The following is a 72,089-nucleotide window of genomic DNA, read 5'->3' as shown; positions in this document are numbered from 1 at the left end:
CCCCTTTCTTCTCCACATGACTCCATCTCCCAAAGCAGTGATCCTTTGTCTTTCTCTTTCCATTTCTCAGTCCATCCCCCACCATACTCCCTGTTAGTGTGTAATAAGGTATGGATCCCAAAGATTGGGAAGACAACCAGGAAAAGCTGTTCTGAAATTGGCTTACAGATGAGGAGTCAGTGAGGAAAGCTGGCACCAATGATTTTTAAATAACTAAATTCTTAATCAAGTAATTAACTTGAATTTTGCCCATTACTATTTATTTCCTCCCCCAAAAGATTAATGGCACACGCCATTAATCCCAGTGACTTGGGAAGCTGAGGCAAGAGAATCGCAAGTTTGAAACCAGCCTCAGTAACTGAGTGAGGCCCTAAGCATCTTAGCAAGACCTTGTCTCAAAATAAAAAAGAAATAAAAAGAGTTGAGGGTATGGCTCAGGGGTGAAGCGCTCAAGTTCTACCCCAGGTAAAAAAAAAAAAAAAAAAAAAAAAGATTAAAATCATAGTAAATAAATAAACCAGTAACATAATTTTTTACTATCAAGTATTTGGTTCTGTACATAATTATATGTGCTGTACTTTCATATGACAGGCAGCAGAGAAGGTTTATTTACCAACATCACAACAAACCAGTGAATAATGCATTGGACATGATATTACAACTGCTACAATGTCACCAGGCACGGGAATTTTTCACTTCCATTATAAACTGATAGGACCACTGTCATATATGTGCTTTGTTACTGAAATAAAATGTAGTTATGTAGCACATTACTTTATATTTTACATGTTGTACACCATTACTACTAGATAATCTCAGAACATTTCCATCACCCCCAAAAAATCCCTGTGCATACTGGCCCTTAGTCTCACTCCTGTCCCCACACTTATCCACTGAAAATTCTTATCTATTTTCTTTATCTATGGATTTGAAATTTCACATAATAGGATGCAGCTTTTTGCATCTGGCTTTTTTCACTTAGCAAGTTTTCAAAGTTTATTCATATTGTATACCATGCAACAATATCTCTTCCTCTTCCTCCTCCTCCTCCTTTTTTACTGGGATTGAACCCATGAATGCTCTACAACTGAACTACATCCCCAGCTCATTTTTTTTTTAAACAGAGTCTCACTAAGTTTCCCAGGCTAGCCTTGAACCCCTGCCTCAGCCTCCCGAGTAACCAAAATTACAGACATGTATCACAGAGCCCAGTAATTTCATTCTTTTCTATGACTAAATAATATACCATGGGCTGGGGGTGTGGCTCATTGGTAGAGCACTTGCCTAGCATGTGTGAGGCCCTGGGTTCCATCCTCAGCACCACATAAAAATAAATAAATAAAATAAAGATTGTTGAGAGCCACAGCCAAAGGGGCCCCAGCAAACTTCCAGCTGCCGGCTGATGATTGGCTCACAGCGGCCCCAGCAACATCTAGCTGATTGGCTCCTCGGCCCCAGCAACATCTAGCTGATTGGCTCCTCTGCGGTGATGCTCATTGGACTGTTTCCCTGCCCTTTCAGACCACGGAGCTGCTCATTGGGGGACTTTTTTTGGCTCCGCCCACGTGACCCAGCCAATCGGCCTCAAGAGCAGGAGGATTGTGGGAGGTAGGGAGAGGCTTGTGTGGGAGAGAGAGGCTTGTGGAAAGCCGGTGGTGGCAGTTGAGGCTCTGAGGATTTTTCCTGAGAGGCTGTTTTGTTTGGCGTGTGTGGTTCTAAAAATAAAGTTAGTTTCTTTTGACAAGTGGCTCCTGATTGTGCCCAGCCAGACTGCGGCATTTGGTGGCTCGCACGGGGAGCGACTGAGGGTAAGTGAACTGCTCGCCCCTGAGGGCAGGGCAAGAGGATGGGTAGCCATTTTAAGATTCTTCTTTTGTTATTTTGTTTCACTTTTGTTTTAAGTTGCCTGTCCCTGGAGATGTGTAAGATGGAAGAAAAACCGCTCACATCTGAGGAACAGATAGGGAGAAAGGACGGATGGACATTTCAGGAGGCTATTATAATGATTTTGTGTTGTTCCAATTTTGTTTCACTCAGTTTCAGTTTTGTTAGGCGTTATCTTGTTGGGTTGTATTATAGTAGAAATACGGGATCAGAAATTAGTAAAAAACAAACTGAAAGAGTGTTAAGTAAATTGTTAGAGGAAGGAGGCATCTCAGTAAAATCAAGAACAATCAGGGCATACGTTGATACAATACAAAAATGTAGCCCATGGCTTTTTAAGGAGGAGTTGTTAAATATATCACAATGGAACCATCATGGTGAAGATTTAAAAAGAATAGAAAAGAAAAGCCCAGGGACTCTGCCAGTTGGCACATTGCCATTGTGGACGTTCATATCTTGTTTGCTTAGTCCAAAGCCTTCAGTTCAGACAATGGTAGAGGAAGAAGAAGACATAATGATTCAAGTAAAAGAGAAGGTCTCTCAAGTTAGTCAGACAGAGGAAAAGATTCAAGTAAAAGAGAAGGCCTCTCAAGCTAGTCAGACAGAGAAAGAAAGTGTAAAACAGAAAAAGCCATCAGGGGGAAAGTTACAACAGGAGACTGCTACTAACACCTTTCTATCACCAGAGGACGTAAGTGTCCAACTAACAAGGCCACCTCCATATGCTGGGAGGTCCCCAACCCCCGCAGTTGATAGTTGGGATCCTGAGACAAGATCTCAAATATTAACATGCCCTGTATTTGAGGCAGGAGGGCAGCGATTTTACCAAGTTTTAAATTTCAAAACAGTGAAGCAGCTAAAAGAGGCTGTAACAACCTATGGTCCTCAAGCACCCTTCACTGTAAGCATGGTCGAATCCATTAACAACTTGAACATGACGCCAGCAGATTGGGCTAATATGTGTAAAGCTGTGCTAAATGGAGGACAATACCTGTTATGGAAGGTTGCCAATGAGGAATTTTGCAAGGAGACGGCTAGGCGAAATGCAGCAGCTGGTTATCCTCAGAGAAATCTAGATATGTTGTTAGGAAAGGGACCTTATGAGGATCAGCAGCAACAAATTGCATATGATCCTGGTGTATATGCACAAATTGCTGTAGATGCAATTAAGGCATGGAAGACTTTACAAGGACATGGAGGTTTACAAGGTCAATTATCTAAGGTAATACAAGGAGCTAATGAACCTTATGCTGAATTTGTAGATAGGCTTATTCAAACAGCTACCAGAGTTTTTGGGAATACAGAACAAGCAATGCCATTACTAAAACACCTGGCTTATGAGCAAGCGAATCGTTGGTGCAGAGATATCATTAGACCATGGAAACATGAAGATTTAAACACATATATTAAATTATGTAGAGACATTAATGAACAAGAGCAAGTCGTGGCAGCTGCAGTAAAACAGGCTTTAGATGCCAGAGACATTAATGAACAAGGGCAAATTGTGGCAGCTGCAGTAAAACAGGCTTTAGATGCCAGGCCAAGAACATGCTACAATTGTGAACAAACAGGACATTTTAAAAGGAATTGCCCCATTGGAGGAGGGTTTAACAAAACTAGGTATCAAAGGAGTAGAATACCAGGTATTTGCCCACGATGCCGTAGAGGGAGACATTGGGCTAATGAATGCCGTTCTCAAACCACCATAGAGGGTACTCCATTATCAAAAAACGAACAAGGACCAGGTGTTTATCCACGATATCGTGGAGAAAGGCATCGGGCTCCATTGCCAAAAAATGGACAGGGGGGCCCAATGCTCCGGGGCCCAAAACCACAAATATACGGAGCACTGGAGGAACCCAGCAACCCCATCAGGGTAGTGCCCAGGACACATTGTCCATCAGATCCCTCATCAGACAAACCAGAGGGAGCGCAGGGTTGGACATCTGCGCCTCCGCCAGAGCAGTACTAACTCCAGAGATGGGAGTTCAAATCATTCCCACAGGGGTGAAAGGACCTCTTCCCAAAGGAACAGTAGGCTTATTATTGGGACGCAGCTCTTCTACTCTAAAAGGACTTATGATAAGTCCTGGGGTAATTGATCCCGATTATGAAGGTGAAATAAAAATTATAGCCAGTTCTCCAAAGGGTATATCAGTAATTTCACCAGGAGATAGAATAGCACAGTTACTAATAATACCCAGCCTACATGATAAATTTTCCAGTCGTACTGTAGAAAGAGGTTCCAAGGGATTAGGCTCCACAGGTGTAGATTGGGCTATGCTTTCTTTAAATTTAGATTCTCGCCCCATGCTAAAACTAAATATTCAAGGACATGAATTTAATGGGCTACTGGATACAGGTGCAGACCTTAGCATCATCTCTCGTCAAGAATGGCCAAAACATTGGCCATTACAACAAGCCACTCAAACGCTTCGAGGCCTAGGAGTGGCGACTAATCCCCATAGAAGTGCAATGGTATTAGATTGGAAGGATCCTGAAGGATGTGAAGGAACTATACAGCCATATGTATTGGATCATCTTCCCGTAAATTTATGGGGACGAGATGTCCTAGATCAATTAGGTTTGACATTAACAAATAACATCAACCAAAATGCACCCACTATTATGACTAGACAAGGTTTTAGGAAAGGAAAAAGATTAGAAAAACAAGAACAAGGTATAGCAGCACCAATACAAATAGATCAAGGAACAGACAGACATGGGTTGGATTTTCAGAAAGGGCCACTGAGACAATAAAAATTACTTGGAAATCAGAAAGACCAGTATGGGTTCCTCAGTGGCCCCTGACTAAAGAAAAGATACAAGCAGCCCATGACCTGGTCAAACAACAATTAGCAGAAGGACATATACAACCTTCTGTATCTCCCCATAATACTCCCATTTTTGTCATCAAAAAGAAATCTGGTAAATGGAGATTATTGCAAGATTTAAGAGCCATTAATAATGAGATGGTTATTATGGGACCTGCTCAATCAGGGATTCCTCAATTGTCTGCTTTGCCAAAAACCTGGTATGTTTTAGTTATAGATATTAAAGATTGTTTTTTTTCAATTCCAATTCATCCTGAGGATAGTCCACGTTTTGCATTTACTATCCCTGCACTGAATCATGAAGGTCCTGATCAGAGATATGAATGGAAAGTACTCCCTCAAGGGATGGCTAACAGCCCAACTATGTGTCAAATTTATGTTAACAAAGTAATCCAGCCACTTAGAAATCAAAATCCTGAACTACAAATATTTCACTATATGGATGATGTATTATTAGCACACAAAGATAAAAACACATTGCTAGAATGTTATGCCACACTTACAAACTTATTAAAAAATTATAATCTAGAGATAGCAATAGATAAAGTACAATTAAATTTTCCAATTAATTATTTAGGAGTTCTATTATCCTCAACCATGGTCCGTCCACCAAAAATTCAAATACGAGTAGATCAACTCAAATCACTTAATGACTTTCAAAAGTTATTAGGAGACATAAATTGGATAAGGCCTTATTTAGGTATACCAACAGGAGAGTTGGGACCTTTATTTGATATCCTAAAAGGTCCATCAGATCCAAATTCACCCCGAATGTTAACGCCTGAAGCAAGAAAGGCATTAAAAATCATTGAAACATATATGGAAAATATGCATTTGGATAGAATTGATATAAGTTTGCCTTTATTATTTATTGTACTACCAACAAAAAATATTCCTACAGGAGTATTTTGGCAAGAAGGTCCATTATTATGGATACATTTATCTTATTCTCCTAACACTATTCTTACTAGGTATCCTGAGGCTGTAGGACAATTAATACTCAAAGGAATAAAAGCAGCAAAGGGAGTGTTTGGAATTTCTCCCAATAAAATTATTACTCCATATACTATGAATCAAATTGATGAGTTAGCTAATGAGTTAAATACTTGGGCAATAATCATGTGCAAATCTAATGTTTCATTTGATAACCACTTACCATCTAATCCTTTATTGTCTTTTTGGTCATTGCATCCTGTAATTTTTCCAAAAATGACAAGAAAAACACCTATCATGAATGCTCCAAATATATTCACTGATGGGTCAAATAATGGTACAGCAGCAGTAGTTACCCCTGATCAAACTTTTACATTTTTAGTACCCAAACAATCAGCTCAAAAGGTAGAGCTTAATGCAGTTTTACAAGCTTTTGTGATGTTTAAAGATTCTGTATTTAATTTATTTTCTGATAGTCAGTATGTAGTTAATGCTATAGTATCTCTTGAAGATGCTGGTAGGATTTCCCCTTCTTCTACTGTTTTCTCTTTGCTTTCCACTATACAAAGTCTAATCTGGGACAGAAAAGATCCATTCTTTATAGGACATATCAGGGCACATACAGGATTGCCTGGAGCCCTTAGTTTGGGCAATGATTTAGCAGATAAAACTACACATGACATACATATTTTCTCTACACTAGAAGAAGCTATAAATTTTCATAAAAAGTTCCATGTCAATGCTAATACTTTACAAAAGCGTTTTAAAATAACTAAGGAACAAGCTAGACAAATAATAAAACAATGTCAAAATTGTGTGACCTTTTTACCACAAGTTAATCTTGGAGTCAATCCTAGAGGATTGATACCTAACCATATTTGGCAGATGGACGTCACACACTTGCCAGAATTTGGAAAATTAAAATATTTGCATGTTACAGTTGATACTTCTTCTGGATTTTTGATGGGCTCCCTTCATGCCGGAGAAAAAACTAAAGATGTTATAGCTCATTGCTTACAAAATTTTGCCACTGTGGGTGTTCCAAAACAGTTAAAAACAGATAATGCCCCTGGTTATACTTCTACCTCTTTTAAACAATTTTGCTCAACATTTGGCATTACTCATATAACAGGAATCCCATACAATCCACAGGGACAAGGCATAGTTGAAAGAGCTCATCAAACTATTAAAATGTACTTATTAAAGCAAAAAGAAGGAATTGGGAAGGGGTATATATTCCCCAAAGATAAACTTAAAATAACCCTTTTTACTCTAAACTTTTTAAATTTGGATTCATCAGGACTTAGTGCTGCGGAAAGGCATATGTGTCCAAAAAATGTACATAAGCCCAAGGTACTTTGGAAGGATATTCTAACAGGACAATGGAAAGGTCCTGACCCAGTAATTGTCTGGAGTCGGGGGTCTGTTTGTGTGTTTCCACAGGGAGAACAGCAGCCGATTTGGATTCCAGAGAGATTAACCAAGGTCCTGACCCAGTGATTGTCTGGAGTCGGGGGTCTGTTTATGTGTTTCCACAGGGAGAACAGCAGCCGATTTGGATTCCAGAAAGATTAACTAAAGCGATTTCTACAGACCAAAAAGAAGATGATTTGGCTCAAATCCATAACAACTGATATCCAAAACTCCAGTTTGGCTATTCTTACATCTGCAACAGAACCAGGATGCTTTTTTCAATATCTATTTTATTATTGCCCTTTGCCATATCATGAAGTTCTATTTTGTTTTTTGAGCTCATACAGACCTAGGTTAATGTTTTGCTGATCAGTTCTATTTTTTGACTATAGAGTTTTTAAACATTGCAATGGAGATTTCACCTGTAAAAAGTTATAAGGCCTTTACTATAATGTTATGTGTTGTATGTATTATATTATGTGTGCACACTTGTGTTTTGTGTTATATGTTTGAATGTATGTATGTCCATATATCATATATGATGAGCGCTCATGATAAAATGGATCCAAATATTTTTTTTTCACGTGATTTATATGGTTTAATTTAAATTGGGTAAACAACTGTTGAGGATTGTTTTAATATGTGAACAAAAAAGAAGGTTAACAGATCTGTTTGTTTACTTTCACCTTTCCTTTTCATTATATTTAATAATTCTCTTAAAGACAATGTAAATTGTTAAGAAAATTGTTTTCTTTTAGTGCCTTCTGTAATGTTACATAATTTTTTCTTTAGCCATTATTGCCAGAATTCCTATCTTCATCCCAGTGCTGGTGAAGTCAAAGATAAAACCAATCTACAGCTTCTACAATAGCCATCACTGAACTGCTTGCAGAACTTGCCTGGACACATTGTGAGCTCACCTGTATGCATTGTGAACTATCTGTTGGTGCAGCGACTTGTGGTAGTGTTGGGGTATTTTTGCTGATGATGTCACCGGTGGTACAATTTTTCAAAGGAGCCCTCAATTGGCTTAATGTCATGGCATTTTGCATCCTCCTCTACTAGTGATGGTCTAAAATTTGGGGGCCAACAGAGGTGAGGCAAAGAACCTCACCCCCCCACTGGTGCAAAGGCCTATCCACAAGTATAGCTGTATGCTGGACCGGTAGTCAGTGACGGGTATGATCCAATTGCAGTGGTACCAACCTAAGACAGGAGGCTGACGCCTAGAGGTCAGTTCATCCGATGACGGGTAAGGACCATATGTTGAATTGGACTGCCTAACAGACACGGTCCCTAAGCCACATGCTTGTTGTTTAAACAGAGAGGGGGAGATGTTGAGAGCCACAGCCAAAGGGGCCCCAGCAAACTTCCAGCTGCCAGCAAACTTCCAGCTGCCGGCTGATGATTGGCTCACAGCGGCCCCAGCAACATCTAGCTGATTGGCTCCTCTGCGGTGATGCTCATTGGGCTGTTTCCCTGCCCTTTCAGACCACGGAGCTGCTCATTGGGGGACTTTTTTGGCTCCGCCCACGTGACCCAGCCAATCGGCCTCAAGAGCAGGAGGATTGTGGGAGGTAGGGAGAGGCTTGTGTGGGAGAGAGAGGCTTGTGGAAAGCCGGTGGTGGCAGTTGAGGCTCTGAGGATTTTTCCTGAGAGGCTGTTTTGTTTGGCGTGTGTGGTTCTAAAAATAAAGTTAGTTTCTTTTGACAAGTGGCTCCTGATTGTGCCCAGCCAGACTGCGGCAAAAGATATTGTGTCCAACTACTTCTAAAAAGTAAATATTTTAAAATAAATAATATTTTTAGTTCATTCATCAGCTGATGGACATTTGAGTTGTTTCCACTTTCTGGCTATTATAAACAATGCTGCTACAAACATTCATGTAAAAGTTTTTGTGTCGACATATGTTCTCAATTTTCTTCACTATAAACCTAGGAGCAGAATTGCTAGGTCAGATGATAATTTTGGTTTTGATTTTTTTAAGGAACTGCCAAACTGTACCAGTTTACATTCCCACCAACAGTAAACCAGAGTTCCAATTTCTCCACATCCCTATCAACATTTGTTATTTTCTGCTTTAAAAAAAATTATTATTATAGCCATCCTGGCACATTTGAAGTACAATTTCATTGTGGTATTGATTCTCATGTCATTATGTTGAGCATCTTTCTATACATTTATTGATAATCCCCTTTATTCTCACGCAGTACATTCCAAAACTCCCCAGTGGCTGCATGAAACCAGAAATAGCACTACATGAAACATATATATTTTTTCCTATACATACATATCTATGATAATGTTTTTAAATTAAGCACATTAAGAGATTAACAATAACAGGAAAATTATATCAATATATTGTGATAAAATTTTTTTATTTTTAAAATGATGTAAGACAAAGGGATGGGGCTGTAGCTCAGTAGCAAAGCACTTGCGTAGCATGTGTGAGGCACTGGGTTCGATCCTCAGCACCATATTAAAAAAAGTAAACAAATAAAATAAAGCATTCTGTCCATCTACAGAATAACTTTTTAAAATAATTTTATATTTTAAATTTATAACTTATAATTTATAATTTATAACATAATTTATATTTATAATAAATACCATTATATTTATAATTTATAACTTTTTAAAATAATTCTGAAATTATTTCAAAATAAAAAATAGAACTTTGTTCAAATAATTATTGTACTTCAAAGTGCTGTATCTTAAATGTTAGACATTTATTGTAAAGCAGTGACAATTTTTTACCATTTTTCTCTGAATCAGTACCAGTTTAGTATGACACAATAAAAACAATTTCTTGATGCTTTAAAAAAAAAACTTATAAAAACTTTCAAACATGCAAAAATAAAATAATGAACCCCTTGAACTCACTACCCGATTTTAACAATTATCCTCCCCATATTTGTGGTGTTTATTTATTTTCTGGTCTTTTTTCCCCCCTCTGGAAGCAAATCTCAGATAAGTAATTTCATGGTTAAAAGTTTTTCTTTAAATGAATTAATCATTTTAATACCTAATAAAATTAACAATTCCTAAATATCACTGAATTCCCAGTTCTTTAAATTTTGGTCATTGTCTCAAAGTTGGTCTGTTTGAATCAAGATCATATGGTACATATTCAATTATGTATCTTACAACAGTCCATAATAGTCCACGGTACTCCCCCTCTGGTTTTATTCTGTTGGACAAATTAGGTTATCTGTCTTGTGGAAGCTGATTACTTCTTTTTGGTGTCTGGGGTTTTTAAAAAAATTTGTTTCAAGGTGCTTAGGATTGAACAGAGGGCCTCTTGCATTGCTAGGCAAACACTGTACCAATGAGGAACATCCCTAGCCCTGGTGTTTGTTTCTTTTAACTTATTTTTCAAGTCCCTATATTTCCTATAAACTGTTGGCGAGATCTAAGACTTTCTTAGCTTTGATATCAAGAATACTTAATAGGAACGCTTGTAATCCCAGTTACTCTGTAGACTGAGTCAGGAAAATCTCAAGGTGGAGGCAAGCTTGGGCAACTTGAGAAGAAACTGTCTCAAGAAAAACAGTGGGGATGTAGCTCAGTGTTAGAGCCTCCCTGAGTTCCATCTGCCATTAAAAACAAACCAACCAACCCTTCATAGGAGGCCCTGTAGTAGATGTAGTAGAAAATACATCATATCATGAGATATTTCATAACTGGTTGTCTTATCTCTCCCCTCCCCCCAACCCCACACTACAGGAAATTGAACCCAAGAGGTTCTACCTCTGACCTCTAAGAGCTGCATTCCCAGCCTTTTTAATTTTATTTTGAGCCAGGTTAGCCTTGAACTTGCCATCCTCCTACCTCAGCCTCCTGACTGGCTGGGACTACAGTTGCACCATCACATCTAAATGATGATCTCACTTTTAATGGTGCTAAGATTGATCAGAGATTTAAAAGGATCAGCTTAATTCCCTTATAATAAAGTTCACCATCTTTCTTTTTAAGTAGATGTCATATATATGTATCAACAACAGACACAGTCAAATGTTGACATCCTATCCAGGGGTAAAAATCTTCACAATAATGTTCCATTATCCTAACATAGAACTATAGTTGAAGGTCCATGTCAGCCCTGTTATTGCAAAGCATTATGGGGGGAAAAGGGGGTTTTTAAAAGAGGAAACTAATGTTTTTAAATTGCATTACACAAGTAAAGCTCAAAATCATTTCATAAATTATGACTGGGAGCTAAGCGCATAGTTTGGGAGGTCTTGATTATGAAGCTTTAAAGAAATATCTAGAGGGCTGGGTTTGTAGCTCAGTGGTAGAGCACTTGCCTAGCACATGTGAGGCACTGGGTTCGATACTCAGCACCACATAAAAATAAATAAATAAAATAAAGGTATCATGTCCCTCTACAACTAAAAATATTTTGAAAAAGAAAGAAAGAAATATCTAAGTTGCAAGAGACTATTTGAAAGCTGGTGGTGTAGTTGAGTGTCAGAGTGCTTGCCTAGCAATTGCAAGGCTCTGGGTTTTATCCCAGGCCCGCAAAAATAAATAAGTAAGTAAGTAAGTAAATAAATAAATAAATAAGGTAAATCAGGAACTAAGCATTATAACAAATAAAATTGATTAGGAGGGACTGGAGGCAGGAGGAATGAGACAAGAAACTGTGACTGATAACCCCATTAGTGCATATATTACTTCGACAGCATTACAAAGGGCAAATGATAAAGAAAAGTAGTAGCTGAAAACATCCAAAAATAAAACCTATTAATTAGATACATTATCTACATATATATAAAATTAACAATTCCTAAATATCATTGAATTCCCAGTTCTTTAAATTTTGGTCATTGTCTCAAAGTTGGTTTATTTGAATCAAGATCATATGTACATATTTAATATACATAACATTTTTTTCCATTTTTTTCTATCCTCTTATATCAGTATCCACGTGGACAACATTCAAAGGAACTGAGGTCAATAAAAGCTGATGACTGAAAATCTTCAAAGGGGTGGAGGCGTTAGAGCCAAGGCTGGAGTTTGGAGGTCAGCGCTGGGGAGACGGTTCCAAAGCGCCCAGGCTAGGAACACACACCACCCCATGCATTTTGCCGGCGGGGCAAACACAAAGCCTCGCGGGAGGCGGGGCTCGTGACGTCACGGAGACGCCCGCCCCCTTACGTCGCGCACTGGAGAGGCTAGGTTTCTGGGTGCGCGGGCGCCATTTTGCCGGAGCCTGCGACCGAGTGGGAGTGGAGTGGAGCGGCGGTTGTTGCCGACTCTTTCCTCCTCCCTGCGGTCCAGTCAGCGGGTTGATCAGGCCATTGGCCCTCAAGCCGAGACTTGTCTCTTATTTAGTTCTGGGGAGCGTCTGGCCGACATGAGTGATGTAGAGGAGAACAACTTCGAGGGCAGAGTGAGTACAAAGCCGCGGGAGCCGTCTTCGGCGGCGGCCCGATGCTCGGGGTTTTACCGGGACTAGCGCGGTCGGGACGGGTTGCGGGGAGTCCTGCGGGGCCCGCGGGGAGCAATCTCTGGAGCCATCGCGAGTGATTTCTCACATCCCAAGATGGCTTCTGGGTCCACTCCTTCCCCAAACACTACAATTACCTCCCTCCCCCCTTTTTTGGAGACTGACTGGTACCTGGACTCCTGTCCTATCCCCACCTCCACATTGCACCCTCCCTTCTCCCCGCCCCGAGGCTTGCTTATTTCTTTCTGAGGAGGGTCCCCGTCGCGGTGGGGTGGGAGGCGGCGGCAGGGAGTTCCCCACCCCGGCCGGATAGTGGTAGGTGCTTCCTGCGGTAGCATATCTGGAGACTCCCGAGCATCGTAGAGGGTCTCGGGGTCGAAAGTGCGCGGGGCTGTTGTCCGGGCAGGGAGTAGCTGGCGTGGGACTAGCTGGGGCCTGTGTCTCCTTGGCTCTCTATTGCAGTGAGCGGCCGCGTCTCTGTTGGAACCGGCGGCGTTGCGTCTATAAAGGCGAAAGCCTTGAGGTTGAAGGTGGGACGAGCCTAATGAAGTGGTTAGTCAACTACCGCACCGACCCTTAAGCGTTCTTAAGACGAGAGCTGTGAGGGGAAAACTACGCAAGGAGCCCTTTTCCCTTAATGACCCTTTTTAACTTTGCTTTCACTTCAAAATTAATGTGGAAATGCTATAACGACTTATTTTTTCTAATTCCTTGATGTTGGATTTTTTTTTTCTCTTTATATCTCAGCTTCTAATGCTTTTCTTCCTTTGACCTTTCATCTAAAAATTGACCACTCCTTTGCAGGTTTTTATGGTAAAAAAAAATTAAGAAGGAATCTTCTTTCTTTCTTTAATCTTACATAACGAATTTCTGGCTCAGTATTTTAAAAATAACTAGTCAGTTTATACTGTTCTCTTACTCAAAAGGTTACCTGAAAATTACAGGCCCACTTCACATTTCTCTTCTCACCCCTCCCCCAGGAAGAGAGGGCACAGAAGAAGGTTTTAATTATTTGGGGTCGGATGAATATAAACATCACAAAGAATGCATTATCCTTAACTTAGGATAAGTGCTAGAACGTGTATATCAGTGTTTGAGTTTTATTTCGGAAGTTATTGAAGTAGGGGAAATTGGTGGAAGTGAGTTAGTTGAAATCTGAAAAGAAAACAAAAGCCCAGGCAACACGTTTCTGCTGTTGTGTTGGTATTTATTCTAGTCACTAGGGGAACCATTAAAAAAACACTTGAGGGCTGTGCTGGATAGAATGAATTTGTCCTTTCTGTGGAAGTTTAGTATAGAAACACCTGGAATCAGTCAAATCAAAGCTGATTAAGAGATTTAAAGCAATGGGGTAGAAACAAAGCTACATTTGAGATTAGATTTTTTTTTTAATGAAATTTGGAGCATGGATATAATTGAACCTGCTCATTTTTTAGGGTGATAGATTTAGTGTCTCATAAGAAATGCTTAAGATCATGCAATAAAAATATTGGTAGTAGTTGTGTTTCTTGTTTGAAAATGTTCAGATATGGAAAAAAAATTTATTGTCCATCTTCCTTTCAATTAACTTTAACAAAAAAGTGCTTGTTTTAATTTGGTTTGTGGGATGTGGGCTACTAATGGGACCTTGATTTCTTTAGTTCTTTTTAATATGTCATCTAGTGGAGGAGACTGTTCTACTGTCATGTTACCCACCTATAAAAGTAACATGGGCTGACATTAACATTTATTTAATGGAAAGAGTAGGTTTGCTTTCCCCCCTCCCTTCTTGGTTATTTTTGGTTATAAAAAGTATTTTTGCCCTCCTCAGGGCACAGTGACACATGCATGTAAACCCAGCAACTTAGGAAGCTGAGGCAGGAGGAGTTTCTAGTTCAAAGCCAACTTTAGAAATTTAGCAAGACCCTGTCTCAAAGTAACAAGTGAAAAGAGCTGGGTATGTAGCTCAGTGGTAAAAGTACCCTGGGTTCAATCCCTAGTACCAAAAAAAAAAAGTTTTTTCCACAAGTGTAGTTTAATGTAAATTAAATTAGTAGATTGAATAATTTCCATGTTCACCTGTTACGTCTTTTTGCATTTTGTTTTTTGAGCTTTTTAGGTTGAGGTGATTTATATGTAATTGGTTGAAGAATTAGAAGAATGGGCTGGATGGTGGTACATGCCCCGTGACTTGGGAGGCTAAGACGGGAGGATCCCAAGATCCAGGCCAGCCTTAGCAACTTAGCAAATCCATATCTCAAGTACTACTACTACACATAATAATAGAAGAATGCTAGAAGTTTTTCTGGAGGATTACTCCCCCTCCCCAACAGCAGTTTGGCATTCATAAGTGAATTTGATTTTTTTTTTTTTTTTTAACTATAGTGACCTTTTTCGGCTGACTATAAACCAGCAGTTTAAATTTTATATATAATAAACTGTTGTGTCCTTGTGTTTGCAGCTAAAGATGTCTAAAGGTAACAGCACCCTGGTCTAGAAAATAATTTTTAAGTGAGGAGCCAGGCATGGTGGCACACACCTGTAATCCCAGCAGCTCAGGAAGCTGAGGCAGGAGGTTCTCAAGTTCAAAGCCAGCTTCAGCAAAAGCGAGGTGCTAAGCAACTCAGTAAGACCCTGTCTCTAAATAAAATGCAAAATAGGGCCGGGGTGTGGCTCAATGGTGAACTGCCTCTGAGTTCAATCCTGGTATCAAAAAAAAAAAAAGAAGAAGAAGAAGAATTTTTAAGTGAGGTGTGTAAATAGTTGTCATCCTTTAAAAAAATTTTTTTAAACCATATTAGTAAAAACATTGAAAGGTCAGTTTCACATTTTAGGGTTATCGAGGTGTTTGTGGAGATCATGAGTCAAATTTGAATTAATGTTTTCCTCACTGTAGGAGTTTTTTAGCACTAATAAAGTGCATTTTCATTTAGTTTATCAACATTGTATAGGATACATATTAATTCCATCTCAGTAAAAAGATGTTTAGAATTAAATGGAAACTTTCTAGATATTACGTTCTAGCAAGCATACTGGGGAAGTGGGACCGAAACTAGTATAGCTTACTTTTTTTTGTAGCATTTTAGAATTTACCACCCCAAAAATCTTTAATGCATTTTCTGTGTTTTACTGCTCATGATAATCTTGCAAGGACTGAAGTAGTGTCATCATTTTAGAAATATAAAACTGAGACCCAGGGGCTGGGGTCATAGCTCAGTGGTAGAGCGTTTGCCTCATACTTGTAAGGTACTGGGTTTGATCCTCAGCACCACATAAAAAATAAATAAGTAAAATAAATAAAGATATTGTGTCCATCTTTAAAAAAGAGAGAGAGAGAGAGAGACCCAAAAGACTGCAGTCAGGAATCTGAGATAAGTACTAGTCCACTATTCATATAAACACATTATGCTGTATATATTTTGGTTAACATTTGTGAAGAACACAATATGCTTCAGTGTCTCAGAGCCATTAATGGAGTTTGCCAAAAGCAGTTACTACAGCTTAATTTTCCATTTTAAATTAATGTTTCTTCCATTTTAAAGAATACAGTTAAAGAACTTTAGGGAGGAATTCCATTTTAAGTGATCCAAGGTAAAACTTGTTTAGAGCATCTGCTGCCTTTCTAATTAGGGCTAGCTAGGTGTTCTTGAGGGAAAGTGAACTTGAAGTCTAATTTGAGATGACTGACCATTCAAATCTGGGTAAAAGTAAGTGGTGTCTGATAGAATTAATAAGGAATTCAGAAAAGGAGTCAAGAAATGGGAAAGATTTACTTTGAGATATAAAACTTCCATTAGGTCTTAAGATTAGAGAAATTATTATTGATTATATAGGTATGCTAATGGATATATAGGTATGCTAATGGAGAGATTGTGCTAAGATAGTGAAAAAATAGATTTGAATAAATATGCAATCAAAAAGATTCCTAAAGGAATTTGCTTGTGACATGTAATTTAAGTTAATATTTAAGTGGAAATGTCCTTTGGAGTTGGGTATAAGATTGACATTTAAGCTGTGGTTTAAAGACTCCTAGAGCCCCCCACAGCCACCTTTTCAAAACCCAACTACACTGACATTCTGGTATAGTTAACAACATAGTTGCATGAATTAGTTCCAGAATACCAGCTAGCTATTGGCTCCTGTTCTCCCAGCAACATAGCACTTGACCACGGTACAAGACGACCTAGGCAGCTGTCTACAACTGGAGTGGGAGTGGGAAGAATCCCTTATATCTCATCACATTGACTTGTTGCAAAAGGGTAAAGTTTCCTTCCTTGTAATATGGTAGTATTATTAAACAGTTTTATGTCTTGGGTTTATTTTTATAAAGTTGAGTACCATCAACTAAGGTGCTAACTTGCTCAATATAAGTAAAAGGCAGGATTTTGTAAAGGAGCATTGCAAGAAGTTTAACCCACGGTTCATAACTGTAATTTTTACAGTTATACCGTAGATTGTCTTATTCCTAAATGAGAATAGAGAGCCTTGATATTGAAAGAATATCAAGGGATTTAAATATTTAGGAATGAGTCTTTTAAAAAAAAAAGACAAACTTTGTGGACATAAATGAACCATACTTATTTACCTGTGGTATCCTAAAGTGTGAAACGGCTGAATATCAGCATAGGGTTTTTCTAAAATCTGCCTGACTGAAAACCTTTGATATTGATATTATCAGTGGGTACTCAGGAACCCAATAACTAGCCCTGAGGCCTTTGTAAAACATGTATATTCCCATATTGAGTGAATTAATATTGATTGTTATTTGTTCATATGTTCTAACAGAAGATTTAGCTGGGCAGAAGTGGAAGTAAGACAATGGTAATAGTCAGATGAGGAAGAAAGAAATGCTGTAGAAAAGTTGAGAAAAGAATAATGAAAGGAAATGCAGTTCCTCTTCCCTCCTTTTAAGTTACTAATATATATAGTTGTGTATAATCCTTATTTTGTTGATATTCACCCAAAATATGAGTGACTAGAACTGATGTGAAAGAAAAGTTAGCTTTTCCTTGAAATCAGGGCCCAGTCATCTCACTTATTCAAGATTCATAAATACTCTATGATACCAGAAGATGAGAGCATAAGTAGAGAATATTGTAACAGGTTCTTAGTAGTTTGGGTTTAGTTGCTATTTATTGGCTTTTTTTAATGTAGCGAAATCACTTTAGTCCATAGAAGTTTTTCTCTACCTTTGAAATTGTCACTTATACATTAGCTTTTAAAAATTACAGTTTATTGTGAAAATTTAGGAGATTTTATGAGCTTTATTTAAGATTTGTACAGAATTTTACAGGAAAATTCACAATTGTGGCATGAGTTTTATAAGTGGCAATTACTAAATTATTTGATAAAATATTCCCCAAATTATTCCAAACTTTTGAGAATGTGTAGACATGCAATTTTAGAATATATGTAAGCCTTTGCAGATTGCGGCATCAACCTCAGAATGCAGTAGACAGGTATGATCTTAAAGGGAGGGAAATTATTATTTGAAATTAGATAATATGAGTAATCTGTTTTCTTTTAAAGAGATTGCTCTAATAGGGCTAGGTTTAAGAAGAAACCAGAAGTATTTTATCAGCCTGACAATCTGTAAAAGAAATACCTTATCGTACCCTAGAACTGTTATTTCTGGGGGCTGAAAAAAATAAAATTGAGAAAAATACAAAAGATTTCTTACAAGTCCTGAAGAATGAAGTTGTTAGTATAATATTGTAAGGTATTTGGGTAATTAAAGTGTATTCTGTCTTCTGAGGACACATAATTTAAATTCGTCAATGTATTTCTATGGAAATCTCCAATTTTATAAAGTAGAGGGAAAATATTGTTAGAAAGTTTGTTTTACACCCATAGGCATGCATTTGTGTAAATTTGGCATTATTATCTGGCTAATATTTGCCTGGCCTTAATATTGGAATGAGTTATAGTATGATTTTTTTTTTAGTTTATTTTTAATGAGTATTAAGTGCTAAGCATGTAGATTTTGTTGGAATATTTTTTTTCCCCATTTATAATATACTGGCTGAATTAAGGACTATTTTTTTGCAGTAGGAATTATTCTTATCTGGTGATAATTTGTGCATATAACAAACACCAAAACAAAACCTTTTCAAGTGGGTTGTTTATAGTATGTAAGGTAGACTGGATATCCTATTTAAGATGCTTGTTAAAATTTGTGATATTAAACGAAAAAATGTTGATTGATTCAGTGATTGTTGGATAAGCCAGATTACTGAGGAATTCATTGAATTCCTTGATGAGACGGCTGTAAGAACAGGTTAGTCTAACGAAAGGGGGAAGATATTACCCCTTCCCATCATTTATTTATTTGTTTTTGTTTTGTATTTGCAGCTCTTAAATTTAGCTTCCAATTTCTAAATCATTTTATAATTTTTTTTTTAAGTTGAAATTAGCAAGGCATAATGGCGCACACCTGAAGCCCCAGCAATTTGGGAGGCTAAGATGGAAGAGTCTTTTTAAGCCCACAAGTTTGAGACCAGCCTTGCCAACATAGTGAGACATCATCTTCTCAAAAAAAAAAATGAATAAATATTGAAATTATTTCATTATGAAGACAGGTCAAAGATAGAAAAGGATTATCTAGTTTTTGTCTTCTATGAAGGACTTAACTAAAGCTTGATTACTAATTCAGAGTTTAATGAAAATAGCATTTATTTGGTAATAGTATTTGAAAAATGTTGTATTTAAATGATAAATACTAATATGACCATCTTTCAATAATAATTAATGAGCCATATTTTGGTATACTAAAAGTGTCTAAAGAATTGTTATTTTGAACCTAGCAGTTAATTCTGTAGGTTAAGATTACTGATAGTTGAAGGATATAGGAGTTAGAGCGTGACTATTTCTTAACCTTGGATGAATCCATGAAGAAGCTCATTCAAAGTTAGATTTTGTGGAGCTGAAAGGGTAGACAGCAAAGGAGGTGAGGTATTGGTGACACCCTAAATGATAAACAGCAAAGCTTCTTTTAACATTTGTTGATGTTGGGCTGGAATTGTAGCTCACTGGTAGAGCACTTGCCTAGCATGTGTGAGGCCCTGGGTTTGATTTTCAGCACCATATATGAATAAATTAAATAAAAGTCCATCAACAACTAAAATAATAAAATTGTGTTGATGTCTTTTTAAAAGACATCCTGTCAGGCCAGGCATGGTGACACACACCAATAATCCCAGTTTACTGGGGAGATTGAGGCAGATCAGAAATTCAAGACCACCCTGGGAGACTTAGCAAGATCCTTTCTCAAATTTTAAGAAAGGACTGGTGGTGTAGTTCTTGCATTGGAGCACTTAAGATAACACTGAGTTACCTTGTTCACACTAATTTCTGAGAAATAATTTTCAGCAACTGTTAATTATGTTTATGAGAGGAGACTTGAAAGTCATAATTGCACATATTTGGACCATTATGTTTTTGTCATGTTCTAAAAAAACTTCAAATAAACCTTTGGTTTTAATGTAAGAATTTTTATTTCTGTCATGGCAAAGTTAAAAGTTTAAGTGCCTTTCAGTTTAAAGCCTTCTAATTATACATGTTATGTATTATAAAAGCTGTGGTGATGTTTGTAGATACAATTCCCAGCCACTGCTGTTCAGTGTAGCATAAATGAATATTATGTCAGAGGGTCTGTTTTATAGAAGGAAAAGCCGAAGATATTCTTATCAGTTTAGTTACTGAACCCGCCTGTGAAACTGTAATTACAAGCAAATTAGCCATGCCTTTTTCTATCTTTCTTTGTTTCTTTCTTTTTAAAGCACTGAATATGCTGCTCCAAGCATCTGTCCCGGAATTTAGAGAGTATCTAAAATGTGGTGAGAGACTTACTTTAGGTAGTTAAATGGGAAAGGTTGGTATTGAACAAAAAGTAGTTAATATTAGTTTTGTTTTCATATGGAAAAAAATAGGCCTACCAGCATTATTACAGTTCTGGATAAATAAGTCCTTGGAGGTAAAAGTTTTTAAGAAAGCTTTTTTTAAAAAAGTTGTGTCATAGTCAATATGGTATAAATGAAAATTGGTGTGAAATTGGAATAATTATTTATACATTAATAATCAGGCATAAATGGGCAGAGGAGCCAAATTGTCCATTATGTTTTAGTCATAAAGTGCCTAATGTTTGTCAAATAAGCTTTTAATCATTTATAAATAAATGTATTTGGAAAGTTTTGATTTACACCCAGCTTTTCAGAAACCAGTTCTGCAATAGGAAATATAGTCACCAAAGGATCTATAAGTATACATAAATACATAATACATAAAAGCTGAATTTAAAAAAGGTAGAATCAAGCCAGGCACAGTGGCACAAGCCTGTCATCACAAGCCTGGCTTGGGAGGCTGATTCAGGAGCATCTCGAGTTCAAAGCCAGCCTCAGCAAAAAGCAAGGTGCTAAGCAATTCACTGAGACTTGTCTCTAAATAAAATACAAAACAGGACTGGGGATATGACTCGGTGGTTGAGTGCCCCAAGTTCAATCCCCAGTTACCCCATCCCTACTCCCCCCCCAAGGAAAGGTAGGATCAAAAATGATACAATTTTTGTAACTTATGGTGAATTTTTATATTTCCTGGAGAATATAGCATTTTAAAGTGGCACAGCTGTAAAATGCAAAATATATATTTTAGGAGTTTCAAACCAAAGAGGATAATTAAAATTTTTGTGCTTCCTCTTTCCCCTTAGTTTTTGCCATATATTATCTGTCTTCATAACCAGTCTTTCTGGTTAAATCAAAATAAGCAAAGATAGTAAAACAGAATTGGAAGGTGTTAGTAATTTTGCTGACTTTTTTGATTCCTTTGATCCTTTGGCATGTATGAGTTTAGATAGTTGTGTACGTCTATTTCAGCCTGGGATGCTTTACTTTAACAATATCTCGATTTCTTAGCATGACTTAGTAAAAGCGTATTCTAAGGTCAGTAAGAATCTTCAGGTTTAAAATAGTGGAAACTTAACACGTAGGTGGGGGGAAATTACACTTTATGTTAGATTTATTTGAATTAAGTATTTATATTAAAATTGTTCACATTTTAGGTATTAGAATGAAACATGAAAGGGGAGGAGGGTAAAGAGATGGTTTAAAAAAACATTTAGAGAAATTCAGTAGATTCTCTTTGTTAGAAACTACACTTTTGAACAATTTTAAAGACTATAAAATTGCCTTTTTTTTTTTTTTTTAATAAACTAGTTATTTGCACTTTACCTGCTGGCTTTTCCATTTGGTAGATAACATTCTGAACTCCAGCAGAGTTTTATAATCCCCACGTGCTTAAATATACTAAATGTTCTTTTTCCATTAAGGTTAATGTTCGTGAAGAAATTGAAGAGTTTTTTCCAAGAATGTGGAAGATAAATCAAGATAAAAGAAGGCTAATGAAAAGTATTAAAGATCAGAAAATTAAAATTGAATGGGGGAAAAAATTGAACAGAAGATTGGTCAGATAGAAGCACTTGAATATTTTTTTAAGGCTATTTTGAATTGTTTGAATTGGGGAAGAATACACGAAGTATGAAAAATGAAAAACTCAATGAAGAATGAAGAGAAGTAGAAAGCAAGAGTGAAGTAGAATTAAAAGAATCTGGAAGAATGAATGGGTCCTAGGTTAAGTAAATGTATGGTTTATGTTCCAGTGTCTGTATGATCAAGTTGTAGATGAATTTGCATGATTACTTAGTTAATAGAGAATTGGTGATCTGGTTCAAGTAGGGAATTATTGAGGACAGTTAGCAGTATTAACAATGGGTTATTAATGAGCTGAAATTTTTTTCTGGAGGGTGTTGCCTAACCATTTGTTTTTCAGGAGCAATCAATATAAAAAAAAAATTACGCTACATTAAATGTTAGGTGTTAGGCATCTACGGGACCAGTGCCATTTGTAATACTGTCTTCTTTGTTAGGAGTCTCGCTCTCAGTCAAAATCTCCAACGGGAACTCCTGCTCGTGTAAAATCGGAGAGCAGGTCAGGATCTCGTAGTCCATCAAGGGTTTCCAAACACTCTGAATCCCATTCTCGGTCAAGATCAAAATCCAGGTAAGTGTGTTTAAAATAAAGCCTCAGATGTTTTATGTGTGTTGGGTTTGGTTTGTTTTGGTTTTATGGCAAAGGGATTTTATGAAATTCTTCCTTATGGCTGCATTTTGAACAGAAATTTCACCAAAGGCTCATAAAATAGTTTTTCTCAGACTCTAGAATTTAGAAATTAATATTTTCTAGATAAATTAAGAGTCTCTGCACAATTAATCTATTGGATAATAGCTATTAAAACAAATACATTGATTGACTTAAATGAACTTGAGAATCAGTGTATGGTTGTATGCCAATATTTGGTGCAGCAAAAATGACAATTTTGAAGTTGTGTGAAGTGGTACACACCTATAATCCAGTAACTCCTTAGGTTGAGGCAGAAGGATCACAAGTTAGAAGCCAGCCTTAACAATTTAGTGAGGCCCTGTTTCAAATAAATAAAAACGACTCAGTGGAAAGCATTTCTGGGTTCAATCCTTCTTTTAAGAGAGTTTTATTCCACATACATATTTTATCTAAAGATTATGTATGACTCCTATGTTCAGGTTGAAACGCTGGTCCATTGTAATTGGAGGGGGGACAACTCTAGATAATCAGAGACCCACCACTGACAACAAAAACTCTTTAACAGACTACTGCAAAGTTCATGGTTTCACATGGCCCAGGTCAATTAGGCTGGAATTTTTTAAAAGCCTGGACAGTTGTTTGCTAAGTCATTTTTATTTCTGGAGTAAAGACATAGTTGTCTTTTAAAAGAGTCTGCTTGCAAAGGGGCATAATATAAAAGAATCATTTAAAAGGCTGCACTTTGGCAGGTGGGGTTGTGCATGTGGCCCAGTGGTAGAGCACTTGCCTAGCATGTGTAAGGCACTGGGTTTGATTCTCAGCATCACATATAAATAAATGAATAAAATAAAGGTCTATTAATGTCTTTAAAAAAAGAAAAAGCTGCACTTTTCTTGAGGTCCACAGCTGTGGTGTTTCCTCAGAAGTTTTATGCTTCTTAGTAGATTGTATTCTTTTGGTATTCTCTAAACACATCTCCATGTCTTTTGGTGGTGGTGGTATAAGACACTGAACCCAGGGGCACTTGAGATAGGGTCTTGTTAAAGTTGCTGAGGCTGGCCTTCAACTTGGGGTCCTTCAGCCTCAGCCCCCAGTTATCTACATAGGCAAATTCTATTAAGTCTTTCAGCTTTATTGCTTGCTTTTTTAGTTCTGTAAAAATCTTCCCTCATTTATTCCCTTCCTCCTTATGCTATGTTGGGGATTGAACTGACGGCCTCGTACATGCTAGGCAAGACCTTTACCACTGAGTTACATCCCTAACTTTTTTCAAAATTTCTATTTTGAGACAGGTTCTTGCTAAGTTGCTCCAGTTGACCTTAAACTTGTGATCTTTCTGCCTCAGCCTCCCAAACAGCTGGGATTACAAGCATGTACCACCATACCCAGCCTGTCCTTTTGCCATTTTTAATTTTCTGGCCCTTAGCATTTATAACATTTATGAAATATGTTATAGAAGCTATTTTGTAGACTGAAACCACAGCTGGAAAGAAGGTACAGTTTTAACATGGTTGTAAGGTAAGGTGAAAGGGGTGAATCTAGAAGGGATAGACCAAAAGAAGGGAGGAGGTTGTGGTGATTTAAGAAAACAAGAATACCTTTTTCTTGGAGAGGACACAGGAGTAGAGGGACTAAGGGTGTAGCTCAGTGGTAGAACACTTGTTTGATTCCCTATGCCCCTTTCAAAAAGACAAAAGAGCTGAGAACAGGCATGGATATTTGTACACATCCTTGGAAAAAAGTGTTGGCCATTTGTTCCAGTATTTTTACCTACATTTGTTTCTCTCAAAGGTCAAGGTCAAGAAGGCATTCTCATAGACGTTATACTCGATCCAGATCCCACTCTCACTCTCATAGGAGAAGATCTCGAAGTAGGTCGTATACGCCAGAATACCGACGGCGAAGGAGCCGAAGTCACTCTCCAATGTCTAACCGGAGAAGACATACAGGCAGCAGGGTATGTAGGTATAAAAGTTAATGAAAACTTATTTTTCTCTTTCTTGAGTGTAATCATGGCATAATGTCTTCCTTTTATGAGAGATAGGAATTGTTTTAGAAATTGGTACTCCAGAAACATTCTTAACAAATTTAACTTTGGAAATAAAAGGAATACCTTTTATGTTATGGATATGCTAATAAAAGAAATGACACCATCATAACAAGCCTACATTTCATGATAGCTTCTATAATGGGGGTATAGTATCTTGATTTTTTTTTAATTTTGTTTTAATTAGTTACACATGACAGTACAGTGATCTTGACATACATTTGAATCAGATGGGGTATAATTTCTCATTCTTCTGAGTGTACAGGTTGCAGAATCACATTGGTCATACAGTCACGTATATACATACAGCAATAATAATGTCTATTTTATTCTGTTTTTTTAGTTATTTTTAAAAAGATAAAATTTGGGGATAAATGAGCTCTAAGAATTAAAAATGAAAAGCATAAACGGTGAGATAATTAATGCAGAGTTTTACCATAATAGGGAGAAACCAAGAAAATATCAAAAGTTATGCAGTAGTAACAACCAACACTTTTATTTTCTTGTTAGGAAATGAGTAAATCTTGGATGTGTGATATTGAGGTGTTTTTGGTTTTGTTTGCTAGTTGACCAAACTCAGGTTTCAGTCAGTCTACACAGAATATGTCAGTATTTAATGATTAGAAATTTGTACTTTTAATTTTAAAATGTGGCTCATGGAAACATTGAAAGTAGTATATCCTTGCTACATAAAGAAAATGGGGACTGGGGCTGTAGCTCAGTGGCAGAGCGCTTGTCCAGCATGCATCAGGCACTATGTTCTATCTTCAGTACCACATAAAAATAAACAAACAAAATAAAGGCATTCTGTCCATCTACAATTCCAAAAAAAGAAAAGAAAGAAAGAAATGGAGACTTCTAAATTAGTAATTCCAAGTCAGATTAAATACTAATCCATCAGGGATATACAGGACAAATTCTTGGGATATGTTCTGAAAATTACTGGGCTAAAAGTAGAATTGTTTTTATTCAGGCTATGACTAGAAAGTATATTCCATAGAAAATCTAAATGCTCTGTGAACTATAAAATGTGGTTCATCTGCTTTAGTTCCATAAAATTTTATTTCCAAATAACTAGAAACAATATATTCTATGTGAGGTAGGTGGGATGTTTGAAACAAAATATTTTTATTTTAATTAAAGCTTAATAACGTCTTTATCCAATAGGCGAATCCAGATCCCAACACTTGTCTTGGAGTTTTTGGCCTCAGTTTATACACAACAGAGCGAGATCTTCGTGAAGTATTTTCTAGATATGGACCATTGAGTGGTGTCAATGTGGTTTACGACCAGCGGACTGGACGATCACGGGGATTTGCTTTTGTGTATTTTGAGAGAATAGATGACTCAAAGGAGGTAAACTTGATTTTTTAAATTTTCATTTTGAGAAAATTTTATTATTCATGAGCATAGTATTGATTTACTATTAAAAGTTAACTAATTCCCATTTCTGTAAACATTGTTTCTTCTCATACTCTAATTCAAACTCACCCTTTTAGTGTTACAATTAGAATAGCCAAAGTTTGACTTTTCCGCTTTTTCTGGTGTAGAGATAGATATATATATACACACACACACACTAATATATATATATATAATTTCCTGATTGAAATCTGGCTTTGTAAACTGGGATGTATATTTTAAGTTAATGGAAAATGTAAAGTGTGTGTTTTTTTTTGTTTTTAATAAACCACATTGAACAGATGATTAAATTGAGTGACATTTAAACTTATGTCTGAGCTAGGCGTGATGGTGCACACCTGTAATCCCAGTGTCTCAGAGGCTGAGGTAGGAGGTTCACAAGTTCCAGGCCAGCCTCAGCAACTTAGTGAGGTGAGACCACAAGAAATGATCCTTGTAATAAAAGCGGTAATAAGAACAGGTATATCTTTCAAAAATAATAGATGATATTGTCATCTAGTGCCTGTAATCCTGGCTACTTAGGAAGCTGAAGTATAGGATCAGTTGAGACCAGGAGTTTAAGATCAGCCTAAGTAACATATCAAGACCCTGTCTCAAAAAAAAAAAAAAAAATCTATAATGCCAGAAATTGCGCCCTATAACATAGGATCAGGAGGCCCAAAATGTTAAGAGTGCCAGGGTAGATGGGCTGGGGATGTGGCTCAAGCGGTAGCGCTCTCGCCTGGTATGCGTGCGGCCTGGGTTCGATCCTCAGCACCACATACAAACAAAGATGTGTGTCCTCCAAAAACTAAAAAATAAATATTAAAAATTCTCTCTCTCTCTCTCTCTCACTCTCTTAAAAAAAAAAAAAAAAAAAGAGTGCCAGGGTAGAGAAACCTTTGATAATTTTAACTTAAGGTAATACTTTAGTTCTCGAATATCTTAATTTGTCATTGTGCAGACTTTTTTGTTGTTATGTATTTGTGATTTGTTTTCCTACTCTCAAACAATAGAGGTATAAATTTAGAAATATTAAGATATGGGGCCTAAAATACAAAGTGCAAAACAAAAACAAATTTTTTCCTGTGATAATTTTTTGTCTTAGCTTTTTTTTTTCTCCCTTTGGTTTATTTCTGGGTAAAATTAGAATGGCAATGTTACTTAGGTTCCAAAAACTTATTTCAAATATTTTCATTTGCTTAAGTGTTTAAAATATCATTGTAATTATTATCTTGGTGCTTAGGGCAAAGTGATGGGAATGTGAGCTCAGATACCAATGACTTTAGGAGCACTTTTTGGCAGGTTGATTTTCTTTATATTTGAAGTTCACTAGGTGGCAGTGTGTTGTAAGTCATGGCTTGGCTAATTAAAGATTGCTAGCTAAACTGCATTTTCTATTTTGAGTTGACCAGACTGAAACCAATTACTTCCAACCTCAGTTATACAGACTTCCCCTAGGTTGTGTGGTTTCTACTGTATGGCTGTGGCTGTCTCTACTTCTTCTGCACAGGCCTTCTGAAATGGCTTAGCTGAAATATGTATGCACAACAAAAACCAATGCTGTTGATAAACTCTTCACCCTTATTTGAAAGAAGAGCTTGGAAATTTCAGTTTTTGGAATTTAAAATAGAAAATGTTACATTTATTACAGTTTTGTTGTTTCAGAAAATTATTTATTTATTAAGATATAAATAATTGTTTTCTTAAGGTGGAGGGTTTTTTAGCCAAAACGACACTTTCAAAGTTGTTCTTTTGAAAGATGAAACCAAAAGAGATATTACTTTATTTGTTTATTTAGTGCCAGGGATTGAACTCAGGGGCACTCGGCCACTGAGCCACATCCCCAGCCCTATTTTGTATTTTATTTCATTGCTTAGCACCTCACTTTTTGCTGAAGCTGGCTTTTATAAGTAGGAAGAATAGCTCTTTGAATCTTAAAGTAAAATATTTGTGAATTACATTAAAATCGTGTATCTTTATTGGTTTCTTCTCAGCAAGAGACTGAAAAGGTAGTACCATAAATGTGTGTGCTTCTATACCTTTAAATCTTCTTTATCAGCATATTGGACTGCAAACTGAAGAACAAGAAAAAAGGAAGTCAGGTGTGGTGGCACACCCCCTATAATCCCAGCGACTTTTGAGGCTGAGGCAGGAGGATCAGAAGTTCATGCCAAGCCAACCTCAGCAACTTAGTGAGACCATCAAAATGAAAAACAAAATGGACTAGGGAGGTAGCTCAGTGGTTAAGCACCCCTGAATTCATTCCCCAGTTCAAAAAAAAAAAGGGAGTAAAATCAGGTTACAGAGAAAATGTAGTTAAAACTTGGCCAACATTCTTAGTATTTTGAAGTCAGTCTTTATAAATAAATGTCTGAGGACTGAGGAAGTATGAAATGCAGCCTACCTGGGCAAGCTACAGAAAGTTTAGATTGAAAAGATGAACATGGAGTGGGAACTCAGACACAGACATTTGAGGGGAAGGTGTATTAACTTCTCTTTTGAGTAAATTTAAATATTTTCTGGACAGTTTTGAGGTCTAGAAATGTCAGAATCCCCTGCACTGCTGTGTTGTTTTCAAATTAGATGAGTTTATTTGGATTTCAGATAATTTTGCACTTAAATTTTTAAGTAATTATTACTTCAAGGCCAGTGACTTTCTGTGCTTGTTCTCCTTTACAGGCTATGGAAAGGGCAAATGGAATGGAGTTGGATGGTAGAAGAATTCGTGTGGATTATTCTATCACTAAGAGAGCGCACACACCTACACCTGGCATCTACATGGGCAGACCAACTCAGTAAGATCTCACATTGCCTAGAGCTGAGACTGGGGCTTAGTGGTAGAGCATTTGCCTAGCATGAGACCCTGGGTTCAATCCCTAGTGCAGCAAGGGAAAAAAAATTGTTTTTCATAAACTAAACTGTAAGAGCCAGAAATCTATGAGAAATGTGTGCAATCTTTGATTAATGAGGAAATATTTTTCCTGTCATTTAATTTACATACATTCTCAGAATTCTTTTAATATATTTTTAATATTTATAGTTTATTAAAATATTAATAAATATACAAATAAGCAAAATATGATGTTTATAAGCTATTGAAAATATAATTCTGGCTTTTCTCCTGGTCTTGTTCAAGAAGAACTTGTGTGTGTGTGTGTGTGTGTGTGTGTGTGTGTGTGTGTGTGTGTGTGTGTTTGTAGATTGACATAATTATCTTTATTTATTTTTTTATGTGGTGCTGAGGTTCCAGCCCTTTACCATTGAGCTACAACCCCAGCCCCAATAAGAAAATGTTTAAGTATTAGAAAAATATTACATGTCTCTCTGTTCCTATGTGATCTGGGAAGCCTCTCTATATAAGGTTTATTTATTGATATTACTGTTTATTTAGGAAGAAAATATGGTAAAATCATAAATGATATGTAATTTATGTTTTGTAGATACGTGATGTTTATGTTACGGTGCATTGCATAGATTGAATTCAGTAGTAAATGGGCCAGGTGCAGTGTGCACACCTGTAAGCCCATTGGCTCAAGAGGCTAAGGCAGGAGGATTGCAAGTTCAAAGCCAGCCTCAGCAAAAGCAAAGCACTAAGCAACTCAGTGAGACCCTGTTGCTAAATAAAATACAAAATAGGGCTTGGGGTGTGGCTTAGTGGTCAAATGCTTATATTTCTTTTCTCCCCCCCCCCCTTTGGTACTGGGGATTGAANAGTAGTGGTGGTGGTGGCGGTGGCGGAGGTGGAGGTGGAGGTGGAGGTGGTGGCAGGCGTCGAGATTCTTACTATGATAGAGGATATGATCGTGGGTATGACAGATATGAAGACTATGATTACCGGTACAGGTAACGTTTTAACTTTGAAATTTTTGTTCTAAGTTAGATGGCATCTCTATTATTTGGCACTTATGTGTTTGATCTGTATGAATAAAAAGTGAATGTTTGAGCTTGACTTAGCATTGGCTCCAGCTGCTTGGGAGGCTGAGATGGGAAGATCACTTGAAATCAGGGAATCAAGGCGAGACTGGGCAGCATAGTAAGACCTTGTCTTTAAAAAGAAAAACCAAGCTAGATGCAGTGGCATACACCCACAATCTCAGCAATTTGATGAGATTCTGTCTCAAAGTAAAAAAGAACTAGGGAGTGTAATTCAGTAGTAAAGCACCCCTGGCTTTTCTCCTGGCCCTGTTCAAGAAGAATTTTTTTTTTTAATCCCTGGGTTTAAAAAAAAAAAAAAAAGCCATGCATAGTTGGCACACTCCTACTCCCAAGAGTCTGAAGCAGGAAGAGGATCACAAGTTTAAGGCCAGCCTCTGCAACTTAGCAAGTCACTTATCTCAAAATAAAAAGGACTGGGGATGTAGTTTTGTGGTAGAGAACCCATAGATTCAGTCCCCAACGCCACAAAAAAATATAAACAAAAAACTCAGTGGCCCAGGAGGCTGAGACAGGAGGATTGTGAGTTCAAAGCCAGCCTCAGCAAAAAGTGAGGTACTAAACACAGACCCTGTCTGTAAAAACAATACAAAAAAATAGGGCTGGGGATGTGGCTCAGTGGCCAGGTGCCCCTGAGTTCAATTCCTGGTACTACCCCCACCCCACCCAAAAAAAAGAAGTGTAAATCATATTATTTTGAGACAGGGCCTGGTTAATGGCTAGGGCTCACTATTTTGAGTGGTGGGGAATTTTTTTAAAAATTATCATCTGCCTTGGTAGAGTGTGTGTGTGGTATACTAAGTGATCTTTTATTTCTTACAGAAGAAGGTCGCCTTCTCCTTACTATAGTCGATACAGATCACGATCAAGATCCCGCTCCTACAGCCCAAGTATGTGAACTTTGCTTTTGTAGCATTAAAACCTCATTTCTAATTAATGGCTTATTATACAATATTAGGATTTATGTGGTAGCTGTTAATAGTTGGGAAAACATTAGGTAATTCGAACTATAATTGTTAACATTTTTGTTCTTTCTCTTTCAGGACGCTATTGATAATGGAATGGTTGCAGTTGAGGACTTTTTTTTCCCCCCTTTCTCCTTCCCCTCTCTTTTTATTCTGGAGTTTCCCAAGCTTCTGATTCTTCCTACTCCTTAAAAAAAAAAAAAAAAAAAAATCCTTGATTTATTTAGCTTCTACACTTTTTCAGTTGCATTGCTGTTTTCCACCCCTTTTATTATACTCTTAAAGGATGTAATTGTTGTCATTTTGAGTAGTTAAACACCTTGAGTAAAAAAAAGGAACCCAGTGTTAAGTTTTTGTATCATTTTTCTTTGCCTTTACAGAGGATTAACTCCTAGCTAATTATATGAGGAAAGAAATGATCTTTTTAAAGCTTTCATGTCAGATATTGTATTAGACACTGTATTAGAGATCTGCATTTATGAGGACTCCTTTTTTAACTTTTTTTGGGGGGGAAGATAGTAACATATGAAGTAGTTCAGTCATGTCACATTTGTCTGAGGTGGCATAGAACAAATAGTTGAGTGTAAAAAGTTTGAAGCTATAGAAGAAAACACTTGGACATTTCTTTTGAAGAATGTAATTTTTGAACCCTAAAAATTAAGTCACTTTTTTAGAGATTACAAGCTTGTGGATTCCTACAAAACATGTTGTATTTGAAATACATCTGTTAAATTTTACAAACTTAAAGTGTGATTATTTTTGTGTGTGTGTTAAACTCATTGAGTTAGGTATATCCTTAATAAGTGAAAGACAACCCTTTATTTATTATTTAGAGCTATTTATAGTTTGCTGTTAGAAATTTTGGTATTAGGACATTGGTTAAGCAGGCTCTTATAGGATAGAGTCCTTAGAAGATACATGTGGGAGAAAAGTAGTTTTCTTTCAAATAAAAGTTACTTCTTGGAAAACGGGATTGTCTCTTTATTTTGATACAGTGGAAAAATAAAACTGGATTGATATGGAACCAGTTCTTCCTTTTCTCTGCGTTCCCCTAATATGTATCCATACATAAAATTTTGCCCATTCTGAGTTAATTTCCTGAACACTCAAATGTGCAACACTTGTCTACTCTCTGATATTTTAAAACTCTTGTTTGTTCATTTTTTCTTTTGGTGAACCAGGTAGCAAATACTGAGTATTCAGTGTCAATATCTTGCTGTAGGAAAGATAAATAGGTAGTTCATGTCTGTTAAGGTTTTTGTTTGTTTGTTAGTTTGTTTTGCCAGTAAAGGATATCCTAATAGGTTTTAGTTAAATGAGGTTGTTAAAGACTGGGAGAGTCATTGCCTTAAAGAGAACATGAATTTGGTAGAATGCCTATTACCAAAAAGAAGACCCAGCCGTGGTGGTGCACTCCTGTAATCCCAGCAACTCAGGAGGCTGAGGCAGAAGGATCGCAAGTTAAAAGCCAACCATAGCAACTTAGCCAGACCCTGTCTCAATAAAAAGGGCTGGGGATGTGGCTCAGTGGTAAGGAGCCCCTGGATTCTGTCCCCAATACCCAAAAATAAGAAACCGTTGACGACAGAAATACTTGAAAGACTTATGTAGAATATTAGCAACAGTGAAAACAGCCTCATGAAGAGAGTAAAGACTGGTATATGTTAAAATTACATGTTATGGAAAATAAAGGAATGGGATACAAGTATTTTTCACAGGGGAAATTCTATCATTGACCTAGATCACCAGCCTCTTGTTTTTCTTCCACGTTTATCTTTTAAATTTTGAGATGGTCTCCCCAGGTTGGCTTTGGATTTAGAATCCTCCCCTCTACTGAGTTAGGGATGCAAGTTTAAGTGTAGATTTAGGCTGGCATGGTAGGGTGCACCTGTAATCTGGTGGCTTAAAAGGCTGAGGCAGGAGGATAAGTGTGAGGATCAAGAGTCCAAAGCCAGCCTTAGCAACTTAGCAAGGCCCTAAACCAACTCAGTGAGACCCTATCTCTAAATAAAATATAAAGAGAGCTGGGGATGTGGCTCAGTGGTTAAGAGTCCCTGGGTTCACCCTGGTACTAAAAAAAAAAAAAAGTTTTAAATGGCTTCTCCAAGGGGATGGGGTTGTGGTTCAGTGATAGAACACTTGCTGACATGTGAGGCATTGGGTTCAATTTTCATCACTGCATATAAATAAATGAATAAAACAAAGGTCCATCGACATCTAAAAAATATTTAAAAATAAAAAGTCTTCTCCAAGAAAATAAAATTTCAGCAAAGATCTAAAGGTGAGGGTTGGGGTTGTGGTTCTATGGTAAAGTGCTTGCCTAGCATGTATGATGCACTGGGTTCGATTCTCAGAACCACAAATAATATAAAGGTCCATCAAAAACAAAATATTTTTTTAAAAGATCTAAAAGTGAGCAGAGAGATCTGGATATGTGGGGAAGGAGCAAAGTTAATGGTCTTAAGGTAGTAGCATACCTGGAATGTTAGAGAAAAAATGACAAAAAGAGCTGGGTGCTGCTGGGGAGGGAGAGGAATGGATGCTTTCAAGAATGTAGAGGTCTGGGGTTGTGGCTCAGTGGTAGTGTGCTCATCTAGCATGAATGAGTCATTGGGTTCTATCCTCAGCACCACATAAAATGAAAGAGATTGTGTCCACCTAAAACTAAAAAAGAATGTAGAGCCAAGTTTTGTTTCTACCAGGGATTGAACCCAAGCGCACTTAACCACTGTGTCCCTAGCATGTTTGAGACAGGATCTCAATAAATTGCTTTGGGGCCTTGCTGAATTGCTGAGGCTGGCTGAACTTTTGATCCTCCTGCCTCAGCCTCCCGAGCTGCTGGGATTGCAAATGTATACCACTACACCCACCAAGACAGATTTTTTTTAGAAAGCAGAAACTGACTGGGCAAGGTGGCACGTGTCTGTAATTCCAGCCACTGGGGAGGCTGAGGCAAGAGAATCACAAATTCTATGTCAGCCTAGCAGCTGAGGCAGGAGCATTGCAAATTCAAGACCAACCTCAGCAATTTAAGTAAGACCCTAAGCAACTTAACAAGACCCTGTCTCAAACAGAGGGCTGGGTATGGTGCTCAGTGGTTAAGCACATCTGGATTCAAGGCCCAGTACAAAAAAAAAAGAAAAACATTGACAAAAATAAAAAAGGATTGGGAGTATAGTTCAGCGTAAAGTGCCCCTGGGTTCAATCTCTGGTACCAAAGAGGGGAAAAAAAAATGCTGTCAGTAGTAGTAGTTGTGTGTACACGCACACACACACACACACACACACACACACACACGTATAGATGAGATGCTAAGTTTAAAGACTATATTAGGTTTATGACTACTCAATACAGAAACAAGGTATTTCTGGACCTCCACTATTTGTAACCTGTAGTATTGAAATTTATTTTGGGGGGCGGCGGGGAGTACTGGAAATTGAACTCAAGGGTGCTTAACCACTGAGCCACATCCCCAGCCCTTTTTAAGATTTTATTTAGAGACAGGGTCTCACTGAGTTGTAAGTGCCTCCCTAAGTTGCTGAGGCTTGGCTTTGAATCATCCTCCTACCTCAGCCTCCCTAGTCCCTGGAATTATGCGCCACCACAACCAGCTACTATTGAAATTTATTAATAACTTACTGGAAGATGAGAAAAACTTGTTTCATTTAGTTCACTTAACTGCTTTGAACAGTGGTTCCTACCTAGTTGTTTTTTTTTTGTTGTTGTTGTTTTGTTTGTACCAGGGATTGAATTCCGGGGCACTCAACCACTAAGCCACACCCCCAGCCCTATTTTGTATTTTATTTAGAGACAAGGTCTCACTGAGTTACTAAGCGCCTAGCCATTGCTGAGGTTGGCTTTGAACTTGTGATCTTCCTATCTCAGCCTTCTGAGCCACTGGAATTACAGGCATGCGCCACTGCACCGGGGCCCTACCTAATTTTTATTTGGATCATGGAGTCCTTAAATCTGGGAAAGCTGCAATCTGTTTTCCAGGAGAAAGTGCACCTGTTGAACAATTTTTTGTATATGAGTCATTTGGATTTTAAATTTTTTCTACAAAAAATATAACCAATATTGGTTACCCTGTGGAGTACTAGTCTAGAAAGGGGTTTGGAGAAAACCAATAAAATAACTTAATTCAAGGTTATACCCTTCTGGGGTTAAAAAAAAAAAAAGCTGCTACCAGCTAGTGTGGTAGGTAGGTATCTGTAATCCCAGCGTTAGGGAGGCTGAAGCAGGAGGATCTGGAGTTCAAGCCAGCTCAGGAATTTATCGAGGTGCTAAGCGATTCAGTGAGATCCTGTCTCTAAATTAAAATACAAAATAGTGCTGAGGATATGTCTCAGTAGTTGAATACCCCCTGAGCTCAATCCCTGATACCAAAAACAAAATGACAAGACAAAAAAAACAAACAAACAAACAAAAAAACCTCCTACCAAGTAAATAATAGACATACCCCATGGACTCAAGAAAAATTTTTATTTTGTCCAGGGGTGGGAGTACTTTACCACTGAGCTACATCCCTTGTCCTTTTTGAGACAGGGTCTTGCTAAATTGCTGAGACTGACCACAGATTTTAAATCCTGCCTCCATGTCACTGGGATTACAGATGTAATCTGTAATTACAGTGCCACCAGGCCTGTCAACAACTTGAGAACTTTTATGCACAAATACATATTCTTTTGCTGTGATGGCAATTAAAAGTATAGTATTTGTAACATGAAATAAGGTTTTTAAAAATATTTTGCACCTAAAAGGTGTAGATGGACACTACACAATACCTTTATTTTTATATGGTGCTGAGGATTGAACCCAGGCCCCGCCCATGCTAGGTGAGCATTTTACCACTGAGCCACAATCCCAGCCCCTGAAATAAGGTTTTATTTGAAATATGCTGACCTCTGATATCAAACATTGGGTTAATTTGAGGGCATGAATTTTTTTTCTTATCCAACTGATCTGAAATTAAATGGTCAAAATTAGTACCTTTTTCTAAACTTTGAATTCAGATATTGATATTAAAAGGTCACATGAAAGATGACTCCATCAATGGGAATAATGAATACAGAAAAAAAGGGTCTAAATAGCTTCCAGAAATTTAACACAACAAAAATGGAATAAAAGCCTGCCAGTTTATACTCCAACCATATATTAAACAGATGGAGGCTTTTTTTTTTTAACAAAAGATTGTTAACTAAAAATAAAGAAACACAAATATTCTGAGTTTCTACCACAAAATGATTTCAAAATGAATTTAAGGAAATTTTTAAACATAACTGAACAGTAAAAATACTCATGAAACATGGAAAATAGGTGACAGGTTAGTACAAAACAATGTTTAAGTATTCACAGGCTTCTATAATGAGTAGTCCAAGTACATCTCCCCATGGTCTAACCCAGGAATAAGGGTTCATGTGTGCAATATTCACAATTAACTAATACTGCTTATTTATGCATAAATTTGAGAAACTCCTTTGATACAGGGAGTGTACTATATGTTGCCTGTTAAATGACAATGTAGTACATTGGTAAATTGACATACCCTTGGGAAAATGATCAGAGTGGGCCTAAGTAGACCTATCCTACTTTCCCCTAAGGGAAACAAGCATGGACACTGGTAGAAGCCACCAGATTTAGAATATAGAGAGTATGACTTCAATTACTGCTTAATTTGGGAAAATTTGAAGTATAAATATAAGGAGAAATTGGAAGGTAGTGTTTATTGGATATAGAATTTCAGTTGGAGATGAAAAAGTGCTAGAGGTGGTTGGTGGTGATAATTGTGCAATGATATGAATATACTGAATGCCACAGAACTATATTACAAATTATTTCAATGGTATATCGAATTACAATATCTTAAGTATGTGTAGCCAAAAAATGAAACAGATCCACAAATAGGCTGGGGATGTGGCTCAAGCGGTAACGCGCTCTCCTGGCATGCGTGCAGCCCGGGTTCGATCCTCAACACCACATACAAACAAAGATGTTGTGTCCACCGAAAACTAAAAAATAAATATAAAAAAAAATTTCTCTCTCTCTCTCTCTCTCTCTCTCTCTCTCTCTCTTTAAAAAAAAAAAAGATCCACAAATAACTAGTTTGGTACCACATAACTATTTCTCTGATATATTCTGCAACATGGAAGTTGCAAAATGAAGAATCAACCAAGTAACTTGCTTGCCTTGTGACTTCAATCTGTGAGGTCTAGAACAGTGCCTGACATGGAACAGGTAATTGTATAAATCAGTAAATGAATGAGGATACTACCACTGGGAAATGATTAGTAGGACCCATTCACACACAAATTCACAGTGAGAAAGTTCCAGCCTATTAAAGTAACAAGGTAAGCTGAAGTATAAAGTGAGTATGACAAAAGCTACCTATGTTGAAAATATATTCAGTTGTGATGATCCTAAAGCTACCTATGTTGAAAATATATTCAATTGTGATGATCCTAAGAAAGTGTTAGGGATCATTTTCAATTATCTGATGATGACTAAGGGAAGATGGCAATTTAACATAATTGTAAAAGTGTTGGTTCTTAAATCACCTTGAACATTCACTTATATGGAAAACTGGAATCCCTGATAATATTAGGTTAGTGAGGCATTCTCTGTTATTCACAAGAAAATCTTGTGCAGAGAGATCACAATGGAAAATGTTCTTTCTCTGAAACCTAAAAAGGAACATGAATTTATTTTCAAGTACTATATAACTTAATTAATTACCAGTATATTAAAATTCATTATTTTTGACTACTAACAAATTTATCATTTTAATAACATAGGCAAAGATACCTAACTTTGTAAAGGCATACACATATTTGTAATCAATAAAACTTCAAAATTTTAATTATAGTGTATATGCTCTGGTTTCTCTTAATTCACTCAAAGTCATTTCTCTTCCTCCACCCTGGTTTGTTTTGTTTTTGTTTCATTTTTCTTTTTGGTACTGAGGATAGAACCCAAGTCTTGACACATGCTAGCATTCAGCTATATCTCCAACCCCTAAATGTTTGTTTTTTCCTTTGACACAGTGTCTTGTTACATTACATTATCTGTCTTCAAACTTATGGGCTCAAGTGATAAATATTATTTTTTAGTACTGTAAATTTTCAAAATGCAAGAATAAATACTTTTTTTGACTTGTAAACATGAATCCCAAATCAATTTGGGATATGGGTATTAGGGCTTGAACTCAGGATCATTTTACCACTGAGCTACATTCCCAACTCTTTTATTTTTATTATATTATTTATTCTAATTTGTTATACATGATGGCAGAATGCAATCCATTTCATATTACACATATAGAGCACAATTTTTCAAGTCACTGATTGTATACCCAACCCTTTTTTATTTTGAGAAAGGGTCTCACTAAATTGCTGAGGCTGGCCTCAAATTTGTGATCCTCCTGCCTCAACTTGTGTAGCCAAGATTACAGAGCCACCACATTCAGCTTATGTATACATTTGATGAGTTCCAATGAGAATGCTGTTTATCAAGGAGTATAACCTGAAGTTCAAATAAAGTTTCAGACTTAGAAAACTATCTTAGTCCACATTTGGCATATTCACTTAGAAAAATATAGAACAGGAGGCCAATGCCAAGCATTCCCTACAGCAATACAACTGAGATATAAAGAAATGAGACCCATATGGAACAAGAGCAGGATTCCCCTGGCTTTGAAAGTGTTTGTTAGAAAAGTGCTATGGCTTGTTTGTTTCAAAAACAGAATTGCCAGTCACACAGAGACACTTATTGTCTATTGGAAAATAAAATGTTTACATATTTACACTGTACATTCAAGCAGGATTTTTTAAACAGGCTATTCTGAAGCTTTATTAATAACAATAAACTTACTAATAGGCCTCTTTAACCCTCTGGCATTCAATGAATGGTATTAATTTTACATAAATATGACTCTTCATGTGATTCCCCTCTTTATCATAACCTAAGTGGACTTTCTTTCATCAGCTCCAGGTCACATATTTACCTTCCATATGAAGTAGGGTTTGTTTTTTTTTAGCCAAACCCTTTCTTATTGCAGTTGGGGTTTACTAACATCTATGTATTTACGATATAAGGGCAAATTATTTAGAGGGATGTCCCTAAAAACTAAAATAATCTCATTAAGTGCTTCTTAAATACATTTAACAGTATAAAGTTTATGATTATAATAGGCTAATATCTAAATAAGTTAATAATTTGCTAGGTACTTATTAGTATTGATTCCCTAGTGGTTTATTCCATCTACATGAGAATTTAATAATGATATATATATTTAAAAAACATTATGAGTATAAAATGACTAATATAAATTACCATAGCTATGACCAAAAGTGAACATTAAAAAAGCAGTTTGTAAAGGCAGCAGAATACAACAGACACTAGTATGGCAATATGTAAATCAATGGATGTGTAACTGATGTGATTCTGCAATTTGTATACGGGGTAAAAATGGGAGTTCATAACCCACTTGAATCAAAGTGTGAAATATGATATATCAAGAACTATGTAATGTTTTGAACAACCAACAATAAAAAAATTAAAAAAAAAAAAAAGAAAGTGTTTGTTAGATCCTGTACCCATAGGCCTAGCTTCCAAAGTTCTGGAAAGCCATGCCTGATTATGTGACTACATTTGGAAGCTTCAAAGTATGATGTCTCCATCAAATATTTCCATTTTCTTCTAGTTAAAATGCAACTTGCCAGTCAGATATTTTTTGTTATCAACAGTGTAGTAACAATTGACTTCATCAGGGTGCCAGAGAACTAGCTAGAAATCTGGTGAAATGCTAAATTCTCATGCAGAAGGGGAAAGGTTTTGTTAATCATTAATCATACTAATCCTTACAAAAGTGGATTTTTTTTGGGGGGGGGTGCTAGGGATTGAACCCAGGGCCTTGTGCATGCAAGGCAAGCACCCTACCAACTGAGCTATATCCCCAGCTCCCACAAAAGTGGATTTTAATGTGTGTTGGATGAAATTGTTCCAAAGATTACATGAAAGAATGTATGTAGGAATTAATAAGGAGGCATGTCTATAGGAATAAGTAAGAAATGTAAGAGGAATAGGATAGAGTCTAGAATTAATAGAAGTATCTATAAATTTTTTTACATACCTTTATTTTTATTTGGTGCTTAGGATCGAACCCAGTGCCTCATACATGCCAGGCAAGAGCTCTATCATTGAGCTACAACCCCAGCCCTCTATGAAAATTTACATGATAAAGATGGAATTTCATTTTGGTGAGAAATGGACAAACCAATAAAATATATTTGTACAACTGAGTTAGATGAATACTCAATACAATAGAACAATAAAAATTTCAAATAGATTAAATAGGTGTAAAAAAACCTATAAGTCACGATTTTATAACCCTGATAGTTGATTAAGGCAAGACTGAAAAGTAGGTACAAAACTATAGGTTAAAGTTTCAGAAATAACAAGATACATACATTAAAAATCTCTCTCCACAAATTAATTATAAAAGAAAAAAATATTTTTTAATTTTACATTAAAGAAATCTGGCAGACATTTAACCAAGTGATCAAAGTTATCATCAGTTTTGGTACTAAAGGACCTGACAATATACTAAGGACAACGTTTTGTGTGATAATCCATTAAAACATTATATGTAACATACAATACTCATGGGGAAAACAAGATTACCCAGTTGAAAGGCATTCTATAAAATAACAGACCTGTGAGATTCAAAGATTTCAACATAATTGCAATTTTCAATATTATAAAATATTGAGGAGTATTCCAGATTAAAAGTGATCAAAAGACATGATTTCTGAATGAAATCCAGTTTCTTTTATTTTTAATAACAATTTAAATTTTTTTCTGAATTGCGGGGTCTTGTTAAATTGTCAAGGTGGGCTTTTCACTTGAGATCCTCCTGCCTCAGCCTCCCCAGTAACTTGGATTACAGGTATGTGCTCCTGCACCATGTTTTGTTTTGTATCAGAGAGAGTAATATCATTAACCATTCCTCTAGCACCCTCTTTTTAAAATCACCTTTGGGCAAAGATCCCATAGCTCAGGAGTTAGAACACTGATCTCGTAAAGTCACTTTATTAAAGTACAGTTTACAAATAAAAACTACACCATTTTGTTTATACATTTCTTTTTTTGGTACCGGGATTGTCTATCCCTTTTTACTTTTTATTTTGAAACAGAATCTCACTAAATTGGGCTTCTTTGAACTTGGCAAGTGGGCCTGGGGATATAGTTCAGTGGTAGAGTGCTTGCCTAGTATGCTCAAGGCCTTGGGTTCAATCTCCNGGAAACAAGCATGGACACTGGTAGAAGCCACCAGATTTAGAATATAGAGAGTATGACTTCAATTACTGCTTAATTTGGGAAAATTTGAAGTATAAATATAAGGAGAAAAAAAAAGTCCTTTAAGTGGTACACAATGAACTTTCTGTGCCCCTAACCACCAATTCCTTTAGGACATGATGAACCAAGTAACCTCTGGTTGACAAAAATGGGTAAATAAAAACTAAAAATAATTTAAAATTAAGTTTTTGATAGAATTGTTTTTTGAAAGCACATTAACATTTTAATATCAATTACCTCAGTAGATATGTTCAAAAGGATTTAGATAAATCCCTAAACCAAAGTTTTAAAATAGGGCATTAGAGAAAGCTAAGAGTGGGGGCTGGGGTTGTGGTTCAGTGGTAGAGCGCTCGCCTAGCACGTGTGAGGTCCTGGGTTCGATCCTTGGCACCAAATAAAAATGAATAAATAAAGATATTGTGTCCAACTAAAAAATAAATATTAAAAAAAAAAGAGAAAGCTAACACTATATTGGGTACATCTCTGACATCTTATGCACTGGCCTCTTCCTAAGGGGTGGTAAAGGACCACATCTTACCTATTTCTATCCTCTACTGGACCCTAAACCATTTTTGTCAACCAGAGGTTATTTGGTTCATTGATATCTGTTGAATGAAAAAGTAAACACTGGGGCTAGGGATGTGGCTCAAGCGGTAGCACGCTCGCCTGGCATGCGTGCGGCCCGGTTTGATCCTCAGCACCACATACAAACAAAGATGTTATGTCTGCCAAAAAACTAGAAAAATAAACATTAAAATTCTCTCTCTCTCTAATTAAAAAACAACAACAACAACAACAAAAACTTTAACGTGGCTACATTTCCAGGCTGGGTTGTGGCTCTGTAGTAGAGATCTCACCTAGCATGCATTAGGTTTGATCCTCAGCACCACATAAATGTAAAATAAAGATATTGTGTCCATCTAAAACTAAAAAATAAATAAACAAACATGGCTACATTTTCAGAAAAAAAAAAAAAGAAAAAGAAAAAGTAAACACTCCTTCACCATTTTTTTTTTTTTTTTTTTTTTACCAGGGATTGAACTCAGTGGCACTCGACCACAGAGCCACATCCCTAGCCTTATTTTGTATTTTATTAGAGACAGGGTCTCACTCAGTTGGCTTAGCACCTCATTAAATCGCTGAGGCTAATTTTGAACTCAAGATCCTTCTGCCTTCACCTCCCTAGCCACTGGCATTACAGGCGTGCGCCACTGCACCTGGCCCATCACCAATTTTTTAAAAAACATTTTCAGTTGTATATGGACACAATACCTTTATTTTGTTTATTTAGGTTTTTTTGTGTGTGTGGTGTTGGGAATTGAACCCAGTGCCTCACACATGCTAGGAAATGCGCTACCACTGAGCCATGATCCCAGCCCACCAAATATTTTTTTTTAAATAACTTTATTTATTTATTTATTATTTATATGTGGTGCTGAGGATCACACCCAGTGCCTCACATGTGCAAGGCAAGCACTTCAACATTGAGCTACACCCCCAGCCCTCACCAAATGTTTTTTGATGACATGTAACAGAAAGGATTGCTGACTTGAAACAAATCCAGTTCAAATGATACCCAACACATAAATCTTTACAGAAAAATGTGTTTGCTATAGTCATTTTCAGAATCTAGAGATTTATATCAATCTTTTTTGTTAGGTAACCACACAGTGAAACCTTATGACATACTATATTTGGAATATTTGACACTGTCCATCATGAAATAAGAAACATTTAAAATGAAGGATCCCATAAAAAGCAAAGCTATATTTTACTATCTGAAAATTTATAGCTGTGTGTGTGTGTGTGTTTTACTGGAGATTGAACCCAGAGGTGCTCTACCACTAGCTACATGCTCAATCCTTTTTTATTTTTAGACAGGGTCTCACTAAATTGCCAAACTAGCCTTGAATTTACTATCCTTTTGCCTTAGTTTCCCAAATTGCCAGGAGTACAAGCATGCATCACTACACCTGGCTTCTGTTCTTATTTCTTAAAAGTTAGTCTACATATGAAATGATAAAAGTTTATGATGTTCNCTCCCTCCCTCCTCTTCCTCCTCTTCTTCCTTTTATTGAACTTCTATTGAAAACTTGCATGCAGAGAAGGCTGGGTGTTAAATGATACCACAAATTCTTTCAACAAATATTCATTGAGTGGGCACGGTTGCACAAGCCTGTAATCATGGCAACTCAAGAGGCTAAGGCAGGAGCACCAAGAGTTCAAAGCCAGCCTCCGTAATGGTGAAGCACTAAGCAACTCAGTGAGACGCTGTCTCTAAATAAAATACAAAATAGGGCTGGGGATGTGTCTCAGTGATTGAGTGCCCCTGAGTTCAATACCCAGTACCAAAAAAAGAAAAAAAAAATGAGTATATACCATGTGCCAAACATAATTTACTGGGAAATTAGTCAAAAACAGACAAGCCAGGTGCAGTAGCACACATCTATAATCCCAATGGCTGGGGAGGCTGAGGCAGGAGGATTGCTAGTTCAAAGCCAGCCTCAGCAAAAAGTGAGGAGCTAAGCAACTCAGCAAGATCCCATCTCTAATAAAAATACAAAATAGGGCAGGGGACCACTGAGCCAGTGGTTGAGTGCCCCTGAGTTCAATCCCCAGTACCAAAACCAAACCAAACCAAACCAAAACAAAACAAAAAAACATAGAGAAAAAAAAGCCTTGCCCTCACAGAATTTACTTATATGCCAAAATAAATCAGACCTTCCTAATCAGGAAGATATCATACATGAGATGCATTAATTTAAAAAAAAAATAATAAATGTTTTGTACTATAAAAACGAAATTCTAGGTCAAATACACTTTAAAATTCTGAAATCAAGCAGGGCATGGTGGTGCATGCCTGTAATCCCAGTAACTCAGGGTTTTCAGGCAGGAGGATTGAAAATTTGAGTCCAACCTGGACAACTTAGTGAGACCTGTCTCAAAATTAAAAACAAACAAAAAAAGGACTAGGGATGTAGTTCAGTGGTAAAGCATCCCTAGATTCAATCCCCAGCACCAACCAACAAACAAACTAATAAGAGAGAAAGACTGGATATGTAGCTCATTGGTAGAGGGCCCCTGGGTTCTATCCCCAGAATAAAAAAAGAAAAAAAAATCAGAAGTCAGAGGATAGGGAAATTATTTCTAGTTTGAAGATAAGAGCCTTCATGGAAAATGATGATTCGAATTGAGTCCAGCCTGTAAGTATAGTCTGAACCATGCAACACTTGATGTTATTTTTAGTTCATTATGTAAAAAAAAAAAGTGAAAAAATAGATGAGTTTAAAATTTGAAGTAAACAACATGTCTGCATTTGAATGTTACGTACATGTAAGATTTTCAACATGAAAAACATAACAGCTCAGAAATTAAAATGACAAATAAATGCAAATTTGACTGTCTTTCTTGTTTTCAAAACACAATTAGTTCTGTTTTTAGAGCAGAATGACATTTCTCCTTAAAAATAGAAATTTGAAGTGGAATTAAGTTTTATGGAATAAAAAATCTTTTATTCTATATTTACTTTTCTAGTAGTTTTACAAGTATTTCGGGCTATAAATTAAACCAAACAAATTCTTCTGCTAAGTTATCCTTGAGGGTCTTTGTTTACTTTCACATAATAAAATTTATGTTAACGAAATATCCTTTCAATGTGCCTGGACTCTGAAAATTTTTGTCCCTGTAAAAATGTGAAATATCATAGGTGAAACTAGCAGCTTAAGTTTCAATGAATTGCATTTTTTTTTGTTTTTGCTTTACATTATTAAAAATAAGCAAGAAATAAGAATGGTTTCTCAGTTGCTCTGCTTTCTCCATTAAGCTTCTCTGCCCATCATTTCGTGAGAATGAATTAAATAGATAAAATGCACAGGAGAACTCACAATCACAGGGTATTGAGGGCTGAGTTCTACATCTGTACTTATTTCAAAATTTTAAAATAAAGTTTCATCTGCAGGATCTCCCCAAAGCCACAGACCTGCAATTTCCATTATTTTTGTTAGTTTTTCAAGTACACCACTGCTAAAGCTATTTTGAAAGGAGCAACTGTGTTGGAATTCTTTAATTCTATGGGAAAATCCCTGTTTCTTAAATGTTGCTCAAATGAACATTTCAATTCTACATAAAGGGGAAAAGTCCAAGCCTTTTAGTCCAAGTCTCCTTTAGTTTGGTTAGAATACCTTCCAATTGTTCTTTTTAAAACATTTTTATTTATTTATTTATTTTTTTCAGTTTTCAGCGAACACAACATCTTTGTATGTGGTGCTGAGAATCGAACCCGGGCCGAACGCATGCCAGGCGAGCGCGCTACCGCTTGAGCCACATCCCCAGCCCTCCAATTGTTCTTAATAGGTTCTATTTTTTCTTCCATCTATAATATATTTCTTTTTTTTTTTTTTTGTAGGGGTGCTGGAGATTGAACTCAGGGGCACTCGACCACTGAGCCACACCCCCAACCCTATTTTGTATTTTATTTAGAGACGGGGTCTCACTGAGTTGCCTAGCACCTCACTTTTGCTGAGGCTGGCTTTGAACTCACCATCCTCTTGCCTCAGCTTACTGAGCTGCTGGGATTACAGGTGTGCACCACCGTGCCTGGCTATAATATATTTCTATAAAATTAAAATATCTAAATAGATACATTTTTCAGAAATCTAAAAGAAGCAGTTAGAAAGCTAATTTTAAAAACCAAATAAATTATTTTAAACATTTGCAATGACGATTCACCTAGTAATTTGACATTTGCCTCATGACTTGAAATTTTGATGATTTTGTTTTTCATTTTCTTATATTCTAAAATCTGTATTATGATTATAATTCTTGTCCAAGTACAGACAAAACACAGGGACTGATTCTAACAGAAGGAAACCTTTTATGAAAACGAGCTATTTTACTTGGAGAGTAGAACAAATTTCTTAAGTTTATGGTCGGGATGTTGGCTTGTGTTAATGGTAGGCATCAGCAAAGGATTCCTTCACAGGGAGTTTTTGTTTTTTCATTGTGCTTTCCTCACACACAGTTACTTAGCTGTGGTATTTGACTAAGCTTTTCTTTCCTCTCTATCCCTCCTTGCATTATTTTCCAGTGTCAAACTGTAATCCCTTCCTCCTTGCATTTAACAGAATGTTCTATAAAATGTCTTAGAGAAAAGAAGCTCCATGGAGCAAGCCAGGTGATTGAAGAGACATTTCGTCTTTCTCATTTATTTGAAAGAAGTGGGGAAAAATGCAGTTCAGTTGAACTTACTGGAAGATTTTGGCTGCTGGTTTTACCTATCATATTTAAAAATTTTATAGGAACTAAAATTTTCAGAATCTATGTAGTGAGAACTTTCTAGAAAGTTTATTTAAGGTGAAGTGGTCCAATAACTTCACTGGATCCCCAGTCTTATTCCTTTTGCTGAAAACTAAATTCCACAAATATTTGTCAAAGGCTACTCAGTGCCCTTGTGTTGTGAAAAAGGTAAAGGATGGTATAAGTTTAACTTTTCTTTACAGTTGAGGGTCACAGCAGGGTCAGCTATGCACAGAAGGAGGCACCACATGACATGCACAGTTCAGGAAGACCAACCAATATATAGGGAAATACATTTATGGAGGAGCACGTTTAATTTAAAGGCACAGTTGGGGACTTTGAGCCCATGAAATCTTGTTCTATATTTTAGTTTATATCTAGGTAGGGGTAAGAAGTGAGGGGTGGTGATGACTAGTGATCACATTCCATAAGAAGACTGGGTGTAGCTTGAACTTCTGTAAGGTGTCTCTTCTCTCCAGGAGATAGGAGCAGAACAAAGAGTTCAAAATGGACTATGGGAATATATACATATACCCAGTATCTCCTACCCCTCTAAAAATTTCACTAAAGCAAAGATTAAATTCAACTCCAGTGATATTAATCAGAAGTAAATCTGAACTCAGCATGATTTCCAGGTGAACCCATTTCAAATAAGGTGATTCTTATCTTATGGAATGATTATTAGAGATCTACCAGATACCCATTTTACAGTTGAGAAATTGAGGCTAGGGAAGGTAAATACTGGTAGACTTATTGCAGGTTTAGTAGCAGGGCTGAGATGTGTTTATCACTGAATGACATTATATAATGACCCTAAATGAGAGAAAGTAACAGCATTTCTTTCTCCTAATTTTGATGATAAGAAAACAGACCCAGAGGTAAAGTTTGCTAAGACTCAGTATTATTGCTTTTTAAAAATCACCTACACTTGTTGCTGAAGTTGTGGCTTAGTGGCAGAATGCTTGCCTTGCACATGTGAGACACTGGGTTCAATTCTCAACACCATGTAAAAATAAATAAACAAATAAATGTGTCCATCTATAATTTAAAAAACAAAACAAACAAAACAAACAAACAAACAAAAAAAAAAAGAACAAAGAAAAACACCTACACTTATCCCAAGCTGAAATTCTGCCTGTCTTAGAAACCTAAGATTGAAAGCCTTGAGGGTAGCTGGGCACGGTGGTGAGGCAGGGAGATTTTGAGTTCAAAGCCCAGCGTCAGCAATTTAGTGAGGCCCTAAGCAACTTAGCAAGACCTGGTATCCAAATAAAATATAAAAACAGACTGGATATGCGACTCAGTGTTTAAGTGCCCCTGGGTTCAATTCCTCACCTCAGTAACTTTAGTGAAGATGAATCTCGGGGCCAAGGAACCTGCTTTAACAGGCATCTCACTATCTTAGCCGTAAACTAAGATGTTTTTCTCGTTATCACACTAAACCTGCAATAAGTCTACCAGTATTTACCTTCCCTAGCCTCAATCTCTCAACTGTAAAATGGGTACCTGGTAGATCTCTAATAATCATTCCATAAGAATCACCTTATTTGAAATGGGTTCACCTGGAAATCATATAAAGATGTTCTGTATAATCACTTACCCATTAAGGAAATAAATAAAGAATTTATGTGAAGTATCCAATAATTTTTAATACATATAAAAAAGGGTAGACATTTTCCCCCTTAGAGTCTTCTAGTATTGGGATCTAACATAAATTGCCTCAATCTCTTTCTTTGAATAAAATGTTAATAGCATACACTTTTAAAGGTAGAATCTTAACTACCAAATTACATTTTAGAGAATTTGTAACTCACTATCAACCATAATGAATTTAGATATTTTCTGGTTCTTGCATCTTTTCCTGTTACAAGTATTTTAACCACTGACTTCCCTTTACAACATAGTCTCTTTACATTCATTCTAGTCTGAGCTCTTGAAAACAAAAAAATATAAAACAACAAATATACTGATATATCCAAAGCAGAATTTAAAATTCAGAGTCTACAGCTTCATATTACATTGCAGATTCTTTTTTTTCTTGTGGTACTGAGGATTGAAACCACAAATGCTTGACCCCTAAGCTATATCCCTAGCTCATTTTTTCTTGTTGTTGTTGTTTTGGGAAATAGGACCTTGACAAGTTGCTGAGGCTGCAATCTTCCTACCTCAGTCTCCTGAGTCACTGGATTATCTGGCACAGCATTATTTTAATAATGTCCCAAATAACACAATCTGCTTGAAATGTATTATTTTCAAAATGAATTTGTGTTTGAATATCCAACCTTTAATCAGCTACATATACATAAAATCGAATTCTCCAATGTTCTTAAATTAGTTCTAAGATTATTTGTCAAAAAATCAGCATAGCCGGGGTGTGGTGGTGCATGCCTGCAATCTCCCCATCTTGGGATGCTGAGGCAGGAGGATCACAAGTTCAAAGCCAGCCTCAGCAACTCAGTAAGGTCCTAAGCAACTTAGTAAGACCCTGTCTCTAAAGAAAATATTAAAAAGGACTGGGGATGTGACTCAGTGGTTAAGCAACCCTGGGTTCATTCCCTGGTACAAAAGGAAAAAAAAAAAGTCAGTGTAACTGGTTGATCAAGAGATACTAAATTGTAGTTACACAGGAGCAAGTTCTGGTGTGCTATTGCATAGTAGGGTGACCATAGAAAATAATTATGTATTGTATATCTCAAAAAGCTAGCAGAAAGGATATTGAATGTTTTTACCAGAAAGAAATGGTAAATGTTTGAGTAGATAGATATATTTAACCTGATTTTAACATTACACAATGTTAATATGTATTGAAATATAACATGGTACTCCATGGATATATGTAATTCTGTGTTATTATGTATTAGTTAAAAAATGATTTAAATTTTAAAATGTTAGCAAAACCTGCTTTATAAGTTTATAAATGCCATTAAATATGGTGGCTTTTATTTACTTATTTATTTTGCAGTGCTGGGGATTAAATTCAGGGCCTTAAGAATGCTAGGCAAGCACTTAACCATTGAGTTGTATCCCAGCTCAATCTGTGGTTTATAATGTTATATTCCAAACTCACAGGTTAATGCACAGACAATAGATTCTTATAAAATAACTCTAATAGTCTTCAGGTTAACTTTCATGACTGAATTTACTACAAAGAAACATGGAAAAAAACTTAAAAAAATAATTTATATTATATAAAAATGTACATTAAATGAAACCATATACCATTAAAAAGATTCCTCCCTAGATAGTTAGAAATAAGTGCATATCAACTATACATTCAAGTTTTAGCTCATAGGTTTTAAATAAAGACTAAGCTTGATCACTGAATTTGGTTGTGAGAAGAAACTTTAACATTTAGCTTAACCAAGAGTTCCATAAATCTGAGGATTTTGAGCTTTTTTCTTACTGATATATTTCAGTGCTTGGCTGTAACATATTTATACACCCAAAGAGTAATTCAGCTTATTACTATGTTAGTAGAATACTGCCATAGATAAAGAAAATAAATGAATTACTAGTTGAAACAAAAATAAAATGTTTTATTTGTTTAAAAAGCAATGGTCATTCTTCATCTGTTTAAAGGATCCAAGTGCTAAAATGTTTGTTATACTAATAGCATATGACTTTTCCTTCTACTTTGTAATGGAATTATTTAGGAATACTTTAATAATAATAATAATAATAAAGATCTTTTACAAGAACAGTGATGGGAAGGGGATATCATTTGACTGAAACATCATTCTTCATTTATTTCCACTAAAAAACTTTATAGAAGATCTGCCCTGAAGCAATATTAATATTAATTTCAGCTCCCCTAACTCCCAATAAAGAAAAGCCAGTAAATGACAGGAGCCAGGTCTCACTTAAAATCTGAGTTTCCTCTCCCTGTTTAAGTTTCAAAAAACATTGTTTTCATAAGAGTAGACCAATTTCTTTGACTCTTCCTTCAGGACATTTTCTCAATATTGCTTATTTTGATTTAAGTAAACACAAATGGATCATATCTACAAATAGAAGTAGTAAAACAAATCAATAATAGGTATTTATGATAACTTCACATTTTGTAGATAAATTTAACATTTTCAAAATATGTGATCAGTATTGCTTCTATCATCAGTTATTAACTGATTACATTTATGTTTTAATAATATTGTTGGATATTTTATGTTGTGATACTAACTAAACACAAGAACATTTTTTAAAAATAGAAAACAAGGTAGAGTGAGATACAAACTTGAAAACATGTTTTTCTGTTTAAATTAAAATTAAAATATGTTTGATTGTTTAAATTCTAAAGCTACTAATTGACTTCTAATTCTAGTTCAATTTGTATTCTTAGTTTTATCTCTCCAGCTTCCAAAACATCATACTGAAGTATTCTGATGGTTAAGAAAAATCTTTTTAAAATAGTGCTTACCTTACTTGTTTTAACGTGCAACTCAGAATTTGAACACAAGTTCTATCTTGCTTTTTGCTTCTTCACAAATCTCCACAAAGGGCTTCCAAGCAGGAATATGTATAGATATTCAGAGTGTCCAACAGCACACATTGACTGCATTCCATACCTGACAAACTGCCCTCAATTGGAAGATTTGTTGTTGTTGTTGAGGGAACACAGTGATGCTGCCTTGAACCCTGCTATCTATTTCACTACATTAAAGCATTTACTCAACTGGTTTATTTGTTTTATTATTATTTAAAACAAAATTCAATTTCATATGTTTTAAAAAGTTACAATATTGGCTGCAGACTAAAATAAACTTTGAGTATATTTCTATGGTTGCCAGAGATAAGCACCTAGAGTGTACTAGGCTAAACTTTTGATTGTTTAGTTTATTTTCTGTTTGTAGTTTTTTACTCATGATTATTCATTAAAATGAAAACCAAAGATGTCATTTGAATCCTGGTAGCAAAGAAATAAAAAAATAAAGACATTATTGTAAAAGGCATGGTAATAAAGGCATGAAGCAAAATTCTAGCCAGTCTTCAACAAACAAAAACAAAAGATGGTAACATCATTCTGTATTCAATTAATTGTTCTATAACAAAAAGTTAACAATATGATAGCAATCTATTTCTGATGTTAACAAAATATTTTTTTTTTTTTGGCTTTAGGATCTTAGTTTCTTTGTCAGTGTTCTTTTTATGAACCAGATTTTTAATAAACAGATTAAACACTTATAAAAGAGGAACCAGTTATTTTAGCCTAATGGAGGATATTCAATAGTAATATATTTTATATTGGTTTACAGAAGATCATGCATATCTTAAAAAGTCATAACTCATATTTTAAAAGAGTAAGATTTAGTTACTTCTATTTTCCCCAAACAATTATTTTCCATGTCTTGGAAAGTGCTAGGGAAAACATTTCAGATTACAAATAAGATATAAACAAGTTTGCCCTTCAAAGAAAAAGTAATTTTAGAACTAGAAAAACTGCTTTAATGATAAACACTGGACACCCAAGAAACAAAAATAAATAATTAAAATACATACAACAATTTCAATTATGGGTATTAAATTAAAGCTCGTTTAAAACAAAATGTTACGTTTAGGAAGTCAGTGGTATTATTAATGTAAAAATCAATGAAAATTTAAGACAGTTGATTGAGAAAAAGCAATGAAAAATACTACCAACTTCCATGTTTTTAAGCAATCTACTATAAAAATAAAGTAAATATTTTAAGAGAAGTGTGTCAAAAGGAAAAATTTTTTAGTGCTAATTTTCATAAAGATTTCAGATTAGGTTTTGTCTTTTTTCTGCTACGTCTTATGTTCCTGTATTCTTTATGAACTTGAAATTTTTGAAATAAAACAAAATACAAACCCTCTCACTTAGCTTGCTGCTGCTTTTTCAAGCTGGGATCATCAGGCTAGAGAGGCTCAAGATCAAAATGTAAAGTCAATGAATTTTAATGAATCAAAGTGGAAATGGTAATGATCTACCACTACTCTTGAAAGCAAGGAATTTAAAAGTTCTGCTTATTAAATCTAAAAAATAAATTTACATTTATAGACAGCATGAGGAATTCACCAGTTTGCCTCAAAGATCACCTAGAAGCAGATACTTTGTGTGTGTGTGTGTGTGTTTGTAATAAAGTTTGCTGTTTCATTTGAAGAACTTTAATTTCTAAATTTTCTGTAATGGAATTCTGGAATAGAAATGGTGAGGAAAACAAAAAAGTGTCCAACTATGAAAATAGAAACCAAAGATGTATCTTTTAATTTTATGTGTTAGAAAATGCTGAAAACTAGTTACAACCTAAGCATGTGTTTAGCTTTTAGATTATTTTAGTGTGGAGAGAGTAGGTTCTTATTGTTCTATCCAGTGGGATTTCATGCTTGGATTACTATCTCATTTTACTCCATTAGTTAATATATGCTCTCTCTACCCACTTTCTTCCACCCTTAGCAAGGAAACAAGGAGGGTAAATGAGTTGCCAACAACTAACACCTTAAATACCAAACTCTTCCTACCCTCCTCAGTCCCCTCCCTACCTCTTTTGTTTTCTAAGGTTGGTCTGAAAATAATTTCTGTACTCATCAATTACCAAGGAGTTTTTTCATTAAAGTTCTCATTCTCTGCCTCCCTAAAAGAATGAGTATTTTACAGTTTTCACCCAAGTTAAGTAGTATAATACAATATAGAATGGCAATAAAAAGGATCCTCTAAAATTATGTATAAAGTTTACCTGATAGAGAAAACTCCATTCCTGATTTAATAGTAAAAAAATCAATTTCTCTCTTACTGATTAATGTGTAAATCTTTGATTTTAAGAAAAACAGTTGAAAATATTCCAGGTTTTAGGGTTTTGGTTAGTCTAGATTAATTTTGCAATTAAAAAAAATTGCAATTAATGGCAATTTTCTTTACTATAAAAAATTACTTAAGATTCTTCTACTGTATCACTTCAAAGTATAAAAATCCCAATCTAAAATCAATTTTACAAATAATCCTATCCTCGGATTTTAAATTTCTTAGGTGTTAAAGTGTTATAAAATTATTAGTTCTGTAATCATTAGCAATGTATTATATAATCTTTAAAATTTAACCAATTTGTTCAAAATAAACGATTTTTTAATGACTTTGATGTTTCTGAAGAATAATTTTACTTGAAAGCTTCAAAAATCCTATTAACTCCACTGGTGAGATATAGTTGAATTATATGAAATGTAAACAAAATATGTGCAATGATTACTTTTGTTTTAAACAGTTTTTTTGTACTAATCAATCATTTTTTAAAATTTGTTTTTGTAAAGCTAGTCAAATAACTTTTAGTATTATGACATGGCAGTGTTACTTTAATCAGTTTTTAGAGACTAGAACTAAATAGAGATAGTTTTTCCAAATGAGTTTACAGAGGATGATGTAGCTCACTATATCTGAGAATTAACAATACAGAGAAACATTTTTGAACTTAGTGATTTTACCTAAGTTTTTAATGTTTCCCGAGGAATGATTGTTTCATTGGTTTTTGACCAAATCGAGTATGTCAAGACTTTTTCAATTATCTGTGCACAAATTAGTAAGTCATATTCCCAACAGGAACATTTCCTTTTCTCCAGATAATGAAAGATTGGTAAAGTCTGTTATGAAATTAGATATACCAAACAAATCTATACTTCCTTCTTTTCTGTTATGATCAGAGTTCTGATCTTGTTAACTTATTTTTGAAAAGACCAATAACATTATTTTAAAATAATAAAAACCTACCCAAAGCATCAGTACCTAGAATGCACCACTGTGGCTATCTACCTTTTAAGTTAACCCAATTAAATATGATTATTTCGTTTGTTTCGTGTTTTTCCAAGCCAAATTCATATGAATTTTTTCTCACCATGTCCATCAAACGTCAGTAAAATTAGAATATTTCAGCTACAGAAATCGTTAATCCTTCAAGGTCGGCCTCAGCTTGACTGCTCTTAGGGCTGTTTTAACGAAAACGTGGTCTCGGCATAGTTGATCTTACCCGGAATTTTTCGTTTGCTTTTTTTGGAGGGGTTGTTTGGTTTTGCTTAAAACAACCCTGCGGACCAAGGGGGTTAGAAAGGGAGGGGCAGAATGAACCGATCTCTCTATAAGCCCAGGAAAGTTCAGGCATCTGGAAACGTATTTGGTTGTAGTTTTAAACAAACAAACAAAAAAAGGTATAAATTCTAAGTGGTTGGAAACGAAGATGTGTGTGACTCCAACTGCTGAGCATGGCGCAAACCCAGGACCTCTGCGCGCTGGACGGTGGGGGAAGGGAGGGGATTCTGCGGGCACCACGCGGTCAGCCCAAAGGGCGGGCTTCCCACGCGGACGCAAAACTATTTTCCACCCCTCCTAACAGCTACCTCCCTCCTTCTTCCTTGGGGGTTGGAGTTGGGGGCGAGCAGTTAAAGGGCAGGAAAAATGAGCGCAAGAAAAAAGGAACCCGATCCGACCCCTCAATCACAACAAAACCATTGAGGGAGCAAAGGGTTATTTTCGCGCCACAAAAGATGGAAATCCAGGGGCGGCTCGGGGGCCAATGGGTGGAAACCAGCAAACGGCTCGGGAGGAGGCAGCCAACGATGATAGGCTTCCTTCCTCCGCCAATCGGGTGAGAGGACCACCCCCGCTAGCCAGGGGCGGTGTCTCTCTCGACGCCGGTTGCTCAACTTGGTCTTGGAGCCCCGCCCCGGGGACGCTTTCGCGCGCCGTCTCGCGGCCTGGCCCCGCCCCAGGCGGAGACACTGGGATCTGCGAGGGCTTCTTGTTCTCTTTCTCCGTGGGTATCGAGCATCTCGAGCCCAGGGGAGCCCTTCGCGTGCCCGAAACTGAGACCGGAGGTGCGGGAGGGTCACCAGATGTACACTGCCAATCGGATCCCGCGGCTCGCGCCGGGTGCGGGGAAAGCAAGGATCTCAGGTGGGGTTGCTCTGCGAGGGGAACCATGGAGGCTCCCCCCGGCCCTCACGTCTAGCCTCGCCACGCGGCTCCTTGCGGAGGGACGCACCCCAAGGCGGAGCCAGAAGTGCGCTGTCCCGCGGCAGGACCAGGGGAGGGCCGTCCAGTGGTCAAGGCCCTGCCTGGCGGCAGGCGATCCACGAAAGACCTTCCCTAGTGTTGAGCTGGGAGGATCCCGCCCTCTTTCTCCGGGTAGAGCCGGAGGAAAATGGAAACAAAACCACCCCATCTCCTGGGCACTTTTTTTTTTTTAATTTCAAACAAAAATAAATGACAGATCCTGGAGCGTGGGCAGAACCAGGTACCGCTAATCAACCCACTAGTTTAAACAGATCAGAGTCCAGTAGAGCTGTTTGAAAGACTAAGAGTGTGTTAAAAATGCCTCCTATAAGGCCCTGGAGACGCGGCGGGCATTGTTGTGCCCACTCGCGTGAAGGTCGCAGGCGGTCGGGAGCGGGGTGAGAGCGACAGGATTGCCCTTTCCCCCCACGCCTGCCCAGCATTTCCCCCACAACCTGTGGATGCGGCATCGGTAACCGACCTCCTATACATACCTTTTCCCCTGTAATACTGCACTGACCACAAGAAACATTTTTACTGTCCATTAGGTCAGCAGATGAGGTGCAACTGTCCAAAGAGTAAATAGATGAGCGGGAGTCCTTCCTTTGTGGAATTAAAATTAATTAGAAGCCACAACTGTTTCAAATGAACTTGGAGTAGTCCAGATTCAGTTAATTGGTGTGAGATTAATAAAGACAGTAAATTATACCGACTTATATTCGTGCTTAAAAATCCACCGAAGATATTTTTGCACTGTTACCCATGATCTTTTTACTCTGCCGTTGAGTATATATCCCTCAAATGCTTGCAAGATTGTAAGTAGGTTATATCCCTGTCCCTTTTTGATGTCTGAGCTTTTATTGCTCGTGTATGTTTTTAAGTTCCTAGCCAGAGTATCCAGTTTATTACAATAATACAGATTAAGTTCACAAGAGTCCCAGGAACACATTTCATCAAAACAGCACACATTTGTTTTAAATTCCAGCTGTTAAATTTGTTTGATAGTGACAGATAAGCATGGGCTAGTATTTATGAAAAATAAACAATTTTCCTCATGGTTTACAAGTAGTTATTTCCTTTGGTCTTGGTTTTAATAAGAACAAATACACTCAACTATCCAGAAGCCACCATTCCCATCAACTTTGGAAGCAAGCTGAATATAACAGACCTGTTATGAAAAAAAATTAACTAAGAGTTAAATGACCAACAGATTGTAATATTTAAAGTGATCTTTAGAAAAGCAAATACAAATCAAAAACATTTCTCCAAATAATTTTTGATCACATGCAACAGGTACTTTAAAAAATAAATTCATAACTTTATATTGACAGAGTACTAAAGAAGTCATAAGCATACATTGTATTTTTCCCTTTTTAGAACCGTCTCTTGAAAAGCACGAAAGTGAAAAATAGTAGGTTCTCTAAAAAGAGAAATTTCGCCACTGAAATATTTCCATATTGAGCTCATTAATACAGTTCTAAACACTGACACAAAAACACGTTTTTCCCATCTCAAAGTTAAAACATCTCACTAAATTAAACTAAATGAAGATACTGTGAAAGTGTGTTTACATTTATAAAGTTGAATTTGCTTGGCAGGAAAGAAAAACCTGTTAGAACAGTGGCATTTAAAATGGATGATCTGACACCTTCTGGTTACTTAACATAAAATTCTAACTTCTTTTTAAAAGACAAAATATAAAGACCCTTTATATCCTGAAATAATTCCAAAGTTTAAAAATAATCTGCTATTCACCTTTTAATTGGAAAACATCCTTTTAAGTGCCACAGTTTTGACAGAGACGCAAACTTTATCAGTTGTCAATTACTGATGTTTCCAATATAAATCACAATTATTTTTCTCTTCACACACTTTTCTATTAAGAATATCAAGTTATGAGTGTTTCTATTTCCATGCTAAATAGAATTTTACATTTTAAAAATTAGCTTTTTATCTTTTTCATGAAATTCTTGTTAAAAATATATCACAAGTATCTGATACAAACGAAGGCTTTTGAGTGCAGTACACAACCATTAAACGAAGGTTGGAGATTTCCACAAGAACCTCAGCACTGCCTCTGTTTCCGTATTCCTGGTGTCCAGTTCACATTTTGTTGGCCCTGGAAGGCTCCACCGGGCCCAGACCCTCCCCCACTCACCAACCATTGTACTCCTTACATACAGGAAAAATTATGAATGGCTCGCATGGTCAAATGCAGGCAGAAAGAGACTCCAGTAGTTTTTCAAGAGCGAATACCACCTAGGGGAAACGCAGAGCAGTCTTCCTGTTTAAGAGTCCCAAGTTCTCCAACTAAAATTATTTAAATGAAAGTGCTAGCCTACCCAGACCCTCCCCCTCTAAGAAACCACAGGAAGAGAGGGTTTCCCTTTAAGTACCGACTTTTCCCACTTCGACTTTGCTCCTCCGGCTGCCCAAACCCCCGAGGTCCCCATCCCCACAGCAGAAACCTCCGCTCCTGCGCTCCCTTCCCCCACCGGTGGCCAAGCCCGCCCCCGGCCTCATTTATCCCTGAGTCTTTCTGAACCGAGCAGCCAATGGCAAACGCGAAGCCTGGAGCCACCGCGAGCTCAGGCGGAGGAGGTGTCGCCCAGACACCCGCCCAGGACGCCGCGGGCTCCCCTCCCCCACCACCCGGGCCCCCAGCCGCCCCACACCCCGCTGCCCGAGGCCCGAGGAGGGTGCAGAGGGTGCGGCGCGTCTGCCCGCCTCTCCCGCCCCCACCCAACCCACTCCCTGTCTGCGTTTCCGCCAGCCTTGTAAACGTGCTCGAGTCTTTGCCGTGGTTACACTCCTCCTTGTCATCAAAGCCACCAGGCGAGTTCAAGATTGTGACTGTTCGGTTTTGTTGTTAATCACCTATTTTTAAAAATCGAATGATTAAAACTAGAGGAGCTAGAGCTGAGGAATTGTCAAGTTAGCACCGTTACTCTTTTCCTTATTCAAAAGGAAAATCAGTATTCTAACCCTTCCTCCCTTCTCGGATCCGCCCTAACCAGATAACCCTTTCTAAACTCGGGTGGTGACAATCAGCTCCCCGCGCGGCACTCCCCTCTGCAGCCCGGCTGCGGCTGCTTTAGCATTTTTCCCTATTCCTCCTCCCCCTCCTCAGGGTCCCTCGCCCAATCTCGTTTCCCCTCCCCCTCTTCCTCTCGCTTGCTCTTTTTTTTTTTTTCCTCCCTTTCCTCCGAAACCCACTCTAATTGAGGCGCTGGGATTCCTCACGTGAGACGTTGATTTGTAGTTTGAACACGTGGCTCATTCAAAAAGCCGGACACTCCGAGCGGATTTTTTCCGCCTCCTGCGCCTTCCTCCCTCCTCTCCGTCTCCCCTCCCTCCTGCCAGTCACCCTTCTGGGTTTTTTATGGGGAGGCGGCGCCTGCCTCTCGTAGTGTGATATTTTCACAGTCCTTTGGCCGATGCCAAAGGGGTTGGGGAGAAGAGACAAAAAGTAGTTTTTTCCCCTCCTCCTCCTCCTTTCTCTCGCTAATCCCGCCTCCTCCTCAGAGTTAGGAAGAGTCGTTGATGCGTTTGGGTTGTAGCTAGGCATTTTCTTTTCTTTCTCTTTTTTTTAATACTTGGAAAAACAAGAACCCTCGGATCCGATTTTTCGCTTCTCGTTCTTATACTTGGTTCTTACTGTGTTTGTGTATTTTAAAGGCGAGAAGACGAGAACAAAACCCTCCGGATCCATCCATCACCGTGGGTGGTTTTAATTTTTCGTTTTTCTCATTTTTTTCTAAAACGACCACTCTTAACAATGAACAAACTGTATATCGGAAACCTCAGCGAGAACGCCGCCCCTTCGGACCTAGAAAGTATCTTCAAGGACGCTAAAATCCCGGTGTCGGGACCCTTCCTGGTGAAGACGGGCTACGCGTTCGTGGACTGTCCGGACGAGAGCTGGGCCCTCAAGGCCATCGAGGCGCTTTCAGGTGGGCCCCAGCCCGGGCGCCCGTCCGCCCCGGCCCTGCGCCGCCTGCCCTAGCGGGCCGGGCGTCTCCGCGGGGCCCCAGGCCCGGCCCGAGCTTGGAGCGGGGGTGAGGCCCGAGCGCTCACACGCGTAGGGGCACGGGGCTTTCCTCGGCTTCAGCTGTAATTTGGGGTCCGCGACTCGCCCCCCGGGCCACGTTCGCCCGGCGAGGGCAGACGCGCTGTCAAGACCGCCCCGGCGCGGGCTGGAAGGCGCGCTCTCCCACCGCCCCGCCCGGGCCGGGCCCAGCGCGTGCTCCAGGCCCGGGGCCTCCGAGGCCGGGCGCAGACGCGCGCTTGTTTCTTCTTCCTTGGTGTTTTCCTCTGGACGTTATTTACAGCGTCTGCTTCTCTGTCCCCCGGCCCTGGAGAACAGAAAGTGCCCTCGACCCAGTTGCCCGTGAGGCCGCGCGGGCTGGTGCCTCGTACAAGCGGCCCAGCGCTCCCTCTCCACCCTGCTGGAGAGGAGCGAATGGGCCGGATTACCGGGTTCCACTTCACCCCGTCGGACAAGCAAGGGGGCAGGTGGGCGGAGGCGGCCGCCTGTCTCCAGAAAGGGAGCCACAGCCACCGTGCTGCGCCTTTAGCCGCTCTCCCGGCCCCAGCATTGGGCGACTGCGGCCTCTGGGGGTGACTGGGTGCGCTCGGCCCCGGGGACAGTGCGTGGTAGGACCGCGGGCTGGCGTGGGACACTCAAAGGAAAGATGCAGTGGGGACCCTTTGGGAATCCTGTGCCTTTTGGCTTCTTTATAGCTCAGACTTGATGGGGACGCTTAGCCGCTGGTGGCGCCTGGGTTCAGTTGACTGAGCTATATCTCTGGCTGTACACTCTTTCTCCTCTGCTGTCCCCGACCCCTTCCTGCCACTCCCTGCCCTCTCCACCGCGAAGTGTTCGGGTCGGGCCTGGGTTTGAACAGAGAGAAGGGACGGGGCGCCCCCTCCCCCGAGTTTGCCCCGTGGGGAGTGTCCAGGAGATGAGAGTAGTGGCCACCTCCCTTTTGCGGACCTTGGGTTGGGTGACTCTTTGATGTGGGGGGAGAGGCGGCGGGGGGGGGGCTAGAATGTTACCCAGATCGTGGGTCCAACAATTGATCTCTTTCCTCAACCATCTGTAAGTTTAAAACCCACACCCACCTGAGGGGGTCAGCTTCCTATTTAGTGGCCCTGGCTACTCTCTTCAGCCTTGAGCCTCGTCTGGGCCGTGGGGTCCATTCCGGGTGTCAGGAACCATTTGTGTCGCCGCTTAGTCTGCGTAGGTCTTTAGGGTAGGGAGAGCCGCCGAACCTGACCGAAAGTCTCACCTCTTGTATTTCCACAGGTAAAATGGAACTGCACGGGAAACCCATAGAAGTTGAACACTCGGTCCCCAAAAGGCAAAGGTGAGCTTGCTTATTTTGTTCTTACCCAGTTTTGAGGAGGCAAGACAAAACACAGCTGAAAACAATTTCTTTTTCTTTTACACTTAAGTGACTGCAGTATGGCTTGGCCTTTCTTGTCTTTTCCCTCGGTTTAAGTTTATGGCAAGGCTGTTTGTTGATAATTCTGGGAAGGAATAGAGGGCTTGTCTGTGGCCCCTGCTGCTGGTTTATTGTTACTGGTTATAAAAGTCTGTCAAGGAAGCTCTCACAGCTAATGTTCTTTGCAGAGCAGGTCAAGTTACTAGAGCAGGAAATCAATCTCTAGGATCAGTCTTTGAGAATCTGCCAGATTTAGGAAGCTATGGATGATCCCCATACCTACAGGTCCAGGATAGGTGAAGGTAGCTGTCCACTTCTTTTGGTGTGGCAGCCCTGCCTTCTCTTTCTTTGGTTGAGACACCATGGTGGGCGCTTCTGAGAGGAAAGGTGTTTTTTTTTTTTTAAACCCTGTATGCTGGCTAGTGAGTGTTGGAATATGTGAGTGAACCTGGGCTTCTCCAACCCAGAAGTGCCTTTCAATCACTCCAGAGTTATGCAGGTTTCTGCAAACACTGCCTTTGTCCATGCTTCCTGGCCCGTTGGTATGATTTCTGCATACAAATAACCACCCAGAGATAGTGAAGTCTGGAAGATTTGTGCTATTTCAGCAGTGGGATTTCTCTTCTCCAAGAGCATATGTAGTGTGTCACTTTACAAAATATTTGCAGACTCTTTAGCCACTGAAGTGTTTTGAAGAAATGGCTTCTTTCTCTAGTGCAGGCCTGTTCAGGGCTCTGTAATTCTAACTGGAAAGGAACTGGTCCCTCCCAGTGCCTCTGGGGTTGGCCTGTACCCTTCTGGGTTTTGCAAAGTGGGGTTAGGTTTACTGCCTTCTACCTTCCCCCATCCTGTGCCAAACAATAAGCTTGAAGTTAATTCAAACCAGGTCTGCTTGTGTCTCCTTAAGTATTGGTGAGTGTGTGTGTGTGTGTGTGTGTGTGTGTGTGTGTGTGTGTGCGCGCGCACGCGTGCTGGAGAGCCTGAGGGGTTAGCTTTGCAGAGATAGGTGGCAGGAAAAAAAAAAATTCTGCCTGTTTCTAGATTGAACTTTTTTCTCCCAGGCACAGCATTTTCACATATATAGTACAGAACTGGTTTGGATTTTTGTGGATTTCTTTCTTTATGTGCTTAATTTTCATTAGGATAATTGGAGAGATAGTCAAGTGACCTTATTTAATTATAGTTGGGCATTTTGGTAGGGATCAAGTTATAGTACGGTATACTTCTTTTTAAGAACCTTCTAAAATAATGGGTACTGAAAAGTATCTAAATTGATCTTAGTTTTACAGGATTGAAAAATGAAGGGAGAAGTCATATCCCCTCAAAGAAAGTTTAAAGATAAAATCTATGAGTTGATTACCTTGGGTAAAAAAAACTGTAAGCACATTCTACAAATTCTAATTGGTTTCATGTTTAGTCAATGTGTTTTCCTTTTTTTTTGTTCTGGAGATTGAATCCAGGTCCTCAAGCATACTAGGGAAGCACTCTACCACTGAGCTCCTTTCCCAGCCCTTAGTTTTCATCAAATGTTGTATTAAAGATAGGCAAATGATTTTATTTGAAGAACTCGCATTTTAGCATTTCAGAGTATCTAAATGTCTTGAGTTCTACAGTTCATTGACCTGCATGTAATTCACCTTATCCTCTGCTTTTCTTTTATAATCTGAGGTTAGTTTCTCCACATGTGTAGGGAATTAAATTAGAAACATTGTCTGGTAACAACTGTTTTATTCTTAAAGGCTTTTGCTGCAGCCTAAAAATATGCTTAGTTACTTGTTACTTTATAATAAACACAAGTTCCTCTTTTGGAAAACAGAAAGCAAAATGTTACCAGTAGCAGCAAATATTTATCAGTGGAAAACTTCTTCAGTTTATTAATAATGTAGATTAAATTTTCAAGCTCATTTTTCACTAGCTAAAATGCTTAGGATTTTAAATGATAGTATTTTGCTAGCAAAGTAAACAGGACTGAGTACATTGGAGACTTATAAAAACTGATTTGAAAGAACAGCTGAGTACTATAAATCCTTTGCTTCTGCTGAAATGTCTTAAAAGTAGAGCCTTCTTTTTCTGCCTTGGTAAATTTGCTGGAAATCTACATTACAATTTTGCTTTAACTGAACCTTGGAGCTATGATGTAGTTTTCCTTATCTGGATTGTTTCATTTGTGCAGGGTCTGGAAGAGGGCCAAGAAGGCATCCTGGGGACCATGTGCCCAGTACCTATGGCTAGGTTAAGAGGTAGCAATGGTGGGGTTTGATAGCAAGTTGATTGCCTCAGGTCAATCCTGTAAGCCTGCTGGATTTCAGGTGGTGTGGTGTTATTTATTTATTTATTTATTTATTCTGGACCTTGGTATTGAACCCAGAGGCTCTTAACCACTAAGCCACATCCCCAGCCCTTTTTATGTTTAATTTTAAGACAGGGTCATGCTTAGTTGCTTAGGGCCTCAATAAGTTGCTGAGGTGGACTTTGAACTTGTGATCCTTCTGCCTCAGTTTCCCCAGCTGCTGGGATTACAGGTATACACCACAGTGCTTGGCTCCAGATTGTGTTCTTTTTTGTTTGTTTTGTTTTGCTTTTAGTTGTAGATGAACACACAGTATCTTTATTTTTATGTGGTGCTGGGGATCAAACCCAGTGCCTCACACATGCAAGGTAAGTGCTTTACCTCTGAGCTACAGCCCCAGCCCCCAAATTGTGCTCTTAATGCTTAGAAGTAGTTTCATTCCATCCCATCATCATGTGAGCATCTGAGACAGCCACACCCCTTTGTGTAGCAGTGACCTTTATACCTGCTGTGCAAGGCATGTTGGGAACCTGGTGCCAGAGAATGCTTATGGCAGCACTCTGAGATGGATGAATGGACTTGCACTGACTAAACAGGGGAGCAGGTCCAGGAGGTGATCGGATGCTTGGCAAACTGGCCTAGCTGTAACTGCTAGCACTGTTGGGTGCGAAAAGGGGTATTGTTGAGATTGGTTCAGACCAAGCTTACTTCCTGATTACCCAAGTCTCAAGGGAATGTGGAAGGAATGTGGCTTTTCTGCATTCAGATATCCTTCAGTTGGGGAAGATTATAGTAGTACCATATAGATCTTGAGGTCCTCCACATCCAATTACATACCAAATGAAGAGAGGATTACATTGGGTTGCATTTTAGGTTACAAATATAAAAGATGCAGCATAGGAAGTCTTGGTGGTGACTTCAAGGTATACGCTTAAATTTTTTTCCTCTTGGAGGTAAAGGTGAGTGTGGAAATAGTTGTGACTTTGAAAGGTTGTTTTAGGGGCTGGGGATGTGGCTCAAGTGGTAGCACGCTCACCTGGCATGCGTGCAGCCCGGGTTCGATCCTCAGCACCACATACAAACAAAGATGTTGTGTCTGCCGAAAAACTAAAAAATAAATATTAAAATTCTCTCTCTCCCCCCCCCCCCCAAAAAAAAAAAAAAGAAAGAAAGAAAGAAAGGTTGTTTTAGCTGAGTTTGGTTGAAAGAGCCACCTCTATCTTGTTGGCATTGTATGAACCCGTATGTGATTATATAAATAGCACTGTCCTTTTTTTGTTATGTTGTGGGCTGTTGGGCATGGGAGAGGGAATGGCAAAGTTGCTGACATGGAGGGAACAGGATGGTGGTTTTTAGTTAAATTTCTGCAACTTTCAATTTCTGAAAAATTTTTAAATTTTTATACCTTTTTTTTTTTTTTTTTTGGTACTGGTGGTTGAACCCAGGGATGCTCTATCTTTGAACTACATCCCCAACTCTTTTTATTTTTTATTTTGAAATAGGGTTTTGCTAAGTTTCTGAGGCTGATCTCAAGCTTCCAATACTCCTTCAGCCTTCTGAGTAGCTGGGATTAGAGACGTGTACTGCCACACCTGCCTACAGCCTAACTATTTTTGATCAAACATTCACAATTTAGCTGTTGGCCTTGATTAGGATTATGTGTAGCAGGAAACATATTTAAATAAAGGAGAGAAAATGGCATAATATTATAGGTAATATATGTTTTTTTCCCAAGGAGAATCCTTTAAACTCAAATGTTCTTGAAAAAAAATAATAACTTTTATTTGGAATACTTGTTTAACACATAAATTGGATGAGGTTTTAAATGCATTTTACTTTAAGTCTCCATTTAGAAGCTAGCATTGTATTTTAATAGTAAATAGTAAAGTACGGAATAGGATGGTGCCATGACCACCAGTGTGCCCATTAGCCATCATGTATAAACCTTCACTGTGGGCCAACTTCAAAGTCTTAGGATATCACAAACTTTTTTTTTTTTTTTTTTAATTTTTGTACCAGGGAATGAACCCTGGGTGCTCAACCACTCAGCCACATCCCCAGCCCCTTTTTATTTTTTATTTTGAGACAGGGTCTTGCTGAGTTGCTTAGGGCCTTGTGTGCACCAAGCTGTGTGGCATAGCTAATTTTAATGTAGAACATTTAAGCACAGGTATGCATAACAGTACCCCTTCTTTATAGGTATGGTACAGGTGAATCTTGTGTAGTGCCTTTCTCACACATGCAGATACTTGAGGTTTCGATTGTTACGAATTAACAAGCAAAGGTATCTGTGGAGTGCCCATTTTAAGATCAGCAATGTGTAACTGTAGATGGAGGGATTTTACTTGATTCATTGTTTTCTCAGTGCAGCTTGAAAGATTTTTTTTCTCTTTATTTTTGTACAAGGAATTGAACTGGAGGTCACTCTACTATTGAGGTATTTATTTATTTAGAGTTGCTGAGGCTGGCCTCAAACTTGGTATCCTCCCTCCTAAGCCTCCCAAGTCACTGAGATTATATCTACTTTACAAGCCTCCCCCCACAGATGATCAAACCCACACAGGCTAGACAAGTACTCTCCCACCAACCCACATCCCCAGCCTGAAAGATTTGTTACTTTGGCCTTCATAGAATGTTTAGAAACTAAATGTTAAGTAACTTCTACCATGTGTCCACAGTAAACCAGAGAAAGATATTGTAGAAATGTGATGTGTGCCCCTGGAGCCAGTGGGAATTGAGAATCTTGGCTTCTGTTTTTGGATTTTCTTTTGATTTGTTTGATCACTGACATTCTCTGTTCAGGCCAAATGCCCTTATAATAAACTATAAGGGGGCATGTTTTGTTCTGAGGGTTTCACTCTGCTTGAAATAAATGGGTTATCAGCTAAGGCTCAAAAATATCTTTTGGAATTAGAGATGAGGTTTTCCCTCTAAGGAGCTTGACGTGAATTTTTCTGTAGTATGGTAGCTCAGTTGCTTTTGCTTATGTACCTCATTCAGTCAGCAAGTGGGAAATTATCTTTGCCATGCTTTGAGATCCTTTTATGAGCACTACCTCTGCAGTTGTGTTGATTTTAAAGTGAAGCTGTTGAACTACCTTTATCTATTTGAGGTGACTCCATTATAATTGTCCTTAGCTGCATTCAGGCAGCAGCTTTTCTAGCAGTAACTAATTTTTGAAAGGTATGAATTATCCATTTAGTAATGCTGGCAGTTGGTTTGGTCTGGGAGGAAGGAGAGGCGGAAAGATGGTTAGTTGTGCTATTCTTAGCTGAGTTTCCTTTATCTACTATTGCCTCTGATTCAGGCTTTCAGAGTCATAAGACAGGAGGTGGCAGTGTGGTAGCAGTGACCAAAGGATAGGACTGGCATTCTTAGACTCTCTGCCCCATAAATCTGTGTTTACAAATTGGCTTCGACTGCCAGGATTTTGCTTAAAGGCTGGTGGCAAGCATGTTTTGAGTGCTCCATTAAAATCAAGGGTATAATTTACCATGGTCTGAAGTTGTATTTTGGCAAGTGTTCAGTATTGGTAAATAGTTATAAATATTAACATAGTGTGTGAATTTTATTGCCCTGAAGGGGAATACATAGTACAGCAATTGTACATTTTTTAGAGAATTATCCTGAGACCATTTAATTTGATTAGGAAATGGTTTGAAATTATCACAGAAGTAGTCCAAGAAAAATCCAATGGAAGTATAAGAGGAAAGAGTCCCAAGTTCTTAGAATATTTGGCATTATCAGATAGTTCTATAGGGAGCAGATTCTATTGTGATCATGGTATTTTAGTTATCTATTACTGCCTAACAAATCCACTCCAATCTTCTTGTGATGCTATGGGTCTGTTAGGTCATTGGTTCTGTTCCATGTGATGTCATTTTGGGTCATTTATTAAGGGTGGCAAAAAGATTCTTAGAAAGCTTCACTCATGTAACTGGCCCCATGGGCTTCTTCTTTGATCTTTCTCCACACAGTATCTCATCATTCAGTAGTAGCCTGAACAGCTTTAATAGCACAGTGACCAACTGCCCCAAGTGAAACCGGAAGCTGCTTATTCACTTAAAGATAGATCCCAGCTGGGCCTGGTGGTACATGCCTGTAATCCCAGTGGCTGAGAAAATTGAGACAGGAGGCTCAAGAGTGTTGCTTCTGTTCCATTCCATTGATCAAGACAAGTCACCAAGCCAGTCCAAATTTAAGGAGGATATGTAGCAGAGTATGGTGTTGCATGCCTGTAATCCCAGGGGCTCAGGAAGCTGAGGCAGGAGGATCATGAGTTCAAAGCTAGCCTCAGCAATTTAGCAAGGGCCTAAGCAACTTGGTGAGACCCTGTCTCAAAATAAAATATTAAAAGAGCTGGGGAGGTGGCTCAGTGATTGAACGCCCCTGGGTTCAACCCCTGGCACCCGAATAACAAATAAACAAAACCAAAAAGGAGGATGGAGGAGTGGCATGCATGGAGCGAGAGGGAGAAATGGGTGTTTTTTTTTTTTTTTTTTTTCCTTCTTTTTTGGGCAGTACTAGGGGTGCTCTATCACTGAGTTACATCCCCAGCCCTTTTTAATTTTTGAGACAGGCTCTCACCAAGTTGTCCATGCCAGCCTCTGACTTGGCATCCTCCTCCCTCAGCCTTCTGAGTTGCCAGAATTGCAGACAGGCATATGCCTCCAGGCACTGCAGTATTGGCCATCATTAGATTATCTTCCACAAATTGGTGAAGTGGCTTCAAAATGCTTGGAACAGGGCTGGGGATATAGCTCAGTGATAGAGCACTCACCTAGCATCAATGAGGCCCTGGGTCCCATCCCCACTGCAAAAACGGTCATTGAAAACAAACAATCCTAAAAACCAAACACAATATCTGAAAACTTCATTGGAAATGGGGAGGCAGCCCCTAACATAATACCTTGGGAAGAAGATATTAGTAATGGAGATAATGAGTAGTGGCCATTCTCTGTTCAGAGTGATCTAAGGAACAGCCAATAGGATTTGCTGATGCATTAGATGAGAGGTTTGAGAAGAGTTAAAAATGAAAAGCCTTTTTTTTTTTTTTTTTTCTGGTCAAAGCAATCAGGTATAAGGAAAATGGGTCCATTTTTCAAAATGAAGAATTTTGGCAGAGGAGCAGATTCTTGGGTAGAAATTGGCAACTTTGATGTTGGCATTTGTTTCTAATACTTAACTAGAAATTCAAATGAGAAGTTGGGTAGGTACTTGGCTATATCTTCAGTGGAGCTCAATTGAAGGTAAGAAGTCTAAGTGAAAATTAGTGTCTTCATTAGCTTACCTTGAAGCCATGAAACCATTAGTCAGGATAGATCACCAAGGGATTGAGCCTGAGGCTCTGGAAGGAAGGAGAGGGCAGTAAAGCAGGTAGACAAAAGAGAACTGTGACCTTCTTCTAGAAGTGAAGAGAGCCTGTGGAGAATGGAAGGCGTGATCAGCTGTGCTGTGGATGTTACCACTTAAGAGTCTGTGATTTAGATCAATGGTAAGCGAATGAGGGTGGTGTTAAATCTCAGCCTTCTGGCTCTGCTGTAAATAGATGGGAATTGTGGATTTTGGAGCTAACTGGAATGTAGTCTTTCCAGAATTCATTTATTTGTATCTTAATTCATTTTCTTAATTTCCAGAGACACATATAAGCATATTCTATTTATTATGTATTAGAGATGGGAAAAATCTCCTACATTTAATAGATCCTCTTGTTCAGTGGACAAGGCTTTTTTGAAATAGTGGGATATCCCATTGCTGTATGACTATTGACTTACTCTCTGGAATATTTAGAATTTTTTTTGTGATTTTGAGCTAACTTTCTTTGGACAAGTCATTTTGCTTTAAATATTTTTTTGTTGTTGTTGTTGTAGATGGACATAATACCTTTATTTTATTTTTTAATGTGGTGCTGATGATCAAACCCAGTGCTTCCCATGTGCAAGGTGAGCGCGCTGCACTGAGCCCTACTCCCAGCCCTCTTTTGCTTTTTATTAACATACATTTGGAAAATTCTCTGAAGCTATCTTAGGTTCTAAAATCAGAGAGATCAAATTGAGTACTTCTGTTTAGTAGGTTAAATACATAGTTTGACAAGCAGAGGTTGAAACTATTGGCCAAAACATTTATGGATATCATGGGCTAATTTAAAATAACTTTGGGCTGGGGCTATGGCTCAGCGGTAGTGCACTTGCCCGGCATGTGTGAGGCACTGGGTTTGATTCTCAGCACCACATATAAATAAATAAATAAAGGTCTATAAACAAGTTAAAAAATATTTTAAAAAATAACTTTAAACACTTTTTTTTTTTTTTTTAAATTTGGGATGCACGTGTATATTAGGCATTCCTTTCATTTCATTCATAAAACTTTTGCTGTAAGAAGTATCTTTGGGGGGGCTGGGGATGTGGCTCAAGCGTTAGTGTGCTCGTCTGGCATGTGTGCGGCCCGGGTTCGATCCTCAGTACCACATACAAACAAAGATGTTGTGTCTGCCGAAAACTAAAAAATAAATATTAAAAAAAGAAAAAAAGAAATATCTTTTGGGGGCTAGGGTTGTAGCTCAGTGGTAGAGCACTTGCCTAGTATATATGAGGCATTGGGTTCAATTACCAGCATCGCATACAAATAAATAAATGGTCCATCAACAACTAAAAAAATAAAATAAAATAAAAAATATAGGGCTGGGGTTGTGGCTCAGTGGCAGGGCTTTTGCCTCACATGTGTGAGGCACTGGGTTCGATTCTCAGCACCACATATAAATAAATGAATAAAGGTCCATCAACAACTGAAAAATGTTTAAAAAAAATAAAAAAAAAAGAAATATCTTTTGGAAGTACCCAAATCCCCTCAGTTTTACATATTTAAAAATCTGGTTCTTTGTAAAAGTGCATGCTTCTGAAATGATTTCTGTCTTTAATGGTCGCAATAGTTGCCAAACTAGGTGGTATGTTAGATCAATTGATTTTGAGACAGAAAACTAGGCCTGACTACCTCCTTTCAAGATATTTTTTTCTTTGTCTATGCAAGTCCTTTGATCCATAAAATACTATGGAATGTGTTAAATACCTGCTATTTTCAGAAAGGAAAAACTAATAAAAATGAGATACACAATATATTCTTTAGTGCTATTAGTTGCTTTACCAAAGATTTCTCCATAAAGCCCTGGGAGAGGTGACCTACCTGAAGCCCTGCCAGTCATCAGAGGAACCATTTTCTCAGCCCTGCAACTCTGCCCTGCCTGCCTTCATTCCTTCTATTTAAGTTGTCCAAATCCTTAAAGTAGCTTACACAGGAGCCCGATCCTGTTTGCAGTGGCAAGTCAGAGCAGAATCCTGTTTCCTTGCCTTCTCTGAAGTATAGAAATCTTGTTTGTCTTCTTTGAAACTAGGTTTGTTGTCTTCCTTCAGGAAAAAGACAGTAGAGGTAGTCTAGAATTGGGGATTTATAGAATAAAAACATTGACATCCTGTTTTAGGACAGGAAATGGGCTTCTTTTGGCTTTAATTTATTTTCTTAGCAGCTTCATCTTACTATAAGTGAACTTCAGAGAAGTATGAGAAGGGCCTAAGGAGATGTGAGAGTAGGACAGGGACCACAGAGAGGGAGATGCAGAGGCTTTGGTGGTTGTGACTCATTGGGATGTGTCTTTAGATTGCAAAAGAAGTAAAGGTGTGTGGAGTGGAGTCCATAGTGTCTGTCCCATTTTGTTTTCAAGTCTGGTAGGACCCTGTTTGCAGAAGGAAGTGTCTTTGACTCAGAATATCGTTGCTGATTGGTAGAGTAGAAGGGAGAATATGTGCTGAAACCTCTTGGTGAAGAGCCTTGCTTCTTTCCTTATGTATCCTTTTGGACTGAAGGGTACAGTTTGAAAGATGTAGGATATGAGGTCTTAGATCTGGGTTTAAATTTTACCTTTTTTTTTTTTTTAGAGAGAATTTTAATATTTATTTTTTAGTTTTCGGCGGACACAACATCTTTGTTTGTATGTGGTGCTGAGGATCGAACCTGGGCCGCACACATGCCAGGCAAGTGCGCTACCACTTGAGCCACATCCCCAGCCCCAAATTGTACCTCTTTAATAAATGCAAGGTAGTGTTTAAGGATGAGGAAATTGAGGTCCAAGAAGGTTATAGAAGTGATGCTTTATAGGATCTGGTAGGATTATTATGTGAAACATTAATACAGTACAACCCAATAGTCAACAGTGGCAGTTGCAGTATTATTTCCCTTACATTCAGATGTGAAAGTTGGATTAATATGAATTTGGTGGTGAAAACAGAAATATGGAAGATCTTTGTTCTGTTTTGCAACGTGGACTCATTTTAGTAGAAATTTGTGGAGCCTGGCGTGGTGGCATACATCTGTAATCCTAGGGTTTGGGGAGATTGAGGCAGGATCCCAAGTTCAAGGTCAGCCTCAGCAACTTGGCAAGACCCTGTCTCAAAAAGGATTGGCAATGGAGCTCAGATAGAGTGCCCCTGGGTTCAATTCCCAGTAAACCACCCCCAACACACACAGGATGAAATTTGTGAATGGTGTTGTTTTTGTTTACAGCGAGCATGTATTACTTTTTCTTATTGTATAACCTAGATACAATATTGTATAAATATTGAGTACATTGGTGAATTTTTACATATGTGTGCTTTCAAATAAATTTAAAATACAAAGTAAAATGTGAAAGGTATTTGTTTTTCAAATCTCACTCTCTCCATGTGCTTCCCAGGCCTTACCACTGGTTAGTTGATATGTTGGTTTCCAGAA

General features: G+C 37.9%; 2 protein-coding genes across 9 annotated transcripts in view; both read left to right on the top strand.

The window, feature by feature from the left end:
• Nucleotides 1-12,236: 12,236 nt before the first annotated feature.
• Tra2a (transformer 2 alpha homolog) lies at nucleotides 12,237-31,922 on the top strand. Of its 8 annotated transcripts, none has more exons than XM_048786341.1 (9): nucleotides 12,237-12,459; nucleotides 21,815-22,115; nucleotides 22,412-22,545; nucleotides 24,397-24,562; nucleotides 25,820-26,008; nucleotides 28,736-28,851; nucleotides 29,771-29,899; nucleotides 30,812-30,879; nucleotides 31,033-31,922. In XM_048786341.1, exons 4-9 carry the CDS (start codon nucleotides 24,530-24,532, stop codon nucleotides 31,041-31,043), a joined length of 546 nt encoding a protein of 181 aa, XP_048642298.1. In that variant the 5' UTR covers nucleotides 12,237-12,459; nucleotides 21,815-22,115; nucleotides 22,412-22,545; nucleotides 24,397-24,529; the 3' UTR covers nucleotides 31,044-31,922. The 8 variants fall into 8 exon arrangements, with proteins under 8 accessions (XP_048642298.1, XP_015345613.1, XP_015345614.1 ...); XM_015490127.2 differs by having other exon boundaries at nucleotides 21,815-22,126; XM_015490128.2 differs by lacking the exon at nucleotides 21,815-22,115 and adding an exon at nucleotides 12,979-13,068.
• A 26,933-nt stretch (nucleotides 31,923-58,855) lies between these two features.
• The window catches only part of Igf2bp3 (insulin like growth factor 2 mRNA binding protein 3), a 143,653-nt gene continuing 130,419 nt past the window's right edge, over nucleotides 58,856-72,089 (top strand). The window contains exons 1-2 of the mRNA XM_015490123.2: nucleotides 58,856-59,545; nucleotides 60,901-60,961. Of these exons, the coding sequence (XP_015345609.1) occupies nucleotides 59,371-59,545; nucleotides 60,901-60,961 (236 nt within the window). The 5' untranslated portion in view covers nucleotides 58,856-59,370. The remainder of the gene's footprint in view (nucleotides 59,546-60,900; nucleotides 60,962-72,089) is intronic.

The sequence above is a fragment of the Marmota marmota genome, unplaced genomic scaffold (genome assembly GCF_001458135.2).
Source record: "Marmota marmota marmota unplaced genomic scaffold, marMar, whole genome shotgun sequence".
Lineage (NCBI taxonomy): Eukaryota > Metazoa > Chordata > Mammalia > Rodentia > Sciuridae > Marmota > Marmota marmota.
The sequence above is the reverse complement of the archived record's forward strand: the minus strand, read 5'-3'. Positions and strand labels throughout refer to the sequence as shown.

Bases quoted from the DNA above. Each gene is read 5' to 3' on its own strand.
- Tra2a (XM_015490125.2), top strand. From the start codon at position 12,424: ATGAGTGATGTAGAGGAGAACAACTTCGAGGGCAGA. The intron at 24,563-25,819 runs GTATGTAGGTAT...TTTATCCAATAG, and splicing joins GAAGACATACAGGCAGCAGG to GCGAATCCAGATCCCAACAC. The intron at 29,900-30,811 runs GTAACGTTTTAA...TATTTCTTACAG, and splicing joins GACTATGATTACCGGTACAG to AAGAAGGTCGCCTTCTCCTT.